The sequence below is a fragment of the Elephas maximus genome, chromosome 23 (genome assembly GCF_024166365.1).
Source record: "Elephas maximus indicus isolate mEleMax1 chromosome 23, mEleMax1 primary haplotype, whole genome shotgun sequence".
Classification (NCBI taxonomy): Eukaryota; Metazoa; Chordata; class Mammalia; order Proboscidea; family Elephantidae; genus Elephas; species Elephas maximus.
The window spans coordinates 63,369,535-63,441,475 of NC_064841.1; the positions used below are offsets into that span (position 1 = coordinate 63,369,535).

The window sequence follows — 71,941 nt, forward strand, 5'->3', positions numbered from 1 at the left end:
GTTTTGCAGAGCTGGCAAGATTGACAACAGCGGCATCGTGGCGACCTTGTTCATGCTGGCTTCTGTTGACACCACTTTCTGTGTCCCAGCAGTTGGTAAGCACGCACACTTGCACACCATGAACGTAGACACTCAAGCCGGGTGGGGATTAAGATGAATTTTAAAGACCTCAGGCTGTAGGACAGAGAAATTCCTATAAAGGTGGACGCTTTAATCTGGGAGTATAGATGGTGGACAGTCATAGCGCTATCTATCCAGCAACCTCCCCTCCCCCTATCCCCTGCCATCCCCTCAATCTTTCCTTAGGGAACTGTCTCCCTCAACCATGTCACACTACTGTGGGAACCACCATGCTCTTCCATTTAACTGCCATCTGGTTGACATACCGAAGAATGGACACCTGGCCAATCTGGGCCAATGAGACCATCCTGGACTTTAGATGAGGGAAGTCAGCCTCTTACAGGTGGCAGAAGCTGTAAGATGTAAAATGTCAGAGCTGTAGATGGGCATAGTCTCCACTCTCTGGTCTGCAGAGAAAATAACCTTGATGTGTTAAGAGTATCTGGAAAGAGAGAGAGAGAGAGTGAGAGAAGACAGGAGGAAAGGAGAGAGAGAAGAAGGAGCAGCAGCAGAAGAAGAAGCAGAAGAGGAAAGAACTATATTTGAATCACCGGCTCAGAGGCCTAACGTCTCTGCACTTTTCAATGTTGAGTGTTCAGTTGCTTGGACTCTCCGAGCCAGTAAATTTCCCTGTTTACTCAAGTAGTTTGAGCTAAGTTTTTATTGTTTCCAACTGCACTACGTTTTAAGCGGATGGACCTTCATTTCTGATACATCATTTAGCACTCAGGTTCAGTAAGCATTAGAAGGACTAACTCTTTATGGGGTTCAAACTCCTTGACTACTAGGATCTAAACACCCCTGAGATTTACCCACCTGCATGGACAAAGGAGATCTAACTAAGGTTAACGCACACATCTTGCTAGTGCGGAGCCCCTAACTAATCCGGGAATAATCTGGGCATTACAAACAGCGTGTGCAAGAGTGGTTGTAACCAGCCCAGTCCGTCCTTGAACTGGTCTCCGTGCTTCCAGGCCCCACCCTGACTTCTTTCTCTCTAAATTGAACTGAGGACACCCCAGCTGGCCTCTGCTGATCTACATGTGAGAACAGAGCCTCTTCCCTACACTGGCCCCCCTGAGATGTAGCTTTGTGCTGTCATCAGTTCTAATGGCCAACATTCTCTTTCAAAGTGAGAAAATGGCCCCTTCTACATTCCATGTCCACTTGGGGTGGGGGTAGGGTAGGGTCCCGTGGTAGGATTGCTAGGGCCCTGAAACATTATAACTTTCAGTGTTCATGCTCTTAGTTCACACACATCTCGCTCCCTTTGCCCTAGGATGCGCTCACCCACATCAGTCCCACTCAGAGAACGTGGGACTCTGTTGCTGTCTGGTCTTCAGACCACTTTTTGAAATCTGGCTCATCGGAGCTTAGATATAAAGACAGATAGACATAGTCACAAAGTTTGGAGAGCGTTCTATTAAACATACTCTCCCTGAGGTAATTAGTATACCCTGCACACAGTAGGTGCTCAGTAACTACAAATGAGTAATTGGATAACTCCTTCCTCAGGGCGTTGCCGAACACTTTTCCAACTTGTGTTGAATTCCAGACATGCCTATGTGAACAATCGAGTGCCTACTATGTGTTAGGCGTTGTGCCTGGCATTGGGAATACTGAGATGAACAAAATAGACATGGTCCAATTGTGGGCAAAACTTGAGGTTCTTTTACCCCAGGAATCACCTCAGTCCCAGGTAAATGCATTGGTGCTGTGGAGGGAGGCCAAGAAGTTGCCTAGTTCTGCCCACCAGTCCTGTCCAGCTGGGACCCCTGTCCCACTAACACTCCAGGACCCCCACAATTTGGCTCCAACTTTCCTAGTCTGATCCATCCTTCCTTCCTCCCTTCCTCCCTTCTTCCTTTCCTCCCTCCCTACCTCCCTCCCTTCCTCCCTTCTTCCTTTCCTCCCTCCCTCCCTCCCTTCCCTTCCTCCCTGCCTCCTTCCTTCCTTCCACACTTCCTTCTCTCCTTTCTTCCTTCTTTTCTTTAATTTTAGTGAAAATATACACAGACATATACCATTTCAACAATTCCACATGTACAACTCAGCAACATTGATTACATTCTTCAAGTTTGTGGAAACATTCTCACCATCCTTCTCCAAATTGTTGATCTACCATCATTAACTCACTGCCCCTCTAAGCTTCTCATCTAACCTTTCGAGTTATATTGTCAATTTGATCTCACATAGATAATTCTTTAAAAGAGCACAGTGCTCAAGGCAGACATGCTTTACTTATTAAGATTAACTACTTTTTGGTTTAAAAAAGACCTCAGGAGATAGCTTTTTTTTTTATTATTATTGTGGTACTTTAGATGCAGGTTTACAGAATAAACTAGTTTTTCATTAAACAGTTAGTACACATATTGTTTTATGACATTGGTTAACCACACCACGACATGTCAACTCTCTCCCTTCTCAAACTTAGGTTTCCTAATACTGGCTTTCCTGTCTCCTGCTGCCCTCTAGTCCTTGCCCCAGGGCTGGTGTGCCCCTTTAGTTCAGGAGATAGTTTTGGTTTAAGGTTAATGTTTAAAGATTATCTAAGGGCAATGGTTTCAAGTATTCACCTGCCTCAATGGCTCCAGAAATTCTGGATTCCATTGAGGATTTGATATCCTGTTTCACATTCTTCCCCCTTTTTATCAGGTTTCTTCTATAGAATCTTTGACCAAAATGATCAGTATTGGTAGCCGGGCACCATCTATGTCTTCTGGTCTCATGGCAAAAGAGGCAGTTGTTGAGGAAGGTAACCAAACACACAATCTGTTTCCTCCTCCAATTCCTAGTCAGGTTGGTTTTCCAGCACTTCCATCAGTGTACTCATCACTCTGGCCCTACGAACTTTTCATTGCTCTTGTGCACAGCCATGCTGTTGTCTCTGGGTTTGCTCTGTTAGGATTATCCTTACTCTTATCTCTACACTCCTGAATCCTGCTTGTGGTCTTTTCAAAACCCTTGGCTGGACGTAAACTCTTCCTTCTCTGAATATCTCCTTTTATCTCTCATTCTTTCATGGCGTGATCATGGAACCTGACACACATGAGGGCACTTCATAAATATATGTGTTGCTATTAGAGTTTTTTTTTTATTATTATTAGAGTAGTTGACTTGTATGTCTTGTCTAAGGGACCAATGAGCACCAAGGTGGCAAGCACACAGAAGTGTACGTGATAAGGAAGTGGGAGTATGGGAAGAAAAGATCAGAACTTCTGTAAAAATTTCTTTATCTGAAAAACAAAGAAAAAGTTAAATTTTACTAATGTTTTATAGGAGTCCCTGGGTGGTACAAATGATTAACACACTTGGCTGCTACCAGAAATGTTGGAGATTTGAGTCCACCCAGAAGTGCCTTGGAAGAAAGGCCTGATGATCTACTTCTGAAAAGTAAGCTACTGTAAACCCCATGGAGCACAGTTTACTCTGACACAACTGGCTTTTAAGGTTTAACTATGAATTAACAGTAGAACGTGCATGTATTTTATAAATAAATATACTGATAAGCCTGTTGCTGTCAAGCTGATTCCAACCCACGGTGTTAGAGTAGAGCTGCACCATCTTTACGGAAGCAGATCACCAGGCTTTTTTTCTGTGGTGCCACTGGGTGGATTCGCACTGCCAACCTTTGGGTTAGTAGTTGAGTGCAAACTATTTGTGCCATTCAGGGACCTCAGATATACTGACAGATATGCATAATCACAAAGTTTGGAGAACATCTTAGTAAACCATACACTCCCTGAGGTAATTAATATGCCCTGAACAAAGTAGGTGCTCAATAATTATAAATGAGTAATTGAATAAAAACAGGGAGCAAAGGCAATCTCCAGATTGGAAGGAAGATTTGGATCAAAGCTCCTCTTTATCACTGTCAAAGAGCTATTGAGTGTGGGACCAAGATTGCAGGACTCTCTTGGGTGTTCTTTGTAACCGTGGGGGGATCGTTGTTTACACTGAGAAAGCAGGCATGTAGAATGCCAGGCAGTCACCTAGCTCATCCCAGCAGGTCAGGTCTTACACCTTCTCAGACTGGGCCTCTTTACTAAAAAAAAAAAAAATACTACTATGTTTAAAAGAATCCCATGGAAGGTATCTCTACAATTGCCTCAGAAAAGCCATTTGCAGTGTTGGACAATCCTTCCTGTTGGGTAGTTTTCCACGGGGGTTATTTATAACCCTATGTCTGCCCCTTACCTAAATTCTAATTCTTTTGTTGCTGTCTCTCTGTAGCTGACCTCCTCATCATTTCATTCATTCATCCATCCAAGCCTTATTACACAGCTGCTACTTTTGACCCTGGAGTCCCTGGGTTGTACAAATGGTTAAGCACCCGGAGGTGCCTCAGAAGACAGGCCTGGCGATCTGCTTCTGAAAGGTCACAGCTTTGAAAACCCTATGGGGTGGTTCTACTCTGCACACATGGGGTCTCCATGAGTTGGAATCGATTGACGGCAGCTGGTGTTCTGGGCCTTTCCTTGTGTTAAGTGTTCATTTTCCTCCAGAGATTTGAGGGAAGAAAGACACAAATCTTTTTGGTGCTCTATTAAAAAAAAAAAAAAAAAGTTTCATTTTCTCTTCTTTCCCTTCGTCAGCGGCAGAGATGATGCGGCTTCCAGATTGCCTGGTTTCTCCATGGGGCTCCTGCTGGATGGGCTCTTGGGTCCAGGACTCATCCTGGAGACCCTTGAGGGGGGTTGTCATGACAAGGCAGTGCAGGAGAAGTGGCAGCTCCATCCACGCCACCCACAAGCCCTGCTCCTCCTGGCAGTTCACTCTGAGCCACAGCTAGGGCAGAGAGGTGGCTAGTTAAGAAGGAAGAAGACACTGGATAATTGTACTGGGACCACAAAAATTCTAATGATGAAAGGCAGCGCCCAGGCCCTCACTTCCCCTTCCTGCACAGTATGGGCCAGGCTGTCAAGGCGCAGAGCAGCTGTTTCTGGGCACCCTGACGCCAACATGGATCAAGAAACCGTGGGAAACATTGTCCTGCTGGCCATCGTCACCCTCATCAGCGTGGTCCAGAATGGTAAGGGACGTGCCCGTCACTTAGATGAACAGGTGGTAGATTTTGTTTGATAGATGCTTGAAAGTCAGGATTAGCTGGTTCAGGCTTTTATGGTCTGGGTGTATCTGTGAGTCTGTGAGAATGTGTGTGTGTGTGTGTGTGTGTGTGAGAGAGAGAGAGGGCGTGAGTCTGTGAGTGTATGTGTGAGTCTGTGAGAATGTATGTGTATGTGAGAGGGTGTGAGTCTATGTGTGTGAGTGTGTGAGAACGTGTGTGAGAGGGTGTGAGTCTGTGAGTGTATGTGTGAGAGTGTGAGTCTGTGAGAATGTGTCTGTGTGTGTGTGAGAGAGGGTGTGAGTCTGAGCGTATGTGTGAGTCTGTGAGAATGTGTGTGTGTGTGTGAGAGAGAGGGTGTGCGTCTGTGAGTGTATGTGTGTGTGGTGTGTGAGAATACGTCTGTGTGTGCCTGAGAGAGTACAGGTCTGTGTAAGTGCATGTGTGAGCCTGTGAGAGCGTGTATGTGTACGAGTGTATGTGAGTGTGTGAGAATATATGAGTGTGTGTGAGTGGAAGTCTATGAGAGAGTGTATGTGAGTGCGTAAGTGTGAATGTGCAAGTGTGTACAAGTGTGTGAGTCTGTGAATGTTAGAGTGTGTGAGTATGAGAGAGTGTGTGCGTACGTGCACGCACTTTTGCCTTATCTACATTTAATTCCTTTTATTTGAATGTAAAGTTGTGTGGGGAGAAAGCTGTGGCAGTCTGCTTCCATAAAGATTACAACTTTGGAAACCCTATGGGGCAGTTCTTCTCTGCCCTATGGGGCAGTTCTTCTCTGCCCTATGGGGTTGCTATGAGTCAGAATGGCCGAGAAGGCAGTGCGTGGGCTTTAGGTGTGTGTGTGTGTTTCTGCGTGAATCTGGGCTTTTCTCCTCTTGGTCTTTCTTTCACTTCAATAGTGCCGAGTAGCCAGTGTGCTGAGGCAGGGCAGCACCCAAGGCTTACACAGCACTCACTGAAGTGTCTGCGGTCAGCGTTGTTAACTCTTCATGGCCACGCCAGAGAAGGGGTGGCAAGCAGGCTGAGACACGTGCTCACTCAGACCCTGGGCTGCGCCAACTTAGATTCAGGGCAACTGGGTTACCTGTCATCTGTGGGCTAAAGAAAAGAAAAAAAGTGAATTCTGGGGATGGAGGAGGAATCACCTTATTGATATTTTAACCACTTGCTATTTTTTTTCTTTTGAAGAAACATGTTTTTGTAATACCTTCTTTTTCTGTACCAAAAAAACCCAAAACCAAAGCCATTGTTATGGAGTCGATTCCAACTCATAAAAAAAAAAAATTTTTTTTTTTTTTTTTTTTTTTATGATAGCAACCCTATAATACAGAGTAGAACTGCCCCATAGGGTTTCCAAGGACCACCTGGTGAATTTGAACTGCCAACCTTCTGGTTAGCTGCTGTAGCTCTTAACCACTACCCCACCATAGTTTCTAAAGCATTTTCGTACGCGTTATATACTTACATAAAGCATGAGAGAGAGGTGGAGATAGAGAATGGAGAGAGATGGAGACAGAGAAAGATATGGAGACAGAGACAGAGATGGAGAGAGAGAGAGAGATGGAGACAGAGAAAGAGAGATAGAGATGGAGAGAGAGAGAGAGAGATGAACATTTTCTTCTTGGGGTTTGCATTTCCATTGACCTGACCATCAGTTAGAAATGAAGCAGCAGAGCCAGACCTGAGAAAGCCAGTGTGGTGTAGAAACGTCTCCTTAAAGCTCTGAGTTAGCACTCCCTAGGACCATTTTCATAACTGTCCCCAGTGGCTTTGTGTTTTGCAGTTTACTGAAAAGAGAAAAAAGAGGAATTACTGAGGGCACCTGCTGCCATGTAATGGCAGGCACTGAGCATTCATACACGGTCACATTGGGGACTTCAGAGTTTACTCAGTTCAGGATAATCTGGTCATTTTCATGTTGCGAATGTGGACACATTCTGGGGATTGATCTGTGGGCACAGAGCCAGGTTTTCCCTCGGCCTCCCCACTCCAGAGAGGCCTGCTATGGATTGAATTGTGTCCCCCCAAAATAAGTGGTGTAAATCCTAACCTCTGTGCTTGTGGTTATAATTCCATTTGGGAATTGAAAGAGGCAGGATTAATGTAGGGTGTGTCTTGAGTCAATCTCCTTGGAGATATAAGAGATTAAACAAGCAAGGTAGAGAAACAGAGATGAGGGAAGAGAGATGCCACGCCCTATGAAGGTCGCTCAGGAGCAGAAGGTCAAAAGAGACAAGGACCTTTCTCCAGAGCCAACAGTAAGAGAGAAAGCCTTCCCCTAGAGCCAGTGCTCTGAATTTGGACTTCTAGTCTCCTAAACTGTGAGAAAATGAATTTTTGTTTGTTAAAGCCACCCACGTGTAGTATTTCTATTACAGAAAAAAAAAAAAACCAGAACCATGGCTGTCGAATCAATTCTGACTCACAGTGACTCATAGTGACCCTATAGGATGGAGTAGAACTGCCCCATAGGGTTTGCAAGGAGTGCCTGGTGGATTCAAACTGCCAACGTTTTGGTTAACAGCTGTAGCTCTTCACCGCTAGGCCACCAGGGTTTCCTCTCTTATAGCGGCACTAGATAAAACAAGGCCCAACTTGGCACATCTAAGTATATTTCCTCTGTTGTTGTTAGGTGCCATCGAGTTGATTCAGACTCACAACCACCCTGCGTGACAGAGTAGAGCTACCCCATAGGGTTGCCTAGGCTGTAATCTTTATGGGAGCAGATCGCCAGGTCTTTCTCTCTCGGTTAGCAGCCGAGTGGTTAACCAATGCTTCACCAGGGCTCCTTCCAGGGAAGAGCATTTTCTAGCTTTCTGATGAACCATTTTCATACCAGTTCATGCAACAGAGTTGCAACTTAGAGAAGGAAGCAATGGCTTGTTGAGGCTGCCATTTCCTCAGGCCTTTCTTTCCTATTCCCTGCGGGCACTGTGCCTGGGCTTCCTGGGTACTGTAAAGGGCCAAGTGGCTCAAATCTTCAGCCCTGCAGACTCCTCCAGGGCCTGCCTGCTGTGTGCCAGGCACTGTCTGGGACAAGATAGCCACGGTTCCTGCCCTCAAGAAGCATCCACTCCAGAAAAGTCTTAGGGAGTACTAACTCAGAACTTGAAGGAGACATTTCTACACCCAACACCAAATCCACTGCCACTGAGTTGATAGAACTACCCCATAGGGCTTCCTAGGCTGTAATATTTATGAGAGCAGATTCCCAGTTCTTTTCTTCAGCGGAGCCACTGGGTGGGTTTCAACTGCCAACCTTTCAGTTAGCAGCTGAGTCCTTAACCACTGCACCACCAGGGCTCTTTCATTTCTACACCAAACTAAAAACCAACCACATTACCGTCGAGTGGATGCCGACTTTTAGTGACCTTATAGGACAGAGTAGAACTGCCCCATAGAGTTTCCAAGGAACCCCTGGCGGATTCAAACTGCCAACCCTTTGGTTAGCAGCCATAGCACTTAGACACTACGCCACCAGGGTTTCCATCTTTTCTATACAGCCCTGCCTTTTTCAGGTCTGGCTACCGGGCTTTGTTTTTTAATTGATGGTAAGGTTAAGAGGTGGCAGAAAAGTTAGCAGGAAGCCTGAGGTGTCTCTTCCCTGGGTGGTGGCTGCTCCAGGCCAGCTCTGGGTAGGGTCTCCCCCCTAGCCCTTCCCCAGGGACCCATCCACATAACCTATGGGTACCGGTAGACGGGAGCCCAGTGCCTCTCAGCTGACTGTGAAAATGGGGCTGGGTCAGCTGGCAGCTGCAATTCACTCTGAGTTGCTCCCTCTCAACTCAGCGGGGCTGGGAAGTTCCAGGGCTCCCAGCTGTGAGAAGCGAGTGTTTTCCTCTCTTCAAAGTGAGATGCACTAGGGACCCAGACCTTATCTATTGAGTGGCCCTGGGCTTTTCCATGCTAGTTGCTGTTGAGTTGACTCTGAGACTCGCGGCAGCCCCACATGTGTCAGAACTGTGCTCCAGAGGGTTTCAATGGCTGACTCTTTAGAAATAGATCTCCAGGCCTTTCTTCCGAGGTGCGTCTGGGCGGTCTTGAACCTCCAACCTTTTGATTAGCAGCCGAGCACGTTATCCATTTGTGCCACTGAGGGACTCAGTTTTTTCCATAAGTAGCAATTCTGGCCAGACTTGAGGTGGATAATGAAGTCCCTAATTATCCGTGGTATGGGATTATGGCTTCTTGGGGGCCAAAGAGGGAAATTGTTGTTGTTGGGTGTCGTCGTTGATTTTGACTCATAGTTACCCCATGTGACAGAATAGAACTGTCCCATAGGGTTACCTAGGCTGTAACTTTTATGGGAGCAGACTGCCAAGCCTTTCTTCCGTGTAGTCACTGAGGTGTTCGAACCACCGACTGGTTAGCAGCTGAGTGTCCATCAAGTCAATTCTGACTCAGTGACCCTATAGGACAGAGTAGAACTGTCCCATAGTGTTTTCAAGGAGCAGCTGGTGGATTTGAACTGCCGACCTTTTAGTTAGCAGCCTAGTTCTTAACCACTGCACCACCAGGGCTCTGAGGGGAAATTAGGGAAAGTCAATTGTCTGAGTCTTACCAGCCACAACCTAAAAGCCCGGCCTGTGAAGAGATCCCTCAAAACAGATAATGACAGATCACAGCGGCCTTACTCAAAAAGCTCCATGAAACGACCAGGGTGACAGAGTCTCCCAGGTTGGGAGACACTAGCAGAGACCAGCCCTCAGCTACTCTTTTGATCTGGAGACTTTTTCACACTGGGCAGACAGATAACTGGGGGCCTGTAGAGAAGCCCTGGTGGTGCAGTGGTTAAGGGCTGGCTGCTAACCAAAAGGTCGACAGTTTGAATCCACCAGCCACTCCTTGGAAACCCTATGGGGCAGTTCTACTCTGTCCCATAGGGTCTTTTGAGTCAGAATCGAGTGGTGTGGTTTTAGGTTTGGGTAGTAGAGTTGACAGTATGCTCCGCAAAGCGAGGGCAGAGTGGTCTTGCATGGAGCCTTCCGCCTGTGTCCAGGGGAGGGGAGTTTCAGCCACAGAAGGGTCCCTTGGCTGCCCACCTGGCTGGGATGAGCCATTCTCCCTCTCGGGCAATGAACATTACTCCCCAGGAAGCAGTGAGGACTCTGTGAGGTTTATTGTTTGTAACCATTAAATGTGCCCCTGCAGGGAAAGGAGCGAAATTCAAATGAGGTGGGGGGATAACATCTCTATTTGTTTCTGGGGTGAGTCTTTCAGCAAACACAAAGGTTCAAAAGCGAGCCCAGAGCCTCTCTTTGCAATTCTAATTAAACTCAAGGTTGCAACCCTTGACCTACCTGACAGAACACAGAAAAATACGCAAACACTGGGCTTTTTTTTCTTTTTCCTCCAGAGTGCCACTCCAAATTCTCCCTGTTTGGTCTAAAAAATATATTTACATGTTGTTACCAGGCACTACACAACTTATCTGTGTCCCAAGACAACGCGACCCAGTTCCACTGTGCTCTTGGTAGCCTTGGTGAGCTTCGTTTCCCCAAGAGGGCAGAGCCTGGTGCTACTTCCTCCTCTGCCTTCTCAAACGTTCTTTAGTCATCAAGAGCTTTGAACTTGGGGCAGTCTTGCAGCTTGACCCAGCAGAATGCACGTTTGGAAAAACAGAACAAAAACAAGTTGAAAACACATCGTTACAAGAAACCTGGAGCTGAACTATCAAAGCCTGGTTTCCCAGGGTCCCTGGTGGCATAGTGGTTAAGTGCTACAGCTGCTAACCAGAGGGTCGGCAGTTCGAATCCACCAGGCGCTCCTTGGAAACTGTGGGGCAATTCTACTCTGTCCTATAGGGTCGCTATGAGTCAGAATCGACTCGATGGCCCTGGGTTTGGTTTGGTTATAGACATGTTGGAGCCCTGGTGGCGCGGTGGTTAAGTGTTTGGCTGCTAACCAAAAGATCAGCAGTTTGAATGTATCAGCTGCTCCTTGGAAACCCTATGGGGTAGTTCTACTCTGTCCTATAGGGTCTCTGTGAGGCAGAATCGACCTGATGGCAATGGGGTTTTTTTGATTATAGAGACATTGCCCTAGTCCCTGGGTGGCACAAACAGTTAAGTGCTCAGTTGCTATTCAAAAGGTTGGTGGTTTGAGTCAATTCAGAAGTGCCTTGGAAGCAAGGCCTGGCAATCTACTTCTAAAAAATCAGCCACTGAAAGCCCTGTGGAGCACAGCTGTACTCTGATACACATGGGGTTACCATGGCTTGGAATCGACTCCATGGCAACTTATTGGTGTCCTTCAACCTGGGGTTTAACGGCCTCTAGAAATAGAAATAGAATCAGAGAGTCACGAAGCTCTCCTAAGGCGGAAGTCTCCTTCACCCCGTCAGCTCCTACCTGATCACTTCAGTGACGCGGACTCAGCCCGCTGAGGGAGCTTGCCCGCCCTTGCCACAGTGTTGAGAGTTCGCTGAGTCGCTCATTTAATGTTAGTATCTCATTTAATCCCCACACTTATGAAACATACACTGTTATCATTCTTATTTTACAGGTAAGCAAAGTGGGGCTTAGAGACGTTAAACAACTGGTTGAAGGCCCTCGAGCCAGTAGTGGTGAACCTGGATTCTCAGTGGATTCCAGTGTGGAGTGCGTGCGTGTTGCACTGTCGTACACGTTGTAATGTGTGCATTGTAATGTGTAGAGCCTTAGCCTGGAAAAATATATTGCTGTACACTCATTTCTTCCAGAACTCAATACTCAGAAAATCCTGTCCTATGCTGTACCATATCGAGGTTGTTGTTGGGTGCTATGGAGTCAATTCCGACTCTTAGCGACCCTGTGTGACAGAGTGGAACTGCTCTATATGGTTTTCTAGGCTGTAGTCCGCCCCATAGGGTGATCTGCAGATTGCCAGGTCTTTCTCCTACAGAGCCACTGGGGGGGTTTGAACCGCCGACCTTTTGGTTAGCAGCCAAGCACTTAACTGTTGGACCACCATGGCTCCCTTTATATTGAGGTTACTTGTGTGCCTGTTGGCATCGACTCAATTTCTACTCACAGCGACACTATAGGACAGAGTAAAACTTCACCCCCACCCCCGCACCATAGAGTTTCCAAGGAGCTGCTGGTGAGTCCCAGCTGCCGACCATTTAGTTAGCAGCTGAGTGCTTAACCACCGCGCCACCAGGGCTCCATTGAGGTTGCTGCTACCTTATTATTTCTCTGCACCAGTCCTGAGGCTGTTCTTGAAAAACCTTAGACCGTGCCTGCTTCCCGTCTGTTGACAAAGTCAGCTGTAACCTCCCTTCCTTAACTTCGTTTCTCTTAGGCCTTGGTTTCCGGAGTCCCTGGCCTTCAGGTGGCCTCCCCTCTTGCTGTGTTCTTTCTACAATGCAGATCTGTGTCTTGTGTGCGGGAAAATGATCCCGGAGATTCAGACACGCATTCAACTAAAATAATCTATGACTGAGCTGTTCTTTTAGGACTTGTATCACACTGCTTCCTCATATTTGTGGTTAGCTAAAATTTCAAGATCTTTCTTATGCAATTTTGAGCAGGCTATTGAATTTCTTTGACCCTCAGTTTCTTCAACTGAGAAATGGAGTTATTAACACCTTACTGAGGAGAGAAGGTTGTTGTTAAGAGCGGGGCTGCTAACCAAAAGGCTGGAGGTTCAAGCCCACCCAGAGGCACCTTGGAAGAAAGGACTGGTGATCTCCTGAAAGGTCACAACCATGAAAACCCTGTGGAGAACAGTTCTGAAACATGTGGGGCTGCTATGAGTTGGAATTGACTGGAAGGCAGCTGGTTTGATTTTTTGTCCAGTTACTGTGGGCATTGTGGGTAAAGTAGCTAGCAGGCCTAGCAGGCCAAAGTTCTCACTAACTGTTTGCAGTTTCGCTGTCTCTCTATTTCTCTCTTTCTCTATTTTGTTATCTCCAATCTCTCCCTCTCGTTCTCTCTTTTCTGTCTTTCTCTTTCCTATTTCTGTCTCTCACTCTTTCTCTGTATCTCTCTTGCTCTCCCTCTTTCCTTTCTCTTGGGTTTTGGAAGGTAGCCAGGATGAGCGTGTTAATGGCCTTTGCATGCATGGCCTCTGTAGTTCAGTGGAGGACTACAAGGGGTCTGAGAGCGAGTGGCTTAAGATGTAGCCAAAGTAGACGGCTCTTTCAAGGTTAGCCTAGAAAGAAGCTGCAGTAGCCCCTAGTGGAATATCGGGCTGAGGCAATTTTGTTGTAAAGGTAGGAAAGATCTGAGTGTATTTCTAGGGCAAAGAGGAGGAGAAAAAAAAAAGACTGCAAATTCAGGAAATGAGGGATAAACTGGTGACAAATTGCTGAAGAGGGGGCAGGAAGGGGATCAAGATCACAGGTGGAGGGCTTGACCCTGGAAAAGGGAAGGTGTTTGCTCTCTGAGAGTGGAAGGGAAGAAGACAGGCAGAGGCGCAGAAGTCTGGCCAAGTTGTGCTGCTGGTTGCAGGCATGACCTTGGACTTCCTTAATACCAGCCCTGTTGATGTGATCTGAGGCAAGGGACGCCATCTTGGTTTCTGGAGACAAAGCCATCAGAATTTCCTATTGTACTTGGTGGTAAGAAGAGACGTTCAGAAGGGACAGTTGCATGCTCAGACCCCATGTGGCTGACAGCATCACTGGATCAGTGTGAGCTGCAATGTGGAAGCAAGGGGAAAACACATCCTCATAGGCCCAGCTCCCCTGCTTCCCAGCGAGAGACCCTGAGAAACTCACTCACCATAGCAGAGCCTCGGTGTGCTCATCTGTAAAGTGGGGACAGTACCACCCTCTTCATAGGGCTGTTGCAGGCTCAGTAAGGGACTCGAGACAACTGCCTACCACAGTGCTTGGAATGAAGTAGATCTCTCCTTCACACAAGCTGGCCCTATACGTATGTTCAAAATGGGCACGTTCCCACAGAAGGAATGCATTTTTACCAAAGGAGAAAAAGGTCTACACAATTGATGAAATGTAGGAAAAGGTGGACTCACTGCTTGGGGGACACTGAGCTTTCTGTTCAGGGTGATGGGAAAATGTAGAAACAGATAAGGGTGATGGTTGAAAAACCCGATAAACACAGTGGACGTCACTGAACTGTACATGTGAAGGACATTGAAAAGGCAAATGATTTGTTATGTATATATTTACCACAAAAAAAAAAAAATCCATGAGAAGGACAAACAAACAAACAAAATCCTTTGCATATCTTCTCGAGGAAGCTAGGTTAGGGGCCCTGGTGGCACAACGATTAAGCACTCAGTTGCTAACCTACAAGTTGGTGTTTGGAACCCACCCTAGAGGCTCCGTGGGAGAAAACCTGGCCATCTGCTCCCATAAAGATTACAGTCAAGAAAACCCTTATGGAGCAGTTCTGCTCTGTCCTATAGAGTCACTATGATTGGAAATCGGCTCCACGGCACCCAACAACAACAACAAGTGTGAAGTTGATGAAAAGGAATCCCGTGGGTGGATCCCTGACAGCCACATTTTCCCCTTTTCACTCTTGAATAGAGATACAGGAATAACATAGGATGGGGCGGGGTGGAGAGAGAGAGACCTCTGTTTTCTCATCTTCACCATTCGGTCCGTATCTGTCGCCTCCAAATTCTGTCTCCTGGTACCTCTTACACCCCTCAAGTCATCAGCCTAACCAGCTTGCTCCTATCTTGTCCCCCTGTCTTGTGTCTGGCCCCTCCGAGCACCCTAAACTCACAGTGGCTTTCTGTTCAGTTCACCCCTCTGTTTAGCCCTGTCGATAACTCCTAGTTGCTCCTGAAATGGAAATCAATTCAGAATTTCTTAACATAGTTCCCATCAAGGCATTGTCATGCCGCCAAGTCCAAGGTCCAGTGGGCACTGCCTTGTGATGGTCTTCTTTGAGCCTGGACTCAATCAATGATCCTTTCTCATTGAGACTCCTTGAGTCCACCCTACCGAATACATCACATGGCCCCTTACTCTGCTCTACTGTCTCCTTTTTCCAAAGCTCAACACACTTACATTTTTTAAGTTATTTTAATAACATTTTGATTTATTTGGCATCTCTGGGTGGTGCCAACGGTTAACACGCTCAGCTGCTAACCAAAAATTTGAGTCTACCCAGAGGCACCTCGGAAGAAAGGCCTGACAATCTACTTCCCAAAAATCAGCTGTTGGAAACCCTGTGGAGCACAGTTCTACTCTGACACACAAGGAGTCTTCATGAGTCAACCCAACGGCAGCTGGGGACTGGTTAGCTTATTTGGAACGTTTACTTTTTACGTTCTGTCCCGTCCTCTGCTGTACTCGCAGAAGATTAGCTTCTCAGGTCAAAGGCTCTTGGCCTGTTTTGGTTTTGGACAGGAGCTGGGTGTCTGGTACGTCACAGGCAATAATATATGTTACTGAAAGCACAATTCGCCACTTACTGCTTGAGCCTGTTAAAACAAAAATCATGTTAAGTGAATAGTAGAAATTGGCTGAAGTGTATTCGATATACGAGTTGAAAGTCAGGGTAACACTTAGCCCATGGAGTCAAAAATAGTCCAATGCGGAAGGATCTTTCAGATTCTTCCGCCCCAGCGTATCGCTAGTAGAACCATTTGTAGTCAGTAGAATTCCATGCAGCGTTGCCTTGAAGAACGAGGGAATCATGGCCAGTTACCCTAACACAGAGCTGTGCTCCGACCCGTGGAGTCTCTGTTTCTCGAAAATGGCTGCACATAGAGAATTCTTCAAAGAGCACAAGGTCTAAAGCAAACGGGTGGTTACCCTTTTATCTGGACCATTGTTTGACTCAAAGGTGACTTTAGGAAACCAGTGCTCTCAAAGGCTCAAGGTCCAAAGACCATCTCAGGGAGATTGCTTGGGTAGATCGCCCCAACTTCCATGGAACCCAGAAATCTGGATTCCGTGAGAATTAAAACTCCGTTTCTCAAGCCTCATCTGGAGCTCTCCTGGGTGGCCCTCTCCTCCAGTCCTCCCCATCCCTCCTTCATTAGCTGGACATGCTGAACCACAGCCAGGTCGTGCCTCTGAACCTTGGCATATGCCATTCCACTCAAACCGAAAAAACCACACCTGTTGCTGTTGAGTCAATTCCAACTCATAGTGACCCTGTAGGACAGAGTATAACTGCTCCACAGGGTTTCCTAGGCTGTACTCTTTACAGAAGCAGAATGCCACCTCTTTCTCCTGCAGAGCGGCTGATGGGTTCAAACCGCTGACCTGAAAGGTTAACAGCTGAGTGCTTAACCATTGTGTCACCAGGGCTCCTTTTCCCATTCTACTTAGCTGGTGTTAAAATTCACATAAAGCCAATAATAGAAATTAATTGAAATTAATTTAATATAGAATTTGCAAATTGGGCTAGTATTTCAATTAGGGAGTCAAAAACATTCCAGAGAGGAAAGAACTCCCAAAGATTCTTACGCCCCATCTTATGGACATTGCCTTGGATATGGGGCTGGAAGAGAACTGATAAAACAATTTGTGGTCAGGAAGGATTTCATACAGCATTGTCTTGAAGAACAATGATAATAATTACTGATTTACCCTAAAACATAGCTCTCCTGCTTCTCCAAATTGTCTATACCTAGAGAATTCTTCAAAAGAGTTCAATGCTTAAGACAAAAAGGGTCTCACCAAGCTATTTACAAGGCTCTTGTTTGACTTAGGAGCCCTGGTGGTGCAGTGCTTAAAGCACTGGGCTGCTAATGGAAAGGTCAGCAGTTGGAACCCACCAGCTGCTCCATGGGAGAAAGATGTGGCAGTCTGCTTCCGTAAAGACTAAAGACAAGACTACAGCCTTGGAAACCCTATGGGGTAGTTCTGCTCTGTCCTATCGGGTCACTATGAGGCGGAATTGACTTGAGGGCAATTGTTTGACTTAAAGGTGACTTTAGGAGACCAGTTTCCTCAGGGCTCAATGTCCAAAAGAGCCTTGAGATCATTTCAAGATGATGGCTTGGGTGGGTCATCCCACCTCCATGGGCCCCAGAAATTTGGATTCCACGAGAAATAAAACTCTGTTTCTCAACAGCATGATCACCCTTGCTGTCTCCTGCCGTCTCCCTTTGTTTCCTTGGCTAATTCTTATTTGTTCTTCAGATTCTATCTTAGCTGTCACTTCCTCTAGGAAGCCTTCTGTAGCTCAAAGACTGACTCAACTTGCCTCCTTTGACCCTCGGGAGTGCCCTGTCCTCCTCTCATAGTGTACATTCTGCTTGTTTGTCTATTTCCTTAATCTGTGAGATCCTGGTCACTGTGGACTGTGTATTGTTCATGCTGACGTATCGCCAACACTCAACACAGTGAGCAGTGGAGAGCTGCTGCTGAGTGAATTTCTTGCTGAGTGATTTTGTTAGAGGCCATTGACTGCTGTTCTGAGGTAAAGCCAGGGAAACATTCAACACTCTGGTAAAAACAACAGAATAACCCAGGCTCCTGGACATGCCTGTTAAACACCAAATCTGAATCTTCTTCTCTGACAGGATTCTTTGCCCACAAAGTGGAACATGAGAGCAAGACCCAGAATGGGCGGAGCTTCCAAAGGACGGGGACACTGGCCTTTGAGCGGGTCTACACTGCCAAGTGAGTCCAAACCCTGACATTACTGACTAACAGAGTAGGGGAAGCCAGCAGGACTGGGCCTGGGCCTAGGCTCGGAGCTTCTGTCCAGGAGTAATGACCACCCTCAAGGCACCATGTCTCCTGGGCCAGGCTTCCCAGTGCCCAGCGACAGGCTCCTAGGGAAGGTGGAACTTCAGTTGGAAGGGCTTTGTGGACAACCTTCATCATTTTAGTAGGTACTTGTGTTAAAACAGAGAAAGTGGGGATATGGGGGCAGGGATGTAGTCAGGAGAGTTGACCAATTTCCTGTGGGGTTAGTCTAAAGGTAAAAAAAAATACCACCATGAAAACCAGCCATTGCTCATCACTGGTTTCAGAAGCAACAGGCAGGACAGGCAGGACAGGCAGGCCACAGCTGTCAGCTCCCCACCCCTCACTCTCCCCTTGGTGGAAGCCTGAAGGTGATGTCAGCCCTTTTCACAACGCCAGGTCTCCTTGGGCAACAAGAACAGGAACAGAGCAAGTGGGGGGGGAGGGAATTGTGCAATCGCCTTTTGCTCTCTCTTCCTTTGCTCCTGAATAACAAGGCTGTTTGAAAACATCTGAACATCCCAGTGAAGGACCTGGCAGCTGTTTGGGATGCAAATTCAAAAGGGTGTTATTCACACACTCTATTTTGTTTATGCAGAATGTATTTAAATAGAGGGTTCCAGAGGCTGGCTGGTTTGCCGGCTTCTCTGCGGCTGTGGCCAGATGCGGGTTAGGAAGGAAACTTCCAGAGCCCCACAGCCTGGGCTGTGCAGTAACGGAGAAGCTGGCTTTCACTGCCAGCCTGGGGACGGCTCTGGTGTCTGCAGAGAGCCTTACAAAGGGGGCAGTCACGGCCACCCAAAAAAAGTACGTTTAGAATTACAAGCACAATCCAAGCAAATGCAGGGACAGGAATTGAAACTGAAGGAAGGCTCTGAGAGCCCAATGCCAGCTCTGGGGGAGCTACTGGGAAAGAGGGCCCAAATTTAGGGGGCACTGTTGGTTCCCTGTGAATTAAACTGACTTCAAGGGGTCTCGTTTGGACAGGCCCTCATCACATCCACCAACATGCTTTCTTGTCAGTCCTTGACCTTATCGGGGTGTCGGCTGTTTTCTAAATGGGAATCCCTGGGTAGTACAGATGGTTAACATGCTTGGCTGACAACTGAAAGGTTGGAGGTTCGAGTTTCTTCAGAGGTGCCTTAGAAGAAAGGCCTGGCAATCTACTTCCAAAAAAATCACTCATTGAAAACTCTGTGGAGCCTAGTTCTACCCTGACACATATGGGGTTGCCAGGAGCTGGAGTCCGCCCCATTGCAACTGGTCAATTACCATGGGGGAGTCCCCGGGTAGTGCAAATGGTTAACTCCCTCAGCTGCTGACTGAAAGGTTGGGGTTTGAGTCCACAAAGAGGCACTTCAGAAGAAAGGCCTAATGGTCTACTTTGGAAAAATCAGCCATTAAAACCATACGGAGCACAGTTCTGCTCTGACACACGTGGGGTCCCATGAGTTGGAGTCACCTCGATGGCAGCTGACGGTGTACTTTCCAAATGCGGTGCAGGTGAGGGAGAGATGGAGCGGAGTCACCTCGGCTGCCGCTTTCCATCACGGGCCCCTTTTCTCCCTCGCTGACCGTCCAAACAACCCATGGGCATACTTGTCGGGTTGTCCCTAGCTGACTTCCAGGCCCCCTCACCCTACCTGGGCCCTTTGTCTTCTCAGGTTCTGTGCTTTAGGCTGCTCCTGAGCACTCGCAGTCCCACCCAGGTCGCCCTCGAGATCCCCCTCCGCAGATCTTTGCTTCCTTCTCTCTCCATCCCAACTCCCTGCCCTGGTTCCCCTGCTCTGCCCAAGCACTCTCGTCCAGGGCAATTCCAGCAGTCTGAGCTCAAGGAAATCGTTTGCCCAGCTCCTCACAGGGAGATTTCTATTTCAGCATCTGGGTCTTCAGTGTATTCATCCTCAGAATTGATTTAAAGGAGTTTAAAGACTTGGTTTTGGAAAGTTTAGAGCCATTTAAAGGAGGGTAGGGAAAATATAGAGGGCGGTGCTAGTTCAGTGGTAGCGTTCTTGCCTTCCATGCAAGAGGCTCAGGTCAGATTCCTGGCCAACGCACCTCACGCACAACCAGCATCCATCTGTCTGCGTATTGCCGTGATGCTGGACAGGTTTCAGCAGAGCTTTCAGACTAAAACAGACTAGGAAGAAAAGCCTGGCTGTCTACTTCTGCAAATCAGCCAGTGAAAACCCTATAGTTCACAATGGTCTGACCTGCAACGGATCATGGGGATGGTGCAAGACTGGTCAGCATTTAGTTCCGTTGTTCTTGGGGTTGCCAAGAGTCGAGGGCTGACTCAATGGCAGCTAACTACAACAACAATAGAGAAAATACGTAGGTTGCCATCAACATTTTAGCGCCATTTGCGGGGGTCACAGGGAGAGCTCAACTCAGACATATCCATGGTCAAGAGGTACCAAGAAGGTGTCTTTGATCAGGGGCAAGGTCAAACCTCTCTGAAACCTGAATCCAAAGAAAACATTAGAACTTTCCCAGCAGTCCAGAAAGAGAAGCTTCTTTCAGCCCAGATCACTGCACTGGTTATAATGTATCCATTTTGAGCTCCTTGGCTCATCCATTTTGGAGAGGATTAGCAAGGGAGTCTTCCACTTCATTGTACCTCACAGTAGATGTTAAGCATCCATACCTCCCTTGCCCTGAAACCAGAAGACATAGATGGTGCCCAGCTACCATTACTGAATGTTTTGATCAAGGACCCAATAGTGGGATCTTGATCAAAAGGAGAAAAATTGTGGAGCATAACTTAAAATTTGTGTTGGAAACCAGATTTACTGGACACATTGAGTCAGGAGGGACCCCTGAATCTACTGTCTGGCAACAATTTTTAAACCTTGAGCCTATCCCATGAAGTCATCTTTAAACTAAACAACATCGCTCAAAAAATTAAGAATGCCTGCCTTGAGCATTAAGCCCTATTGAAAAATTCTGTATGAGGTTGAAAGGACAACGGAAACTCTGAAATGCAGATGAGAACTTTAAGGGGAGGGAGTCCTAGTGATTGGTGATAAAACAATGTGGTCAGAGACAGGGAGAATGGTGACGCAATGGGAAAGATAACAAGTGTCATGTGAAAATTGTAATAGGTGTATGTTCTGTTGTGTATATTTTCATCAAAAAAAGAAGTGTCCATTTGGCCAGCAATGAAGAAGAAACAGGAGCCCTGGTGGTGGTGCAGTGGTTAAGCACTCGGCTGCTAACAGAAAGGCTGGAGGTTCAAACCCACCAGTGACTCCTCAGGAAAAAGACCTGGCGATCTGCTCCCACAAAGATTACAGCCTCCGAAACCCTATGGGGCATTTCTACTCTGTTCTACAGGGTTGCTGTGAGTCGGAATTGACTGAGTGGTGATGGGTTTGGTTTTTTGGTTTGAAGAAGGTGGTCAAACGAACAAGCTCTGTTTCTAAGGAGCCGCTGTCCTCACCCTGGCTGCTGTTGGCAGCCTCTGAATTGCAGAAGTGCCATTTGGCAGGGGTGCGCTGCATTGTGCTGGAGGGTGCTTGGGAGTTCTACCCTCAGCATGGTCCTCAGGTCCAGAGGAGCAAGAGGAGAGTGGCAGGGCAGCCCTTGCTGCCTGGGGTCCTGTACGGTGTTGGCACTGCTGCCCACCTATGGAGACAGACATGTCTTTGCTGCCACTTGACCCCCATGAGAGGGACAAGAGAAGAACGAGGGAAGGGAGAGTGTTGCTGAGCCACAGGAAATAAGGGAGGGGGAAGGAGAGTTTTCTGTAAGATAAAGGTTGCCCAGAAATTGCTGTGGTTCTCCGGTGACAAAGACCGCTTCTTCCCTGGCCCCGTGTGTGTCGGTGGTGGGCTGTGAAGAGCGGCTGTGGATCACAGCAGCTGCTCCTGTCTGTGGGCCAAAGTCAAAGGCACCAGCCTTTTTGTCTCTGCCAGAGAGCTACCAGGGAGGTGGTTCCGTATTTGACCTTCTGTCTCAAATATAATACACAGCAATAGCTTCTCCAGGGGCCTCCAAAAGCACCAACGGAGGGGTGCAAGATGATCACGGGGCGCAGGAAGAAAAGATCAGAACGTGCATCTCATCTGGCCATCTAAAACATAAGAAATGAAGACTTCCTCATTTTCAGTATTGATGGTAATCCGAAAAGCAGTTGCTGTCAAGCCAGTTCTGACTCGTGATCACCCTGTGTGTGTCACAGCAGAAGGGAGCTCCACAGAGGTTTCAATGGCTGTGACTTTTCAGAATTAGATTGCCAGGCCTTCTTTCTGAGGTGCCTCTGGGTGGACCTGAACTGCCAGCCTTTCGGATGATAGCTGAGCACTTAACTGTTTGCACCACCTGGGTGGCCTATTAATAATAGTACAAGTATATCATTTATATATAAATATACCTGTCATAACCTAGCTGTTAATTGAAAGATTGCTAGTTTGAACTCAGCCATTCTAATGGAGAAAGACCTGCTGATCTGCTTCTAGAAAGATTACCAAAAAAACAAATCAAACTCACTGCTGTCGAGTCCATTTGGACTCATAGCGACCCTATAGGACAGAGTAGAAGCATCCCTTAGGGGTTTCAAAGCTGTGATCTTTACAGAAACAGACTGCCACATCGGTCCCCTGCAGAGTGGCTGGTGGGTTCGAACCACCAAACTTTAGGTCGGCAGTCAAGCGCCTAACCACTGTGCCACCAGGGCTCCTAAGTTGACTTGATGACACCTAACAACAACCAACCTGTCATAGGGTTGCATGATCAAAAACTTTCCACTGATGGGGTGTGAAATCATAACTGTTTAGAGACTGTGGCGCTACAGGAAGAATTGCATGAAAAAAAAAAAGATACCGGCGGATTGAAAACCTTGAGGCACATGTTTCAGCATGAAATCTGATTCTTGACTGATGAGAGAGAGATCAAAATTCTGGGCAGATGGTTCACAGACATCCCAGCTGGGTGTGGCGCATGAGCTCAGACTTGGATCTGCCCCCTACCCATCTCACACCAGGGCTGGAGCTGAGTCAGGGGTTGGTAGGTAAAAGGAATCCTGACCTTGACTTGGATGTTCCCATGTGTAAGACATAATTCAATGCCCTTTCCCAGCTGATGAGCCCTGCTAGAGTGACCTTGGTTAAAATTGGGGTTTTGGAGAAAAATCCCAGTTAACCGATCTAAGAGGAGCCCTGGTGGTGCAACGGTTAAGCGCTCGGTTGCTAACCAAAATGTTGGCAGTTGGAACCCACCCAGTGGCTCCAAGAAAGAAAACACCTGGTGATCAGCTCCTGTAAAGATCACAGCCAAGACAACCCTGTGGGGCAGTTCTACGCTGTCACATGGGATCACTGTGAGTCGGAATCGACTCGATGGCACCCAACAACAATAATTAATCTAAGATTCCTCCCTGTGAGGGCAGTTAAGTGCTGGTGGCAAAGAGGAGATAGAGCTCTGAAGATGCATAATTTCTCAAGAAATGTTCCATAGAATACAATTCAGGGGCTGTTCACAGTTGTCACAAGGAAAAACAAGTTCTTTCCAGCAAGACTTTTGAGGACCTTCAACATACAAAGGTGCACTGTGGTTCTTCATTCTCCAAGAGGGGGAGGCCTTGTTTAACTATAGAGCTCCCCATCCCTTTTTTGCAGACCGTATCAAGGATTTAACCAGCCAAGACCAGTTGCCATGGAGTGAATTCCAACTCATGGCGACCCCACGTGAGTCAGAGCAGAACTGGGCTCCCTAAGGTTTTCAATGGCTGATTTCTGGCCTTTCTTCTGAGGCGCCTCTGGGTGGACTAGAACCTCCGACCTTCCAGTTAGCAGCTGACTGCATTAGCCATTCGCACCATTCAGGGACTCCATCAAAGATCTAGTGTTTCAGAAAATACATTTTGGGAAATGCCACCCTAATGTAGCTTCTCTGCTCCACCTCTCAGCTCTTGACCAACTTCCAAGGAGCATGAAGTTGTCAAATTATTTGGAGGCAATAGTTCTGCATTGATCCAAACACTCTTAATAATGTAATTAGTGACATTTACTTAGATTAATCCAAACGAATGGACAAAATGTTAAGTGTTTCTGTGTTTTATTCCCAGAGGTAGAGAAGGATGAAAGGGAAAATAGAAACAAGTCCTTTCCTCCATAAAAAACATCAATCGTGCAGTGCATCGTATTGAGCACAGCCCAGTAGATTGTTGCAAGATCTATAAGCAGCTCAGTTGAGACTTCAAGAAATGAGAGTCAAGATGGGTTTGTCAGCTCTGTCTTGCAGAAAAAAACAGTCTAAGACATTCCTCAAAAGAAAATCCAGAATAACAGTAACTTGTCAATAGGAAAGACATTCCCATGGGGGGTATAAGAAGGAGACTTTGGGGCACTAATAACCCAAAAAAACCAAACCCGTTGCCGTCGAGTCGATTCTGACTCATAGCAACCCTGTAGGACAGGGTAGAACTGCCCCATAGTTTCCAAGGAGCACCTGGTGGATTTGAACTGCCGACCTTTTGGTTAGCAGCTGTAGCACTTAACTACTACGCCACCAGGGTTTCCATTGGAGCACTAATACCAAAAAAAAAAAAAAAAAAAAACCAAACCCAGTGCCGTCGAGTTGATTCTGACTCGTAGCGACCCTGTAGGACAGAGTAGAACTGCCCCATAGAGTTTCCAAGGAGCACTAATAGCCACCCTTTATTGAGTACTTAAGGGGCCCTGGTGGCGCAAATGGTTAAGTGCTCAGCTGCTAACCAAAAGGTTAGTGGTTCAAATTCGCCCAGCAGCCCCAAGGGAGCAAGACCTGGCAATCCGCTCTGGTAAAGAGTACAGCCTAGAAAACCCTATGGGGCAGTTCTACTCTGTCACACGGGGTCTCTGAGAGTAGAAATTGACTCGACAGCACCCAGCAACAACATTGAATGCTTATGGTGAGCTAGGCACTGCTTTATCTCATTTTATTCTTACAGCAACCTAGGGAAGTAATTACAAATGTGTCCTTTCACCTCTTACAGTTGAGAAAATCAAGACTTAGTGAGGTTAGAAAATCCACCCACAGTCTGCCAGTAAGTGGCAGACTGGACGCTGGACCAGACAGTGTGACTTTAAAGACCACGTGAGCGTCCATTAGACTCCACTGCAAGCAGATGTGGTGTCACTGGTGACAAGCGACGAGAATTCAGCCCGCAGCGGCCCTCTGTCCAGGAGGGGGTGTGGATGGAGCTTTGGAAGGAGCCTGGGCTCTGGAGCATATTCGGGAAATCCCAAGAAGGAGTCTATTCTCTTCCAGTTGGGAGGGTTTCATTCAACGCCAGACAGATCAACTACCAAGGACCAAAGTGACTTGATATAATAGGCAGGAATGAGTAAATGATTGATCCAATGTCAAACCATTTGGACAAGCAAAGACTTTTCTTTTGTACCATGTAGACGAAATTACTTGAGAAGTCCCTGAGTGGTGCAAACACTTAACATGCTCCCTACTAACTGAAAGGCTGGAGGTTTGAGTCTACCCAGAGGCACCTCGGAAGAAAGGCCTGGCGATTTACTGCATATTTACGCAAATAACGTGCGCTTTCTGGGTGTTTGCTGGCCGTGCCTCCTCCCAAGAGGCACCCTCATAAGCACCACTATGCCAATCCTCTTCCAAACGTTGCCTGGTCCTGTACCATCCCTATGACTGGTTGCAGATCGGACAGCTGTGATCCATAGGGTTTTCACTGGCTGATTTTTGGGAAAGTAGATGGCCGGGCCTTTCTTCCTGGTCCGTCTTAGTCTGGAAGCACCTCTGAAACCTGTCTGGCATCACAGCAACAGGCAAGTGTCCACTGACAGAGGGCTGGTGGCTGCACATGAGATGTGTTGGCCGGGAATCAAACCTGGGCCTCTCATGGAAGGTAAGCCTTCTACCACTGAACCACTTCCTTGGTCAGGCTCTTCTCCCCTGACCCCTCCACCCCGACAGCCACCACAGCTCTCTTGTCTGCGTCGTTCACTTTTCAGCTCTAAGAAGCATATTGGCACAGCCAGGAGCAGGCACCCTGTCAAGGAGGATACGGCGAGACACAGAGTTCCCGACAGGTGGCACAGTGGGAACAGAGTACATGGAGGTGGAACATGTGTTCACTTTACATGAGTGTGTTGCCGAGGTGGTGGCTGGCTGCCACGTCTTCTTGGGCAAATGGAAGTGGAGTTATGAATGGGGTCTGTGCCCTGCATATTATGGTGGCAATGCTTCATTGGGGCTGCCAGTCATTTTCTGAGCACGCTGCCATAACGAGTTTTCTTATTTCTTTTTCTCTCCTTATGTATTTATTCTCCAGCCAAAACTGCATGGATGCGTACCCCACTTTCCTTGCCATGCTGTGGTGTGCGGGGCTACTGTGCAGCCAAGGTAATTCAGGATTCTGTCTGTCTCTTCTTTTGTAACGTGCTTCTTGCGACGGGTCAGAGGACAGGCTTTTTGTTTGAAAGACTTGGCCTGACCCCCAACTCAATCCAAGCAGCCGGGAGAGGTGAGGCCCCCCGGGAGGCCGTGTTGCAGGCGTGCTGGTGCGTGTGCAGGGGATGTGTGCAAGGAATCGCTGATGCCTGCTCCCCAGTGCCTGCTTGAGAGCCCAGCACTGACAAGGGTGGCTCCAGGCTAAATGTGACTCAGAATGTTTAAGCAGTGTGAGCTCAGATCCAAGAGCATTATAAATGACAGCACCTGAGTGTTCTCCTCTGGGGCCACTGTCACTTGGTTTTGTTGCTAATAAGTGTCCAAAGTGGTGGCCCTCTTCCCGGTGTGCATCTGCAGGCCATGGCCTGGGTTCCAGGTCCCCAGCCTCCCACGTTAGCGGCAGCCTGCAGAGTTGACCTCAGCAAGCAGGGAGAAGAGGTCAACTCTGGAATTGATGTAAAATGAAATGGAAATCAGAATCGTTTCTTTTGGTCCCCTCTTGAGACTGAGCACCTGAAAGATTTGGCCACCACGGGGACCATGTCTGATGGTGTGTTGGGGCCGCCTCATGGGTTCCACACTGTGGTCTCTGCCCGTTGCTGCTGATGGCCTGGGAGAGCACATGGGAGACACAGCCAGTCATCGGGGAACTATTCAATACTCATCATCTCCTCCCACCCGATAAAGTAGGAAAGGGGATATTCTTTCCCCTATTACCTTTGAGGAAACTTGGGTTCAAGGAGATAAAGTGACTTCTTTAAGGTTACTCAGCTAGCGAATAACAGCAAGGAGGAGCCAGCCTCCAGTACTTGAGGCTCTAAATGCTGGATTTTTCACAAGTATCATTTTTCATATACACTATACTATTATAATATAAGAAAATGCTATACTATATTATAGAAATGAATATTGTTGTTGCTGTTGCGTGCTTTGAGTACATTCTGACTCACAGCAACCCCATATGACTGAGTAGAACTGCCCCGTAGAGTTTTACAGGAGAAGACTGCTAGGTCTTTCTCCCACAGAGCCGCTGGGTTGGTTCAGACTGCCAACCTTTTGTTTAGCAGTTGAGTGCTTAACCGTTGCACCACCAGGGCTCCTTAGAAATGAATATACCTTATTTACTTCTATAATAAATTATACATTGAATACCTACTATGTGCCAAGCCCTGTTCCTGGATAGACAATGGTATACAACACAGACGTGGTGGTGAAGCACACAGCCAGCTGGTGAGATGGACCACAGGAAAGCAAATAACCTGATAAATTAATGCCAATGGTGAGAAGCACCATGAAGAAACAGAATAAGGCACAGTGATAGAGAACAGAGGCCAGAGACAGGCGGTAGAGTCCACTTAAGGGACCCCATGTGGCCCCATTCTGCACTACATAAGACTGTCAGTAAGCTCACCATTTATTTTCCATCTTGTACCCTGAGTTAAATAAGAAACACATCCGGCATTACTTGAAAAATCAAGTCAAACTGCACTTGTACTAGGAGTTACAATTCCTTTTATCTCTTAGATGATACTTGATATAAATGAATCTAGACTTGCTCTAAAGGTGCCATGGTGGTGAAATGGTTAAGTGCTTGGCCGCTAACTGTAAGGTTGATGGCTCAAACCCACCCAGTGGCTCTTCGCAAAAAAGACCTGATGATCCGCTCCCGTAAAGATTTCAGCCAAGGGAACCCGATGGGGCAGTTCTACTCTGTCACATGGGGTAGCTATGAGTCGAAATTGACTCGATGGCAACTGAAAACAACAGTAACAACAATCTACCTAATAGTGTTTCCATGGCAATCAAGTGAGGTAGTGTGCCTCTAACTCAGGCCTTGGCATCTGCCAGATTGAACCATATAAAACTGCCAGTGTCTGACTGTTACAAAAAGAGCACTTTCCTGTGGTTCAGCCTAACAATGGAAGCTCAATGAATGTTAGTACTGATGGTGCCGGCGAAGTTTTGAAATCAGACAGACCTGGGTTCAAATTCCAGCTCTTTCTCTGACCACCTACTTTTGTTCATTCATTAGACAAATATTTCTTGAATGCCAATTATGTGCCAGGCACTCTGCCCACCACAGAGACTCTGGCAAGGAAAAGACAGTTGTCCTCATGGATCCTTTGGTCTGTTAGGTGGCCCTTGGCAAACTGACTTCATTGGGCCTAAATCTCCTCTCCTGTCAAATAGTGACAGTAATGTACTCCCTACTAGGTGGCTGTGAAGGTTGGAGAGTCAAGTACTCAAAAGTGGCTGGGGCAGTTTCTGACACATTAGCAGTGCGTGGTCAACATCAGTTCATTTAGTATTTGAATAATGCTTGGAAGTTTGCAAAATGCTTTTATAACCATGGCCCTGTTTCACCCCCACGATAATTCCTAAGTATTCTTATTAGTCTCTGTCGATTCCAACTCAAGGTGACCTAGGAGGTGCAAATGGTTAGTGTTTGACTGCTAACCTAAAGGTTGGTGGTTTGAACCCATCCAGTGGTACCACAGAAGAAAAATCCTGACAATCTGCTTCCGTTAAGATTCCAAAAACCAAAACCAAACCCATTGTCATCGAGTCAATCCTGAGTTGTAGCAATCCAATAGGGCAGAGTAGAACTGTCATATACAGTTTCTAAGGCTATAAATCTTTACAGAAGCAAACTGCCACATCTTTCTCCCAATCTTTCGGTTAGCCAATCATTTGGTCAGCAGCTGATCACATAACTACTGCTCCACACAGCTCCTTCCTGTTAAGATTACAGCCAAGAAAACCCTATGGAGCAGTTCTACTCTGTAACACATGGGGTTGCCATAAATTCCTTAGTAGGTAACCAAAAAAACAAACCAGTTGCCATCAAGTCAATTCAAATTTATGGTGACTTCATGTGTTTCAGATTAGGACTGTCCCATAAGACCTTTCAGGAGAAGATGCCAGGCCTTTCTTCTCAGACACCTCTATGTGGATTCAAACCACCAACTTTTTGGTCAGTAGCCAAGTACATAACCACTTGTGCCACCCAGGGACTCCTTCCTAAGTAGGAACACTGTTATAAGCCCGTTGTCCAGACACAAAACAAATTAAATGACCAGCCCCAAACCCAGGTCTTCTAATTCCTAGCTCCAAACATTCATGACTCTGTAGGGTTATCTGGGTACTGCTTGTAGCTTTTGTCCAAAAGGCTAAAATACGAAGGGAACCTCCTTCCCGAGAGACTTTTTCTCAACAGTTGAAACTCAAAGCGAGTTCATCATTGCCCTGTCTAGAGGCCCAGGGGTGAAGGTGTGCCTTTGAGAGAACTAGTCTGAACTGGGTTGAGGGTTCAAGTCCTGCCTGCACCAGATAATACTATTATTAATAATAGCAACATTATTATTATTAACATTCCTAAGTTTTTTCCAGGAGCCCTGGTGGTGCAGTGGTTAAGAATTCAGCTGCTAACTGAAAAGCTGGTGGTTCGAACCCACTCAGTGGCTCCAGGGGAGAAAGACCCGGTGATCTGCTCCCGTAAAGATAACAGCCTAGGAAACTCTATGGGGCGGTTCCACTCTGTTCTACACGGTCACTGTGAGGTCATAACTGACATGACAGCACCTAACAACAACGACAACAGCTTTTTTCCAGCCCTAGCTATTTTTCTGAATTGAACATCCACCCTGACCATCAGGGCCTGTGGCCTATGCTAGATTTCATGATCCATGTTAATTGCATAATGACTTACTGTGTCAACTTAGCATGTTTTGGCAGCTCCTAAACTAACACAGGTGTTTTCATTTCTCCTCTCAGTTCCTGCCGCCTTTGCCGGACTGATGTACTTGTTTGTGAGACAGAAGTACTTCGTTGGCTACCTAGGAGAGAGAACGCAGAGGTAGGCCACCAAGACTGCTTAAGAACCACGAGGTGATTGACGCCTTTCTGGCAGGAGGAGTGATAATTCAAAACAATATCCTGAGTAGCATTTAAGGCTCCATAGGATCACTCTTCAGGGGCTCTGATGGTCAACAGCGAAGTGCTCAGCTGTTAACCAGAAAGTTGGCAGTTCAAACCCACCCAGCATCTCCATGAGAAAAAGACCTGGTGATCTGCTTGCATAAAGATTACAGTCTAGAAAACCACATGGGGCAGTTCTACTCTGGCCTGTAGGGTTGCTATGAGTCGGAAGTAACTCAACGGCACCTAACAGGAACAACAGGATCATGGGGATGGGGTGCTGACCAGAATCCCCCATCCTTCTCTCTCTGAACTTTGAGGGCCTTCAAAATATAGCTAGGGCACTTGAGTAGTTTTTCCATTAAAAAAAAATGCCCCCAGTGAGAGTTGGATGCACAAAGGATGCTTTAACGTCTCCGGGCACATTCTTTGCAACCCCACACCCTCTCCTCCCACTCTTCCTAGTCTGGGGCTTGAATGACTTCTTGTGTCTGGCTTCCCAAGGCCTCCTGTGAGTGAAACATGTCATTGTTTGTCCAGAGAAATGAGAATTGAAGTTTGCACCTTGCGGTAAGTTCTCTTGAGTAACAGATCTTCCGGGGACCTGTGGAAAGAAGGTTGAGAAAGATGCAATGGACAGAGACTGTGTGAATAGAGTCACTGTGGTATTGTTTATAGACGGTAGCAGACAGAAAGCCCCAGAAAAGCAATCAGACTCCCATAACACCTAGATTGGGAAATCTGGCTCCTAGTAAGAGAAATTCTACTTAGAGAAGAAATGCTCGAGTTACTGTATGCCACCCGTTCCTTAGAAACGAGAATTCCTAACATTTCCAGACAGGCTGGAAGGGCTACAGCTCCATATGCTGACCCAGCTTTCCCTGCCATTTTTCTTGTCTATTTTCTCGCCCCCTCTGTCCTTCACAATAGCACCTTCTCTAGTGGTTAATGGGCTCTCCAGTTAGATAGCATCCTTTCCCAGTGACAAAGACAGTGACGTCCCCGGAGGTTGGAAGGTGAGAGCACTATATATGGGGAACCTGGGAGCAGACAAAGCTAAATGACTCAAGTGCTGTTAGATGGTGAGCTGGACTGGAGCCAGGAAGAGAATGTTCTTACAAGCAATTCTTTTCTCCTTCTCATCTCTTCCTTCACTCCTCTCTAGTGGCATGCTTATTTATTCTCTCAAATCACAATCCCATTATCTCTTTATCCTTATTAGCACTGCCCCAAATGATATTCTTTATTCTCTTTTACCTGGAAAAACTCTACTATGCCTTTCCCCAGGTGATTACCTGCTGTTAAGCGGAGTCCATTAATGCAATCATGTCTTGGGCTGGTCCTTAGGCAGCCCTGTCTTCCTGCCCCAAAGTCCCAGGAATTAGGCCCAGTCACTCTTCTTCTTTTCATCTGTCACCCCTGGCCTGAGATCCCAAAGTGGCTGTAATTCTAAGACAATCTGAGGAGCATGAAAGAAATTTGTCTGCTTATCCATGTTGTTGTTGGTGGTGGGTGCCATCGAGTCGATTCTGACTCCTGGTGACCCCATGTGACAGAGTAGAACTGCCCACAGGGTTTCCTAGGCTGTAATCTTTACAGAAGCAGATTGCCAGGTCTTTTTCCCACAGAGCCACGGGGCAAGTTAGAATCACCAGCCTTTGGCTTAGCAGCCAAGCACTTAACCATTGTGCCACCAGGGCTCAAGTTACCATTATTTCCTTTCAATTTTAAAGGCGTCACTACTAATCATTACTAGGGGATGAATGAACAGCGGTGGCCAAAATAAAAAATAGGATATAGACTTAGAAGAAATCTTAAAAGCTTTAGATTTCTCTGGGCTTCGTTTAAATGTAAATGATTGGACCTCTTAGCTCTCTCTCTGTCCTCCCTCGTTAGACGGTATTAAGACAACCCCACCAGCCCACTAACCCAGTCTCTGTGTTGGCTCCAGACCCTCCTTCGTGCTCCTGCACCCACAGCAGGCGTTATTAATGAACCATGGCGCTAGTTGCTGCTGAGACCATATCTGGCCTCAGAATCCTTCTTAACATAGACCTCCAAGCAGTCGTCACCAATAAAAAATTGTTATATACCAGACATGTACTAGCAATGAGTCAGGATCGACCTGATGGCGCCTAACGACAAAAAAAAAAAAATATCGACAACACGCAAATTCAACAACTCCATGAGCCTGTCAGGAGGCACCACCATTTCATTTTCCACTACAGTTTTATCTCCAGCACGTTCTGAGACAGCTTCACAAATCGCTTTGTGTTTCTGTAACGAGCACACGTGCTCAAGCTGAGCACCCTCAGTATTTGACTTTCCACAACTTAATGTATCTCTGGCTTAAAAAAAAAAAAAAAAAACCCTTCCTTGGACTTCTTTACTTTCTCTTCATTTTCCTTATCAGCACTAGCAGGTGACGCCCTTTGGGGACCGTGTTTCTCCCAATAAAGAGTTGGAATGGATCACTTCATGAGAATTACTGTCAACAGGAAACCAAGGCGAGGAGAACAAAGCTGGGCTGAGGAGCAGGTGACGGGTCGGCTAGCGGAGCTTCTCAGACATAAATAAACGTGCCCGTGAAGCACGTGGGAAGCTTATCAAAATGCAGATTCTGGGTCAGTCCCTCTGCTGTGGGACCTGAGAATCTGCATTTCTGACAAGCTCCCTGAGGAGACTGGACCTGTTGCTGATAAGTCGACTCCAGCTCATGGAGACCCCTGTGTGTCAGAGTAGGACCGTGCTCCGTAGGGTTTCAAGGACTGATTTTCCGGAAGTAGCTTGCCAGGCCTTTCTTCTGAGGCGCCTCTGGGTGGACTCAAACCTGCAATCTCTTGGATAGCAGCTGAGTACGTTAACCATTTGCACCATTGAGGCAGGGACAAAGAGGTTGCTGGAGTAAAATCAGGAGTTATATTATGAACCTTTGGGGCCCCTTTCTAGTAGAACACATCAGGGGTCTACCTATCGAAAACAACACCTATGGAATTAGTTCTAAATCGCTGAATGATCTCTCACGGCTGGCGATAGAAACTGCGGTGGCCAATAGAAACTGCTCATTAGTGCCCCTCCTCAAGTGGCGCCCAGGGCACGCGCCCTGTCTGCCATCTTAGTTATGCCTTTGTTAACATTTCTAACCTTAAGCCTGTGAATGCTAAATTCTGCTCTCTGTGATTACAGCCAGGAACAGGACTCAGCCGCACTCGGTCACCTGTTTGGCTGAGCCTGGCATTCTCCTTGAGCAGCCCTGATTGCCCCAGGATACCCTCAGCTGAGGTTCTGCTAACAACCTTAATGAATCTCTTGGCTGGACTTTCCAAAAATGTTAGTGCCAAGCAGGTGGACCCAACTAGGACAGCTAGAGAAGGATTCTGCAGAGAGGGAGGGAGGGGGTCAGACTGCCTGTGCGTGCAAGTAGGTGGTCACAGGTCACTGGGACATGTCGCCCGACCACACCTGACATGTGCCTAAACAGCTTAGGATTTAGAGCCTTTCCAAGAGGGATATGAATGTGCTAGAAAGTCTCTCCACTCACAAATGTAAGGGTCTAGTCTCCCATTGGGAGCCCTGACGGTGCAATGTTATGCGCAAGGCTGCTAAATGAAAGGTTGGCAGTTCGAATCCACCAGCCGCTCTGGGAGAAAGACTTGGTGCCTGCTTCCATAATGATTACAGCCTAGGAAACCCTACAGGGCAGTCCTGCTTTGTCACCTGGGGTCGCCATGAGTCAGACTCAACTCAACGGCACCCAACAACAGTCTCCCATTGATGTGTGCCCAGTTCTCATGAATGTGAATGAGTTATTCCCAGGCAGCATCAGGAGAATAGATGCAATCCTCAGACACTGTAGCACCTTTTAGAATCACCAGCTTTATGGGCTCATTTAAACTGTCACTTATTACATGAAAACAAAAAATATGAAACCAGTTGTCGACGAGTCGATTCTGACTAATGGCGACCTCACGTGTGTCAGAGTAGAGCTGTGCTCCACAGGGTTCGCAATGGCTGTGACCTTTCAGAAGATCACCAGGCCTTTCTTCCGAAGTGCCTCTGGGCGGATTCAAACCTTTTGGTCAGTAGCCATCTTAGTTACCTAAAACCCTTTTCTGTTGAGTGGACTCCGACTCATAGCAGCCCTATAGGACAGGGTAGAACTGTCCCATAGGGTTTCCAAAGAGCAGCTAGTGGATTCAAACTGCTGACCTTTTGGTTAGCAGCCGAGCACTTAACCACTGCGTCACCAGGATTCCCTTAGTTATCTAGTGCGGCTATAGCAGAAATATTACACCTGGGTGGCTTTAATGGACAGAAATATATTTTCTCACAGTTTAGGAGGCTAGAAGTCTGAATTCACAGTGCCGACTCTAAGGGAAGGCTTGCTGTCACTGCTGGCTCTGGAGGAAGTCTTTGTCTCTTCAGCTTCTGCTTCCTGGTTCCTTGGAGATCTCCAGGTGGCTTGGGCTCTATCTTCCATGTCTCTGCCTCCTTAATCTGCTCCTTTTATATTTTGTAAAAGATTGACTCAAGACACTCCCTACCCTAACCCTGTTCATTAACATAACAAAGATAACCCATTCCCAAATGGGTTTATACCACAGGCATAGAGGTTAGGATTTAAAACACATATTTTGGGGGTACACAATTGGACCCATAGTAGTAGGCAAGCATTTAACCGTTTGCACTACTCTGGGACTCGCTTATACCACAGAAGGATTTGCTGCTGCTAGGTGCCATCAAGTCTCGTAGTGACCCTGTGTGACAGAGTAGAACTGTCCTATAGGGTTTTCTAGGCTGTAATCGCTACTGGAGCAGATTGCCAGGTCTTTCTCTCTTGAAGCTGCTGGTGGGTTCAAACCACCGATCTTTAGGTTACCAGCCAAGTACTTACTCATTTGTGCCACCAGGGCAGATGCTGGGACTGGCAATTCAGGCTCTCCTTGACAGAGGCTGCCCTAGAAAGGGTCTTAATGAGCCAGTTGTGTTCCTAATTTCCAGTCGGAATGCCTGCTGACCAAAAGAACCCGCCCCTGTGCGGACTGCCCCCTGCACACCGTTCAGGGGCTGGAGTTACGAAGGAAATCAGGAGACTCAGAGAAGCCAGGACAACAGAGCCCAAACCGTTATGGGTTTTGAGGTCTAGGCTCTCTGGGCTTGGTTTTGAAATCTGTTCAAGGACTAATAATAACTCAGACACTGCCATCCTTCAAGTGAAGTAAATGGAGCATTCTGGAATAAAAGGAGCCGTAATTTAAACCCCAGGCCTCGCAAACACAGAGCTTGTTTTGTTAAACTGGTGTCATTTGTGCCGCCTGTACAGTTTCTCTTGCCTTCTTTTCCAGCACGCCTGGTTACATATTCGGGAAACGCATCATCCTGTTTCTGTTCCTCATGTCCCTGGCTGGTATACTCAACTATTACCTCATCCTCTGTTTCGGAAGTGACTTTGAACACTACATAAAAACCATAACCACCACCGTCTCCCCTCTGCTTCTCATTCCCTAACGCTCGGCTGATGCAGGGTTGCTGCTCTCATCTAATCAATACCCGGAAGTCCTCATAACTCAGCCCTTTAAAGGATTCGGCTCCTCTTTAGGTAGCTGTAAATCTAATGGCCATCTGGGCTTCACAGCTTGATGTAACCTTGCTTTTCCTGGAAGAAAATCGTTCCATGTTAGCCCCACCCCTTGAAAGTGGCAGCAGCACCTGATTTGTTATTGGAATCCATCCTGTACGTTCCCTGACTTCTCCTGCTCTCTGAAGATGTTTTGTGACCAGATTTTATTTCTTAAAATAAAACGTAGAGATACGTTTCAGGCTAGTGGTTGATTTTTTCTTTTTTTCCTGTGTGTATATATTGTGTGTGTGTATGTGTGGGTCTGTTTCTACAGCTGAATGACGTTTGTTTTCCTTAACCTAAAGGTTGGTAATAAAAAGTACATTATCCTTTTTACAGAAAAACAGGCTTCCTTAAGGAAGCTTTTCTTTTTTAAAAGTATTTTATTTTATTGTTGTTGCAGTTGAGAATATCCACAGCAGAACATATACCAATTCGACAGTTTCTCTCTGTACACTTGAGTGACGTTGATTACATTATTTGAGTTGTGCAACCATCCTCACCCTCCTTTTCTGAATTGTTCCTCCCCCATTAACATATACTCACTGCCCCCTAAGAAGGAAGTTTTTCTGGATCATGACCCCCGCCCCCCGCACACCCTGTCCCAGACTGGGTTGGTGTCTTCACGGGCTAACACTGTACCCAGCACTTAACACACAGTATAAAATGTGCTGTAACTGACTGTCAGAGTTTAGGAGAATGCCAGGTCCAGGTTAGGTGCCCCCAAATATTGGCTGAACAAGTGACTAAATGAATGAATGAGTTAATGAATCGCTGGCTGGTATTATTTAATAAATACGTGTGTTGAGCCCTTTCCCTATATTGTGGAAGTGTTTGTAGTGATCCAACCACACTGCCTTATCTGGTTCCCCTTGCCACCAAAGGCACAGTTTGGAAGATGGTTGGGGTAGTTGAGAGTCCATCCAACAGAGAAAAACCAGCTGTTACCGTGGAAGCTGGTGATCTATTTCCATAATAATTAAAAAAAAAATTGCTATCAAGTTGATTCTGACTCACAGCGACCCTATAGAACAGAGTAGAACTGCCCCCATAGAGTTTCCAAGGTGTGCCTGGTGCCGACCTTTTGGTTAGCAGCTGTAGCACTTAACCACTACACCGCCAGGGTTTCCCCGTAAAGATTACAGCCTAGGAAACCCTATGAGGTAGACCTACTCTGTCACATGGGGTCACTATGAGTTGGAATGGACTTGATGGTGTCCAACAACAACAATTGTGGAAGTCAAAACTCATTAGGCCTGAGCTCTATCAACTGAAGTGATCAGCAATAGATGGTGTCAAGGATTGAATGGTGACCCCCCCAAAAAAAATATGTGTTGAGTTCCTGGCCCTTGTCCCTGTGGATGTGATCCTGTTAGGAAATAGGGCTTTCTTTGTTAAGTTAATTAGATCATACTCAAGTAGAGTGGGTTCTGAATCTAATCACTTCTGAATTATAAAAAGACCAGATTAGAGACAGAGATACATACAGGGGAAGATATAGATGCCTTGTGAGGATCACCTACAGGCCAAGGAAAACCAAGGGGCCAAGGATCACCCAGGGCTACAGACAAGGAAGGAATTGACACAGGGAGACCCTGATTTGGACTTTCAGCCTCCAGAACTGTGAGACAATAAATTGCTGTTCTTTAAAGCCATCTACTTGTGGTATTTGTGTTACAGAAGTACTAGGTAACTAAGCTAGATGGGTCCCATTTACTCCCCAGATGAGTATTGCCATGATCACAATCTCGGAAAGGATGAGGCGGAGCCAGGTGGCCATACCCCTTCTAGGTTTCCTCAGAGTTGTCTGCTTGGGGCACCAGAGCTGATGGAAATGTGGTGTCAGGTCTGGTGTGAGGCTGGCATCAATATGCCATGGTAGATGCTCAAGGCAAGTAAATCTCTCCAATAAGCATGGTTTCCAAGGACTATCTAATGGTCCAGTTGAGGCCAGTCCTGGGCTTCCATTGTCAAACCGATTCTACCAGGAGCTTCTTGGAGCAATTGGGTTCAGTACACATGTTTCTGCTCTTAGCTCACTATGTAGAGCAGGGCTTGAATACCCATCGCTCAGCGTTTCTTTCCCTTTGGTGATAGGCAAAATCAGGACCAGTTGCGTAGAAGTGGCCTCAAGGCCTTCCTCATGCTTGGTCTTGGTTGCAGGGTGGAGGGGTGGTCAACCATCCTGGTTTGCCTGGGGTGAGAAGTTTCTTGCGATTTGGGCCTTTAAGTTATATAACTGGGACAGACCGGGCAAACCAAGGTGAGGTGGTCACCCTAGTGGCTGGGCTAAGCCCGAACCTGCACAGTGGAGCCTGGGGATACCTTAGCTCCCAGAGACGGGCTGTCTGAACCATGGGACCTCCAAAGACAGGGAGAGGAGATGATGGGCCATCAGAGGCTCTGCTAACTGTGGCCTAGGTGAGTGTGCCCACCTGATGGCACTGGGGGAGCAAGAGGAGGAGATGGTATTCTTCACATTATGAAGAAGAGGGGCTGAGGTGCAGAACTCCTAAATAAAGGGCCCCTCCTCTAATTGAAAGGAGCCCTGGTGACGCAATGCGTAAGTGCCCTGCTGTTAACCAAAAGGTAGGCAGTTCAAACCCATCCATCAGCTCCACAAAAGAAAGACCTGGCAGTTTGCTCCTGTAAAGATTACAACCAAGGAAACCCTATGGGGAAGTTCTACTGGGTCACATGGGGCCACTGTGCATCTGAATAGGCTCAACGACACCCAATGACAGCACCCTGTAACTGGAGGCAGCATTGTCAAACTCTCTGTCTTCAGAGTTTGGGCCATGGGGTTGAATCCCTACACCATCACATCCTCAGGTCTGTCGTTTACCTTGCCCTGCCTCAGTTTTTGTTTGTGTTAAGTAGAGATGGTAATAGTGCCAAAGGCGTCCCTGGGTGGTGCAAACGGTTAACATACGTGGAGTCGCCATGATTCAAGCCTTGAGTAGGAGCCGACTTGAAGGCAACTGGTTTTTTAATAGTGCCAAACTTATGAAGTTGTTGTGAGGAATAATGAGATAAAGACATTGCAAATGTTTAGCACATAGTAAGTGCTCAATAAAAGTTAGCTATTCTTATTATCTTACTGTATTAATTTTCTATTGCTGCATGACAAATTCCCACATACTTAGTGGATTAAAATGACACACATCCACCATCTCACAGTTTCCATGGGTCGAAGTCCTCACAACTTAGCCAGGTCCCCTGCTCACAGTCTCACAAGGTTGCAATCAAGGTATCAGCCAGAGTTGGAATCTCTCTGGGACTCAGGGTTCTCTTCCAAGCTCACTGGTGGTTGCAGAATTCAGTTCTTTGAGATTGTAGGACTTAGGCCCCCAGCTTCTAGAGGCTGCCTTCCATTCTTTGACACGTGGCCTTTTGTATAACATGGCATTTTGCTTCTGTAATGCCAACATGAGAGTATCTTTGCTGCTTTTTTCATCTCTGACCTCTAGAGCCTCTTCTAAAGGTCTTGCCTGATTAGGTCAGGCCCACCCAGGGCAAGCTCTGTTTGGATTAACTTAAAGTCAACTGGTTTGGGGTCTTAGTTAACATCTGCAAAACCCCTTCACCTTTGTCTCATACTAGAACCTAATCATGGGAGTGAAATCATTTCTGACGGTCCTGCTCGCACTCAAGGAAAGAATGTTCTCCAAGGACATGGGCCATTGAGGGTCTTTTTAGGATTCTCTGCTTTTGCCTTCCAGGCTCTGAGGAGCCATAGGAGGCTGGATGGAAGGTGATATCGTGGGTGCTCAGGGCAGAAGGAGGGCAGAGAGGGTGTGTGTGTGTGTATGTGAATGTGTGTGTATATGTATATATCCACCACCCCTCTGTTAGTTTGTCATATCATGGTCGCTTGTGTGTTGCCTTGATGCTGGAAGCTATACCACCAGTATTTCAAATGCCAGCAGGGCCACCCATGGGGGACAGGTTTCAGTAGAGCTTTCAGGCTAACACAGACTAGGAAGGTCTGGCGATCTACTTCAGAAAAAAATTAGCCAATGAAAGCCTTACCGACCACAACAGAACATTTTCTGATACAGTGCTGGAAAATGAGCCCCTCAGGTTGGAAGGCACTCAAAATATGAGCGAGCAACAGCAGAGTAGAGTAGAGGCAACCTTGCTAAAGTGGAGGGTCAGCTAAAAAGAGGTAGACCCTCAACGAGATGGATTGAGACAGTGGCTGCAACAATGGGCTCAAACATACCTACTATTGTGAAGGTGGCACAGGACTGGGCAGCGTTTTGTTGTGCCACACATGAGGTTGCCATGATTCAGAACCAGCTTGCTAGCACCTAACGACAACAATATATGTGTGTGTGAACGCGCGTGTGTGTGTGAGTTTCATGAGGAAGGATGCTGGGATTTCCTTTAGCTCCTCCAGGGCAAGAAGGTGTCTTAACCTTTTCTGTATCCTCTGTAGGAAATCAAACCAAAATCCATTGCTGTGAAGTCGGTTTTGACTTACAGCAACCCCATGTGATCAAGTAGACCTGCCCCATTTTCTTATATGGCCATATCTTTCTCCAGTGAAGCAGCTAGTGGGTTTGAACCGCCGACCTTTTGGTTAGCAGCCAGGCACTTCACCACTGTACCACCAGGGCTCCTTCTGTTGGAAGGAAGTAGCACAGTGAAAAAATAGATAAAGCTGAAACATATAGTAAGTGGGTTCTTCTTTTCCCTCCATTTTGACTAAAGATTATTTTCATGGCAAGGATCTCCATGGTTGTAGAGATCATCCCCCAGCCCAAGCCTTCTCCATCTCCTTAAATGTCCCACCAATCGCTCAGTTGCTCAGGTCAACTCTATCCCTCTCTTCCTTCCCATCCCACCGTCAATCCACCAGCAAGTTCCACCAGTTCTACTTCAACAGATATCCCACAGAAGTGACCGTGTCTCACTGTCTCCACCACTGTTACCTTGTTGTTGGTATTTGCCATCAAGTCTTCTCCCACTCATGGCAGCTGCAGGTGCGACAGAACAAGATGTTGCCTGGTCCTGCACCATCTTCATGATCATTGGTATGCTCCTGTCCATTTTTGTGGCCACTGTGTATTTTGAGTGCCTCTCAACCAGGGGAGTCATCTTCCACCACTAGATTGGGCAACATTCTGTTGTGATCCTTAGGATTTCCATTAGCTAATTTTCAGAAGTAGATTGCCAGGCCTTTCTTCCTAGTCTGCCTTAGTCTGGAAGTTCTACTGAAACCTGTCCACCACAGGTGACCCTGCTGGCATTTGAAATTCTAGTGGCGTAGCTTCCAGCATCATGGCAATGTGCAAGTGACCATGGTACAGCAAACTGACAGATGGGTGGTAAGCTGTCTTCTTAGTTCAAGCCAATATTATCTCCCTCCTGGACAATTTCTGTACCACCTCCATCAGATGTTAAGCTATGCTCCTGCTTAAAATCTATCAGAGAATCCTCATTGCTTTTAGGGTCAAACCCAAACACCTCACCATGGTGTGAAGACCCTATGCAATCTGGAGACTGTGAACCTCTCTGAACTCCTCTCCTTTGCTCATTTGGCTCCAGCTACGCTGGCCTTTCTGATGTTCCCACTGCAGGACCTTTGAACATGCTGCCCCCTCTGTGTGGAGTGCTCTTCTCTCAGTATCTACACGGCTCCCTCCCTGTCTTTATTCAGTTGCTGCCAACCTCCTCATAGAGCCTTCCCTGGGCACCATATCTACATAGCGCCCCACTTCCCTTGCTGTCCCATTTCCTTTGTGCTACCAATATGAGTTGGGTTTTTATGAAAGAAGGAAAGAGACACAGACAGAGAGACAGAGGGAAGGTGGCCATGTGAAGATGTAGGCTGAGGTGGAAGTGATCCACAAGCCAAGGAATGTCAAGGATCACCCGCTGTCACCAAAAGTTGGGAAGGAGACATGGAGATGCCTTGGAAATTCTCCCTCAAAGCACCCAGAAGGAATCCACATGGCTGACACCCTCATTTCAGACTCTAGTCTCCAGAACTGTGGGACAGTATGTTTCTGTTCTTATAAGCAACCCAACTTGTGGTACTTTGTGACGGCAGCCCAAGGAGACCGATAAACCTTGCTTTGCTTTTCTTCTTTGTACTAATCACCACCTGAAATTACTCATCTTTTTTCCCCTTTGGAAACCCTGGTGGGGTAGTGGTTGAGAGCTACAGTGGCTAAACAAAAGGCTGGCAGTTCAAATCCACCAGGCGCTCCTTGGAAACCCTATGGGGAAGCTCTACTCTGTCCTATAGGGTCACAATTGACTCAACGGCAATGTTTTTTTTTTTTTTTAATTTACCGCTCTACTTACTGTCTGTTCTTCCACTAGAATGTAAGCTTGGAAAGGGAAGGGACTTTGCCTATGTAGTTCAGCATTGTATCCCCAGTGCCTAACAGTACTAGGCATATAATCGGTACTCAATAAATATTTGATGAATGAATGGAAGAATGGACTGGATTGTATGATTGTATCTCCTTCTTTATATGAGCAAGCCGTGGAGGTCATTGTGGTGGTGGTGGTGGTGGTGGTGGTGGTGATGGCTACGGGGTCATGTGCAAGTTTGGGATAGGGAGACTAAGAGATGTTCTCAAATTCCGGTAAGCAAAGCACAGCTATGGAACATGTTTAAAAATGCAAAATTCCTTTGAGCCATCCCCAGAGCTATCATTTGGTAAGCCAAGGATAAACTAAGAACCAGCTGCCGTAGAGTCAATGCCAATTCATAGTGACCCCACATGAATCGGAGTAGAACTGTGCTCCACAGGGTTTTCATGGCTGATTTTTGGGGAATAGATTGCCAGGTCTTTCTTCTGAGGCACCTCAACCTCCAATCTTTAGTTAGCAGCTGAGTGTGTTAACCATTTGTACCGACCAGGGGCTCCAAGTCAGCGATAAGACCTAGGAATTCACATTCTTATTCAGATATTCAGGTTTTCTTGTTTCTGCTGACCACCCTTTCAGAAGCTCTTTGGACTGGAGCTACCCCAAACGGTAGCTACTCACCACGTGGGGCTATTGAGCCCTTGAAATGAGCCTAGTCCGATTTGAGATGTGCTGCAAGGAGCCCTGGTGGCGCAGTGGGTAAGAGCTTGCTGCTAACCAAGGGATTAGCAGTTCATATCCCCCAGCTGCTCCTTGGAAACCCTACGGGGGCAGTTCTACTCCATCCTACAGGGTTCCTGTGAGTCGGAAATGACTCAATGGCAATGAGTTTGGCTTTTTTTTCTTTTTTTTTATTAAGTGTAAAATCCATGCCAGATTTTGAAGACTTAATACAAACAAGGTATGTAAACTATCTCATTAACAAAGTTTTAATATTGATTACACATTGAAATGATAATATCGTGAATGTTGTTGTTGTTATTAGGTGCTGTTGAGTCAGTCGGTTCTGACTCATGGTGACCCCATGTAGAACAGAAGGGAATGTTGCCAGGTCCTGCGCCATCCTCACATTCGTTGTTGTGTTTGAGCCCATTGTTGCAGCCCCTGTGTCAATCCATGTCCTTGAGGGTCTTTCCCTTTTTCGTTGACCCTCTACTTTACCAAGCTCAACGTCTTTCTCCAGGGATTGGTTCTTCCTGATAACATGTCCAAAGTAAGTGAGATGAAGTCTCACCATCCTTGCTTCTAAGGAGCATTCTGTACGAACTTCCTCCAAGACAGATTTGTTCATTCTTCTGGCAGTCCATGGTATGTTCAGTATTCTTTGCCAGCCCCGTAATTCAAAGGCATCAATTCTTCTTCTGTCTTCCTTATTCATTGTCCAATTTTCACATGCATATGAGGCGACTGCAGATATATTGGGGTAAATAAATATATTATTAGAATTCATTTCACCTGTTTCTTTTTGCTTTCCTTAACGTGGCTCCTAGAAAATTTTACATTAAATACGTGGCTTGCATTATATTTCTATTGAACAGTACCTTTCTAGAAGTTTTGAGGGAGCCGGCAAGGCCTCAGAGCAGAACTAAATGCTGGACCTGGCTCTCAGCACTTATCTTTAGGTGTGAGTCCTTGCAGACAGTATTGAAAAATGTGCCAATGAAAGTTACCACAAGAAGCAAAGCAGCCCTGCCTAAACCTGGAAAACGGGTCTTTAAAACTTGCTCACGAGAGAGTTTCATTACGTGTTTCTGATCGCAGATGTAGTATATAATTCAAATATCATTTTTCCCATCGCCCTAGAGGCTGAGGTTACCTGACTGGAGAGAGATACAGCTTGCGGAACCCCTATAAAAACGGAATTACTAGAAAGCAGGGCGCTGGATTCCGTAGTGACTGGGAGGGGTGGGGCAGGGGAGGTTACTGTTACAAAAACGTTGAGATAGGAGTCTCTGTTCATATTGCCTGTATAAAGCATATGTATTAATAATTATTACAGTCCTGTAAATCGGCACTCTCTTGCTCAGCCTAAAAGAAGCCAGGCAGGCTTCAGGAAAACCAGGCGCTCGACTACTAGCTGGAAAGTTGGCGGTTCAAACCCACCCGAAGGTGCCTTCAAAGACAGTCCTGGCGATCTGCTTCTGAAAGTTCACAGCCTTGAAAACCCTGTGGAGCGTAGTTCTACCCTGCACACCTAGGGTCGCCTTGAGTTGGAATTGACTTGACGGCAACTGACAACAGCAACAAGCGAAAGGAATCCCTGGGTGGTGCAGACAGTTAACATGCTTGGCTGCTAACTGAAAGGTTGATGCTTAGAGTCCATCCAGAGGTGCCTCGGAAGAAAGACCTGGCAATCTACTGAAAAATCAGGCATCGAAAACCATATGGATCACAGTTCTCCTCTGATGCACGTGGGGTCACCCTGAGTTGGAGAACACTCTCCAGCAACTGTTTTTGTTTTTGTTTTTTTTAATCTAAAGAAAAGCAACAACTCTGTCTCTCTTTTGATAATTTTTGGAAACAATTTTTAATGGAAATTGGCCTTAATAGTCGAAAAAGTAGCTGCAAAAAAGGCACTTATGATAGACTAGAACCCGCTGCATAAACATAATGAAACAGCAGCCTCTTAGATTCCGAGTAGTGAACAGCTGCTCAGCCATCAACGGGAGGGCAGAGGAATGAACATCCCGCGCACGAGTACTTAGTTTCATGCCTATTACACGTTCTGGGTCCCCCCGGTCAGCGCTACGACAACCAGGACGTGGCCACAGCCAACGTCTGGAAATGTCTCGCTCACTGGAGCCAGGGAGGCCACGCCCACTGATCCGCAGGGCCTGCCTCTCTCACCCCAACCCTGACCGGGAAAAGGGCGCTGGCTGACTCCGTGGATAACGTCAGGCTGCGGGGTTCCAGTAACTGCCAGCCTCACAAAAAGAGGCTGGGATGGGGGACGGGGTGCCTCTGTAGAGTGGGTGCCAACTGAGAGAAAAAAGCCACACTCACATTTTCTCATTCAGCGGACACAGCGTTTTTCTCTCTGGTTCAGTTACCTGGCTTAATGGGGAACAGGGAAAGTATAGCTATTGCCTGAACCTCTTCTTAACCCTTGGTTTCTAAGCCCTTCCTTTAACAGAATTTCAAATTTTGGTGGATTCCAGACTTTCTGAAGCCATTGAGGCAGCCGAAACAATTACCCTGAGGAAATCTTTAAACCTTGAACCTAAACTATCTCCTGAAGTTATCTTTGAACATAATAACAAAACAACAGTTTAGCCTAATTAGAAAAGAATGTCTGCATTAAGTATCATACAGGTAGTCTCCCATGACTGGGTTCGGTTCTCAGGACTCCATCAGTCGGTTCTGACGTAAACCAAATACCTCATTTTTTTTTTTTTTTTAGTTTTCATTATGATTGCATTTTATTATCAGCATCTTTATAAATCTGATCTTTGTCTTTGGAAGTTTGAAACATTACATACAAACTTACAAATGTATTTTAATATATAACCAAAAAAAAACTAAACCCACTGCCATCGAGTTGATTCCGACTCATAGCAACCCTATAGGACAGAGTAGAACTGCCCCATAGAGTTTCCAAGGAGCGCCTGGTGGGTTTGAACTGCCGACCTCTTGGTTAGCAGCCGTAGCACTTTAACCACTATGCCACCAGGGTTTCCTTTTAATACATACATAAGTTAAAAGACACACAAATCATGAAAAAAAAAAAGGGTGGTTGTAAGTGCCATTCATAACTTGAATATGTCGTCAGTTGGGGACTACCTGTACTCTTTTAAAGAATTACCTATATGTGATCAAATTGACAACAGCAACTCGAAAGGATAGATGAGGAGCTTAGGGGGCCAGTGGGCTTGTGTTAATGACGGTGAAATCGTTTGGAAAAGGTTGTTGAGAAAGTTGGCAAAACTTGAAGAAAGTAACCAATGTCACTGAATAGTACATGTAAAAATTGTTGAAGTGGTATATGTTTTGTTGTGTTTATTTTCACCTAACAAAACGCAACAACAAAGCAAAACCCTTCCTTTCTTGAGTTGCTTGCCCTCATTGTTCCCATGCGGTGGGGCTATTACTGAGAAACGAAATAGGGGAGCCTGGGCAGAAAAAGGAAGTGGAGAGTAGTTGCTTGCCTAGTTTTCTGGAATGTGCCACTTTACCTCAGTGGGCGATTCCCAACTGGTATGTTATTATGAGAAGGCAATGGTGGTTCAGTGGTAGGATTCTCACCTTCTATGCGGGAGACCCAGGTTTGATTCCTGGCCAATGCACTCACCTCCTGTGCAGCCACCACCCGTCTGCCAGCGGAGGGTCGAGTGTTGCCATGATGCTTTGGTGGAGCTTCCAGACGAAGATGGGCTTTAGGATTCTCATGAGTCAGGGGTGGGGGGGGGTGCAGAGCTAGGACGGTAGTGGGGCGGGGGTGGGGAGAGGGTGGTGGGGTGTGACGGTGGGAGGGGGTGGGGCGGGGCGAACCTAACAGCAGCTAATAGCAACAACGTTATCATGAAACACAAGAACTAAAGCTCTAACCATAAGACCTGGCCCTGAAGAAATGCTGAAAAAAGAAAAGTAGCCACTGTTAGGATAACAGCAAAAAAAAAACAAAAAACTCATTTCCTTCGAGTCAGTTCCGACTCATAACGAACCTATAGGACAGGGTAGAACTGCTCCATAGGGTTTCCAAGGAGGGGCTGATGGATTCCAACTGCCGACCTTTTGGTTAGCAGCCGAGTTCTTAACCATAGCACTACCATCAGAAGAGCACCTACCACTGATGTAACTCCGTGTTTGGTTCCCTCGGACCTGAGAGGGAAGGTGATGCCATTGAATAGGGGCAGGAAATAGGAGAAATGGGAAGGAAAAAAATGAATACAAAATGGAAATTTGTTTAGGCAGAATATATATCACAGCATTATTGAGAGTGGTTTGTACTCAAAGCTTTGTACTATACCCAAGGGAGATGACTGCTGGTATTACACAGGCCCTTGTCTCAAGGAAGATAACTTGTACTTGGGGGAATAGATTGTTTATGAAAAGACGGTCAACGGTTTAAGCTGCAGTGCCTAGAACTGGCAGTATGGATTTTAGGACCTGAGAGGAGGTAATGCTTGCTGTCAAAAACAGTCAGGGCTACAGAGAAGGGACTTCAGTGGGGCCCAGGAGAAAAGATAGTGCTGTGGGATTGACAGTGGAGACAGAGCAAAAGAGGGCTTCCGGTGGAATGGTGTCCACTGGTGAGCTAAAATGCATAAACAAAACCCATTGCCGTCAATTCCGACTCATCATGACCCTGTAAGACAGAGTAGAACTGCTCCATAGGGTTTCCAAGGCTGGAATCTTTATGGAAGCAGACTGCCACATCTTTCTCCTGTGGAGCGGCTGGTGGGTTCTAATCATTAAACTTTCAGTTAGCAGCTGAGCACTTAACCACTGAGCCACCAGGGCTCCTAGAGTGTCCGAAATCCACAGGCCTAACTGAGCACATCTTCCTGGACCCTGGAGATGGGACTCATCCAATTTTGCAAGATGGATATAACTTAAAGCATCTATGTATTCAGACAAACGCAGATATATAATGCAATGTTGTCGTTGAGTGCTGTTGAGCCGATTCCCACCCATAGAGACCCCATGTGACAGAACAGAACAGCCCCATGGTGTTTTCTGGGCTATAATCTTTATGGGAACAGATTGCCAGGTCTTTGCTTCCATGGAGCCACTGGGTGGGTTGGAATCACCAACCTTTTGGTTAGTAGCCGAGTTCTTAACCGCTGCATATGTGATAGAAATGCAAAATTCACATGAGTTCTCAATCTGAGACACTAAACTGGAAAGCAACATCACCCCAGACCCTGGGCTGTGAACTAGAATCGCCCCCCAGGCCCTGGGCTGTGTACTAGAATCACCCCTCTCTGTAATGAGGAAGACTTTTGTGGAGAGGTTGGAGAGAGACTGGGCTTTGAACAAAGGTGGGGTGCACAGGGACAGTAGAAGGGAATGAGTGAACCAGCTGACTGGGATGAAGGACTTCCTGAAAGGAAGGTCTATGGGTCAGACTACAGAATTTAGACGCTATCAGCAGAGAGTTGTTCAAGGTCTTTTTTTTTGAGAGGGAAGATGACTTGTGCAAAGCAGGATTTTAGCAGAAATATTCTGTCAGCTTTGTGGAGGAGAGTGTGAAGAAAGGAGCCAGCTAGACTGGAAAGGGGAAGCAAGTTGGGGACAATTGCTAGGTGAAAATTTCAACAGTTTAAATACAAAATGTGTTGCTGTGATGCTGGAAGCTATGCCACCAGTATTTCAAATACTAGCAGGGTCACTCATGGTGGACAGATTACAGCGGAGCTTCCAGACTAAGACAGACCAGGAAGAAAGGCCTGGTGATCTATTTCTGGAAATTAGTCAGTGAAAGCCCTATGGGTCATAACAGAATATTGTCTGACATAGTGCTGGAAGATGAGGCCCCTAGTTTGAAAGGCACTCGAAATACAGCAATGGACTTGAGCAGACCAACGATAGTGAAAATGGAGCAAGACCTGACTACGTTTCATTCTGTTGTACATGAGGTCACATGAGTCAGAGCCGACTTAAAGGCAACTAACAGCAACAACAAATGCAAGATGGCGCCTAGACTAAAATAGCGGCTGAGGGGATGGAGTAGGATAGAAGATATAATTCATTATGAATGAAGCAATGGTTGGCAGGATCAGGGGAGGGAGAAATCAAGGAGAATGCTTGGTTTTGAGCTGGAGCGATGGAAGAAATCACAGTACAGTCAAACCTCTAGCCATAGGGCCAGGTGCTGGGCGTCCCACAGTGAATACGAGAGACGAGAGCCCTGCCCTCCAGGAACCACCATTCCAATGGGGAACACTAAGCAATGTAGGTCACAGAAGCCCAGGAGTGGACTGTTTTAATTCATAAAGCCAAAAATAACCCAAACCTGTTGCCTTTGAGTCGATTCGGACTCATGGTGACCCTATAGGATAGGGTAGAACTGCCCCATAGGGTTTCCAAGGAGCAGCTGGTGGATTCGAAGTGCCGATTTTTTGGTTACCACCTGAGCTCTTAACCACTGTGCCACCAGGGCTCCAGCCCAGGGATGAAAATAATAGCTAACAACGTCCAGCAATGACTGGGCCAAGTGCTTTAGCTACGTCTTCTCATTTACTCCTCCAAACCAACCCCAGAGTCAGGTACCATCATTACACACCTATTTCACAGAGGAGGAAAATGAGCCTTAGAAAGACAAGTAATTTGTCCCAGATGACAGACACAGCTAGAAATTGGTAGACGTGGGATCAGAATCTGAGGGGGAAGGGGGTGCAGGGAAAGGCTCTTGAAAACCCTGGAATTATCCTGGAAATTGTGTACGAGTGGGGGTCTGTTGATGGTGTTTCTGGGGGAGTGTCAAAGGTCTGTAACTTTTACCAATTTCTTAAAGGCTTTCCCACTGCCTAAAGTGGCTATGTCTCAACCCAACGCCTCAGAGGCAACTGCCTGTGATAACTCATCTCCTTAATGAGCTACAAGCAGGAAGTTCCTCTGCCTTCCGCGCACAGACAGCTCGAACCGCACCTTTTAATCTAAAACACGGCCACGTTGCCCTGATTTATGGAAAACATGTCACGCAAGAAAAATCACATGCATAAGAAATCAATGGATCCTTTGTGGTCGTCATTTATTTTTCTGAATTCTCCTGTTTAGTCTTAGGCTCAAAGAGGACAGGATGGCTCCACGCTGTGATAAATAAAGATACAGGTCTTTTTCTTGTTTGTTTGTTAAAGACATGAGGCTTTAAGGAATTTTTCTGATAAAGGTCTTACAAGCTTTCTAGACTTGTAGGTAATTTCTAAGGAGCCCTGGTGGCACAGGGGCTGAGCACTTGGCTGTTAAACAAAAGGTCGTTGATTCGAGGCCACCTAGGAGCTCTGAGGGAGAAAAGACCTGGTGATCTGCTCCAGTAAATAGTACAGCCAAGAAAACCCTAATGAGGCACTTCTGCTTTGTCACGTGGGGTCGCCATGAGTTGGAGCTGACTCCATGGCACCCAACAACAAGTAGCAATTTCTAACTCTATGTTCTTTTGCAGTTGGGAGAAATCTCCCACCTTATTTGCACCAAAGCAAAAATGATGCCATTTCCTTTGGCTTTAGCGTGGTGTTGACAAAAAAGATCACTGAAATTTTTCGCTGCCACTAAAGCAAACTGACTTGAAAAAGGGGACGAGGTGAAACAGAGGAAGTGGCCATTTTCTTGAACCCCTTTGTCCCTCTCGCTCTGTTCTGAGATGTCTTGAGTTTTAATGAATGTTATTTCAGGAATTAGTGCAAAAAGAAAACATAAGCGTTTCTCTTATCCCGTCTTTATTCAAGTCACACACATCTATCTTAAAAATTGCCTGATATTTTCAAAGAAAAAGATGCATAAAATTTTGCACCAAATGGCAACATGGCCAGCCTACCCTCGTCTGAAAAACAACAACAAAAAACCCAAAAACAAACCAAACCAGTCGCTGTTGAGTCAACTGTGACTCCTGGTGACCCCATGTGTTCCAGAGTAGAACTGCAACCCATAGGGTTTTCAATGATTGTGATCTTTCGGAAGATTGCCAGGCTTTTCTTCCTAGGTGCCTCTGAGTGGTTTCGAACCTCTGACCTTTTGGTTAGTAGCTGAACACTTAACTGTTTGCGCCACCGAGGGACTCCATATTCCACCTACAAATGCTCAGAAATCCACCACCTTAAGTTCTGCCCAGTGCATATGCCAAAAATGAGGCGAAAACAAGCAAATGCCTGATCTCCTTTGAGAATCGTCTGCCCCTTCCATTCAAAGAAATATTAAGGTTCCTGTGAGCACATATGAGAACTGGTTACGTCCTGCAGAGATCCTGGACTTCCCACTACAATGCTGGGGTAAGCAAAAGTTGGGAAGTATTTCAGGTTACTATATCAGAATGGTGGGAAGAATTGGTGTGGAATTGATTTTTCCAAAGCCTCAACATTTCTCAGAGGTTGTCATGGTCATTTACATCCTCCTGCCTGAGTCCCAACCTCCTTGGACCTCCAGCCCCCATCACACGCATGCGTGAACCCCCGAAAAAGGGAGGCTTTTAGGTTGCAGGACAGTAAAAAAACTTTTCACATTAATGGTTTCTTCTTTCTCCAAATACCTGGTGCATTTTTATACTGCGCTATAACTGCCTTTGGAGTCCCTGGGTGGTACGAACAGTTTACACGCTCGGTTACTAACCAAAGGGTTGGTGGTTCAAGTCCATCCAGAGAAACCTTGGAAGAAAGGCCTGGCAATTTGCTTCTGAAAAACCACCCACTGAAAACCCCGTGGAGCATAGTTCCATTCGGACACATGTGCTGTGGTGCCATGAGCTGCAGACAACACACCAGCAACTGATTGGCTATAACTGGCTTTAGTTTTCCTCTAACTATTTCATTTGGAGTTTATACCAGACTCCCTAAATAGATTGCAAATTCCACGAGATGAGCTTGTCCTACATTTTTGTGGCTTGTTTTCCGCAACAAGCAGAGTGCTATGAATGTAGTAGATATTCAACGAACCAAACCCCAAAACCTGTTGCTGTCAGGTCGATTCTGACTCATAGCAACCCTATAGGACAGAGTAGAACTGCCCCGTAGGATTTCCAAGGAGCACCCGTTGGATTCGAACTGCCGACCTTTTGGTTAGTGGCCGTAGCTCTTAACCACTATGCCACCAGGGTTTCCAGATATTCAATGAATATTGATTAATTCCTTCTTTTGATGTTGCAGAAGTGTCTCAGCAGTAGATGGAAAGCTTCATGAGGACAGGAACTACGTATTAATCACTCTTACATCTTCCACAACATTCGGTATAATTTATCACCCAGGGTTAACGCTCAATAATTACTCCTGGAGAGACGGAATACATACAGCAAGTGCGAATGGGTTAAGGTTTGTAGTGGCCTCACCAGAAGTCCCCGGGTAGTGCAAACGGTGAAAGGCTTGACTACTAGCCAAAAGGTTGGGGGTTCAAACCAACCCAGAGGACCCTCAGAAGACAGGCCTGGTGACCTGCTTCTGACAGGTCACAGCCTTGGAAACCCTGTGGGGCAGTTCTACTCTGAAACACATGGGGTCACCATGAGTCAGAATTAACTCGACAGCAACTAACAACAACAACCTCACGAGAAGACTTTATCACGCTGAAAAGTGGGGAGAAGTGGTATTTAGATTTTCTTCTTGACTGGAAGAATTTATCTGACGTGGTTGCATCTCTCTCTCCTCTCTGAAACGTTCGCTTCACTTGGCTTCCAAAAGGCCCCACTGTCTCCCCGTTTCTCTTATCTCGCTGTCTTAGCCTGGGTTCTCTAAAGGAGCAAAACCAGTGAAGCGTATGCAGATACAGCAAACCTGCGAAAGCCAGAACCTATGTAAGGCGGAAACCTTTCAGAGGAGGAAAACTCAAATACGGTACAGTGAAACCTGTGAGAGCCAGAGCTCGACAGGACTGCCTTGTTTTTCCTAGTCTCGCAAGTTTCCTGCCTACGACAGGGCGCCGTCTTACCGCTTTTCTATTGTTCTCTATTAGTGAAAAATACTCCCATTTTCCTTCTTTGACAGGTTTCCGCTTTACACGGGTTCCAGCTTTCACAGGTTTTACTGTATTTTCCACTAAAACAAGCAATAAAAAAGTGGTAAGACGGCACCCTGTCAAAGGCAGACAACTCATGAGACCCGGAAAAGGCAGTCCTATTGAGTTCTGGCTCTCATAGATTTCACTGTATATATAGATTTACTTCAAGGAACGGCTCTCGCAAGTTCCAAATTGGCAGGACAGGCGGCAGGCAAAACCAGGGAAGCAAGTACAGATACGCTTCCTCTGCTGGCTCACATGGCTGCTGGGGCTGATGGACCCCAGATCTGCAGGTCAGGCAGCAGGCTGGAGGCATGTGCTGCCTCACATGGCTGCTGGGGCCGACCGACCCCAAATCTGCAGGTCAGGCAGCAGGCTGGAGGCATCTGCTGGCTCACATGGCTGCTGGGGCTGACAGACCCCAGATCTGCAGGTCAGGCAGCAGGCTGGAGGCATCTGCTGGCTCACAAGGCTGCTGGGGCTGACGGACCCCAAATCTGCAGGTCAGGCAGCAGGCTGGAGGCATCTGCTGGCTCACATGGCTGCTGGGGCTGACAGACCCCAGATCTGCAGGTCAGGCAAAAGGATGGACACTTCTGCAGGCTCTCATCCCAGGAACTGAAGGTCAGGGGATGAGAAGAGTGCAGGGTCGAGAGAGAGCAAGCTCTGCCAGAGCATCCATTTATGTTCTGTAAGCAGGCCACACCCCCAGGGAAACTCCCCTTTCAACTGATAGGCTGCTCACATCAGATCACAGCATGGAAGATGATTACATTATATCACATTATGAAACAGCACCCAGTCCAGTGTCTGCTGAACCACTGAGACTCATAGTCTAGCCAAGCTGACACATCACACTCACCCTTGGTTGTTAGCTCCTCCCCAGCTGCCCAACCGTGAAGAGCTGCAGCTTGGGGCTTAGACCTCTCCTGGCTGTCTACATTGGATCCATGAGTGATCTTTACACTTGATGATTTTGTCTTCAAGTGTAAAATTTTGTCTTCTACTGAGACCTCTTCTTGAACTCCAGATGGAAAATCCCATTACCTTCTTGGCACCTCTACTTAACACATCCAGGACAAAATTCCTGATATCCCATCCCTCAAATCACCATCTCACCCAATGACCCCCAGTTCAGTAAACGGTTATTGTTGTTAGGTGCCATCAAGTCGATTCTGACTCATAGTGACCCTGTGTGATAGAGTAGAACTGCCCCATAGGGTTTCCTAGGCTGTAATCTTTACAGGAGCAGATCGCCAGGCCTTTTCTCCCTCTGAGTTGCTGAATGGGCTCAAACTGCCAACCTTTTGGGTAACAATCAAATGCTTAACCATTGCGCCACCAGTATTCAGGGCACTGGCTCTAGGGGAAAGCTCTCTCTCTGTTGGCTCTTGGGAGATCCTTGTCTCTTTCAGTTGCTATATCTGCTGAGTTTCTTGGTTCCTTCGCGTGGCATCTGTTTTCACCCATTTAAACTCACTTCTTTGTCTAATCTGCTCTTTTACTAACTCAGAAATAATTAGGTTTAGGACCCACCCTACACTGATGTGGCCTCATTAACTTAACAGAGAAAAGCTTATTCCCAAATAGGATTATATCCACAGGGCTAGGCGTTAGCGTTCCATAACATATTTTGGGGGCACACAGTTCACTCCAGAACAACATTTATCGCCTTCTGATAGATTATACCTTTGTCTGTCTCCTAGACAAATGTACCTACCATAGTGCCTTGCTGGGGATAGGTGCTCAAAAAACGTTTGTTGAGTGACTGAACGTGGGCTGGTGAATGTGCACACAGAGTGATTCTATTGGATGTCTTCTCCGGCCTCCTTCATCTTCTGTCTTTGGCTCACTCCTAACTCTTCTCAAACCACAGTTGGTTCTATTTTCTCTTAACAGGGAGCATATGCTCAGAAATCAACAAATGGTAAAAAAAAAAAAAAAGAAAAAAAAAAAAACAACGCAAACGACCTGAAGCCCCACAGGGAATATCTTCCAGACACCAGCTTGGATCCAGTCCAGTTTCTGTCCCAGAATTTTGGCTTTGTTTAGGGCTAGCAGCATAATTTAGTAATGAATTGTGTGTAATTTGGAGGCAGGTTGTCTGGGGGAAATCCCTGTATTATCATTTACCTCCTGCGTGATTGGAGGCAAGTTATCTAGCCCACCTGTATACCTCCTTGTATTTATTTATTAAAAAAAAAAAAAAATTATTGTATTTTTGGTTCCCATTTCACAATTTCTATACGAATTGTTCGGTGACATTAGTTACTTTTTTCACAATGTGTCAGCATTCTCTTTAATTGGGTTCCTGTCATCCTCCTTATCTTTAAAATGGGATAATAGTATGACATACTTCATTGGGCTGTTGTGAGGATTAAGGGAATTATATACACAAGTATTTGCTATTGTTATTAGCCTGTGTAGGGGCACTGGTGTGCAATCGTTAAGTGCTTGGCTGCTAATTGAAAAGTTGGTGGTTCGAACCCATCCAGCAGCTCTTCAGGGGAAAGACATGGTGATCTGCTCCAGTAAAGACTGCAGCCTAGGAAACCCTATAGGGGCAGTTCTACTCTGTTATATGGAGTGGCTATAAGTCAGAATCGACTTGCTGGCACACAACAACAACAACAGCGCTAGATGTTAAAGGCTGTTCTAGGTGATGGAAATATGATTAAAGAAGACAAACAGGGCCCCTGTCTTCTATCTTGAGGACACAAATGATAAATAAGAAATTATCAGGTAGTGATAAAACCTAAAACACCAAACCCGTTGCCTTCGAGTCAATTCCGACTCATAGTGACCCTATAGGACAGAGTAGAACTGCCCTACAGAGTTTCCAAGGAGCATCTGGTGGATTTGAACTGCCAACCTTTTGGTTCGCAGATGTAGCACTTAACCACTATGCCACCAGGGTTTCCAGGTAGTGATAAATGCTGTGATAAAACGTAAACCAGGATTGCTTCGGGTTTTGTGATAAGGAAAAGCTGCTTTGGAAGGCACCTTTCAAGTCGTTCTTATCTGAGTGACAAGAGGGCATTAGCCAGCAAACACCTGGGGCAAGAATCTTCCAGACACAGCTAATGCTAGTGTAGGGTCTGGTGTGTTCGGGAGCAGAAGGCCATCGACGGTGGAGTGGAGGGCATGTTGGGCTGAGGGTGAGAAAGTGAAGTCAGCGGGATTGAGTCATGTGCGTTGAACCCATTTGCCCACTGCTGCTGAATTGATTCTGACTCATAGCGACCCTGTAGAACAGAGAAGAGCTGCCCCGTGGGGTTTCCAAGGCTGTAATCTTTACCACAGCAGACTGCCACATCTTTCTCCTGCAGAGCAGCTGGTGAGTTCGAATCGCTGACCTTTCAGTTAGCAGCCAAGCGCTTGACTACTGTGCCACCAGGACTCCATGAGCATTGTAGGCTTTGGTAAAGGTTTGGGTGTTTTGTAAGGGGTTGGGGAATTGTTGGTTAGTTTGAAGCAGGGGGATGGATTTTGCAAAGCTCACTCTGACTGCTGGGTTGAAAGTGGACGACAGAGAGGCAAGCCTGAGAGTAAGGACACCAGCCACCAGCTGGGGGTCAAAGACAAGTACCGAGGCCCTGGTGATGCAGTGGTTAAGCACTCAGCTACTAACTGAAAGGCTGTCGATTCAAACCCACCCACTGGCTCCATGGGAGAAAGTCAGGGCGATCTGCTCCTGTAAAGATTACAGCCTAGAAAACCCTGTGGGGCAGTTCTACTCTGTCACATGGGCTTGCTGTGAGTTGGAATCCTCTTGTCAGCACCCAACAACAATCACCCCTAGCTGAGGATGGGTGGGAAGCATTCCTGGCAAGCAGGGGCTGCTTAGGCTACACATCCACTCTCTCCTTGGGTCTACCCATCTCTGGGCACTCATTCCTCTCTACCAAGCTGAACTTGCCAACACGTAAGCAAGAAGGCATTACCCTGGAGTGAGCAGCCTGTTCTCCTTATCTGCCTTCTTGGTGTCTCTAGTAGATTCCCCTGGCTGTCTTTAGGACATTGTTTTCTTCCTCTGCCCTGCTCTAGAAGCCATTCATTCATTTAACAAGTATTTATAGAAAACTTTTGTTAGAGTACCAGGTAGCAGAATCTCCCCAGGAACATGTCCATGTGAACAATTCATGTTACAGCTTTGACCCTTCTTCCTGGAACCCTTTAGACCACAGGAAGCAGCTGTCATGATGAACAGAAGAGCTCTGATCCCAGCATTTCTGGGCCTGTCCAACATTAACCTATATACCTTGAATGCCACCAGTTTCCCTGGAAACAGCCCTGACCTATGAGATGTGGTACAGGGAAGCTGTGATACAGAACTTCCAGCTGCATCAGTTAGGGAAGGCTAATTGCTATAACAAGTAGACCTCAATATGTATAAGCACATGAGAAGTTTATTTCTTGCTCATGCAATAATTCTAGGCAGGTGCAGAGGTTGATGGGGCAGCCCTTCTCAACCTACACACAGTCATTCAAGGACTCAGACTGATGGAGGTCACTTTGAAGGTTGTCCAGGGTATCATCACCATTCCAGCCAGCCAGAAGAGCATGAGAACACAGACCAGGGCATGGGAGTTGTTTTTTTTTTTTTTAATTGTACTTTAGATGAACAAATTAGCTTCTCATTAAACAATTAGCACATGTACTGTTTTATTACATCTGTTACCAACCCCATGACATGTCAATACTCTCCCTTCTCAACCTTGGGTTAGTTCCCTATTACCAGATTTCCTGTCCCCTCCTGCCTTCTTGTTCTTGCCCCTGGGTTGGTGTGCCCTTTAGTCTTGTTTTGTTTAATGGGCCTTTCCAATCTTTGGCTCAAGGGTGAACCTCAGGAGTGACTTCATTACTGAGCTAAAAGTGTGTCTGGGGGCCATATTCTTGGGATTTCTCCAGTCTCTGTCAGGCCAGTAAGTCTGGTCTTTTTTTGTGAGTTACAATTTTGTTCTACATTTTTCTCCAGCTCTGTCTGGGACCCTCTCCCTGTGATCCCTGTCACAGCAGTTGGTGGTGGTAGCTGGACACCATCTAGCTGTACTGGCCTTGGTCTGGTAGAAGCTGTGGTAATTGTGGTCCATTAGTCCTTTGAACTAATCTTTCTTTGTGTCTTTGCTTTTCTTCAATCTCCCTTGCTCCTGATGGGGTGAGAACAATGGAGTATTTTAGATGGCCACTCACAAGCTTTTAAGACCCCAGACACTACTCACCAAAGTAGAATGTAGAACATTTTCTTTATAAACTATGTTATGCCAATTGAGCTAGGGACCATGGTCCCCACAGCCCTCAGCCCAGCAATTTGTTCTCTCAGGGAGTTTGGATGTATCCATGGAGCTTCCATGAGGGCATGGGAGATTTTTTAAGGCAAATCTGGAAGTGGTGCACATCAGTCACATCCTATTCGCTAGTCACATGGCCACTCCTAGTTTCAGGGGAAGCTGGGATGTATAGTTCAATGGCAGGGGCCCAGGCAGAAGATAAGACCATGGACTTAACATCTCTGAGCCTTGGTTTCCTCTTTGTGAAATACTCCCCTGACTGTATCTCAAAGTTCATTGTTAAAACTCTATAGGAAAAACAAAAAACTATTGCCCTGAGATAATCTTTAAACCTTAATCTAAAAATATCTCCTGTGATCTTCTTTAAACCAAAAATACTTTAGCTTAATTAGTAAAGAATGTCTGCCTTGAGCATTGTGCTCTTTTAAAGAACTATGTATATGAGATCAAATTGACAACAGGAACTGGAAAGGTTAGATAGGAAGCTTAGGGAGCAATGAGTTTATGTTAATGTTGGAGGAACAACTCAGAAAAGGAGGGTGAGAATGGTTGTACAACTTGAAGAATGTTATCAATGCCACTGAAATTGTACATGTAGAAATTGTTGAATTGGTGTATGTTTTGCCATGTATATTTTCAGCAACAACAACAATTTTAAAAAAAGAAAGAAAGAAGTAAAAAAAAAAAAAAGCTCTCCTGGGACTTTTCATTGGCAGGTCTAACGATATTTCCTGGTGGTCTTCCAATACCCTACTCTCCAACAGCACTCTGAGCAATTGATCTGTGGGTCAAAGAAGAAATATCAAGAGAAATTAAAAAATATTTTAAACTAAATAAAAGTGAAAATACACCTTATCAAAATCTGTGGTATGCAGCAAAAGCAGTGCTTAGAGGGAAATTTATAGCATTGAATGCATATATTAGAAAAAGAAGAAAGGTCTAAAATCAATAATCTTAGTTGCAATCCTTAAGAAACTAGAGGGAAATAAAACCAATATAAACCAAATGCAACCAGAAAGAAAGAAATAACGGAAGACCAGAAATCAATGAAACTGAAAATGAGGAACATCAGAGAAAATAACAAAATGGAAATGTGGTTCTTTGAAAAGGTCTATGAAATTGATAAGACTCTAACCAGGCAAACTAAGAAAAAAGAGAGAAGAAACAAATAACTAATATCCGGAATGAAAGAGGGGCCATTACTACTGATCTCATGGACATTAAAAGGATAATAAAAGAATATTATGAACAACTTTATGTCTACAAATTTGATAACTTAGACAAAACGGACCAATTCCTTGAAAAACACAATCTTCTGAAATTCACACAAGGAGAAATAGATAACATCAATAGCCCTATAGCTATCAAAGAAATTGAAACAATTAATAACTTTCCAAAACAGAAAGCAACAGGCCCAAATGGTTTCACTAAACATTTCTACTAGACATTTAAGGAAATTATTCTAATTTTCCACAATCCCTTCCAGAAAATAGAAGAAGAGAGAGTACTTCCTATATTTAGTCCGGAATTACCCGAGTTCCAAGATCAAACACATTATAAGAAAACTACAGACCAATATTTCTCATGAACATAGGTGCAAAAATTGACAAAAATTAGCAAATTGAATCCAACAATGTATGAAAAGAATAATACACCACGACAAAGTGTAATTTATGCCAAGTACGCAAGGCTGATTCAATATTAAAAATTCAATTAGTGTCATCCATTCATATCAATAAGCTGAAGAGGAAAAATCATATGATGATATCAGTAGGCCCACAAAAAGCATTTGACAAAATCCAGCATTTATTCATGGGAAAAATAAACCTTGGCAAACTAGAGATAGAGAGGAACTTCCTCAACAAGATAAAGAACACCCACAAAAAACCTACGGCTAGCATCATAATGGTGAGAAACTGGGTGCTTTCCCCCTCAGATCAGGAACAAGACAATCATCTTACCACTCCTACTCAACATTATACTAGAACTCCTCACTAATGCAATAAGACAAGAAAAGGAAATAAAAGGTATAGAGATTGGAAAGGAAGAATAAAACTGTTCAAGGATGAAATGACTGTCTATGTAGAAAATCCCAAAGAATTAACAACAAACAACAACAAAAACCTTCTTGGAATGAGTAAGTGATTATAGCAAGGTTAGGCTGCAAGTGATTTGCTTTCTTATATACCAGCAATGAACAACTGGAATGTGAAGTTAAAAACACAGTACCATCTACATTAGCACTCCCCAAAATGAACTGCTTAGGTGTAAGCCTAACAAAACATGTACAAAATCTACAGGAGGAACACTACAAAATTCTGGAAAGAAATCAAAGATCTAAATAAACGGAGAGATATTCTGTGTTCATTAATAGGAAGACTCAGAATTCTTGTTAGTTCTTCCCAACGTCTATACTGGATTCAATGTAATCCCAATCAAAATTCTAATAAGTTATTTTGTGGATATTGACAAACTCATTCTAAAGCTTATACGGAAAGGCAAAAAACCCAGAGCAACCAACAGAAAACTAAAGAGGAAATTCGGAGGCCTGACATTATTTCACATCAAGGCTTACTATTAAGCTACTATATTCAAGACAGTGTAGTATTGGTGAATGAATACGCAAATGGACCAATGGAACAAAATAGACAGCCCAGAAGTAGATCTGCACAAACTTAGCCAACTGATCTTTGACAAAGGAGAATAGGCAATTCAGTGGAGAAACATAGTTTTTCCAACAATTGATGCTGGAAAAATTGGACATCTACATGCAAAAATTAAATCTACACATGACCTTACACTTTTTTATCAAAATAGATCGTAGATCTAAATGTAAAACATAAAACTATAAAATGTCTAGAAGAAAACATAGTAGAAAATCTAGGTGGCGTTGGATTTGGCAATGAGCTTTTAGATACAACACCGAAAGCATGACCCATGAAGGAAAAATTGGATACGTCAGACTTTATTAAATTAAAGCTCCTGTCCTACAAAAGGCACTGTGAAGAGAACGAAAAGGCAATCCACGGACTAGGAGAAAATATTTGCAAAACATATATTTGATAAAGGACTTCTATTTCAGATATTGGTGATTGGAATGCAAAAGTTGGAAACAAAGAAGGATTGGTAATTGGAAAATATGGCCTTGGTGATAGAAACACTGCTGAAGATCGCATAATAGAATTTTGCAAGACCAACGGCTTATCCATTGCGAATACCTTTTTTCCACAACATGAGCAGCTATTATACACACGTGTCTGCCAGTTTGTCGTACTCTGGGGGCTTGCGTGTTGCTGTGATGCTGGAAGCTGTGCCACCGGTATTCAAATACCAACAGGGTCACCCATGACAGACAGACTTCAGCTGAGCTTCCAAACTAAGACAGGCTAGGAAGAAAGACATGGCAGCCTACTTCTGAGAAAAAATAGCCAGTGAAAACCTTATGAATAGCAGCGGAACACTGTCAGATATAGTGCCAGAAGATGAGCCCCTTAGGTTGGAAGGTAATCAAAAGACGACTGGGGAAGAGCTGACTCCTGAAAGTAGAGTCAACCTTGATGACATGGATGGAGTCAAGCTTTCAGGACCTTAATCTGCTGAAGTGGCATGACTCAAATGAGAAGAAAGAGTTGCAAACGTCCATTAATAATTGGAACATGAAACGTGTGAAGTATGAATCTAGGAAAACTGGAAATCGTCAAAAAATGAAATGGAATACGTAAACATTGATATCCCAGGCATTAGTGAGCTGAAATGGATTGGTACTGGCCATTTTGATATAAGACAATCCTATGGTCTACTATGCCAGGAGTGACAACTCAAAGAGGAGGAATGGCGTTGCATTTGTTGTCAAAAAGAACATTTCAAGATCTATTCTGAAGTACAATGCTGTTAGTGATAGGATAATATCCATATGCCTACAAGGAAGACCAGTTAATACAACTATTTATGCAAATTTATGCACCAACCACTAAGGCCAAAGATGAAGAAATTGAAGACGTTACCAACTTCTGCATCTGAAATTAATCAAACATGCAATCAGGATGCATTGATAATTACTGGTGATTGGAATGGACAGCACTGGGTTTTTGGTTTTGGAATGTGAAAGTTGGAAACAAAGAAGAATTTACCCATACCCATTGAGTTGATTCCGACTCATAGCGACCCTAAAGGACAGAGTAAAACTGCCCCATACAGTTTCCCAGAAGCACCTGGCGGATTTGAACTGCCAACCTTCCGGTTAGCAGCTGTAGCTTTTAACCACTACGCCACCAGGGTTCCCAAAGAAGGATTGGTAGTTGAAAAACATGGCTTTGGTGATAGAAACCATGCCAGTGATGGCATGATAGAATTTCGCCAAGACCGATGACTTCTTCATTGCAAATACCTTTTTCACCAACATAAATGGCAACTATACTCGTGGACCTTGCCAAATGAAATACACAGGAATCAAAATGACTATATCTGTGGAAAGAAACGATGGAAAAGCTCAATATCATCAGTCATTAAAAAGACAGGAAAGAAAGAAAAGAGCAAAGTGGATGAGAAGAAACTCCTCAAGCCAGATTCAGAATAGGACGTGGAACAAGGGATATCATTGCTGATATCTGATGGATCTTGGCTAAAAGCAGAGAATACCAGAAAGATGTTTCCAAAAAACCCGAACCTGTTGCCATAAAGTCAATTCCTACTCATAGCGACCCTATAGGGCAGAGTGGAACTCCCCGTAGGGTTCCCAAGGAGTGGCTGGTGGATTCGAACTGCCAATCTTTTGTTTATCAGCCGAGCTCTTAACCACAGCGCGACCAGGGCTCCAAAGATTTTAACCTGTGCTTTCCTGACTAAGCAAAGGCATTCGACTGTGTGGATCATAACAAATTATGGGTGACATTGAGAAGAATAGGAATTCCAGAACCCTTAATTGTGCTCACAAGGAACTGGTAAATAGACATAGACGCAGTCATTCAAACAGAACAAGGGGATACTACCTAGTTCAAAAGCAGGAAGGTGTGTGTCAGGGTTGTATCCTTTCACCGTACTTATTCAGTCTGTATGCTGACAAATAGCCTGAGAAGTTGGACTATATGAAGAAGAAGGCAGCATCAGGATTGCAGGAAGACTCATTAACAACCTGCTATATGCGGATAACAACCTCGCTTGCTGAAAGCGAAGAGGACTTGAAGCACTTACTGATGATCAAAGACTATAACTTTCAGTATGAATTACACCTCAACATAAAGAAAACAAAAATTCCTCACAACGAGACCAATAAGTAACATCATGAAACACAGAGAAAATATTGAAGCTATCAAAGATTTCCTTTTATTTGGATCCACAATCAATGCCCATGAAAGCAGCAGTCAAGAAATCAAACAACACATTGCATTGGGCAAATCTGCTGCAAAAGACCTCTTTAAGGTGTTAAAAAGGGAAGATGTCACTTTGAGGACTAAGATGTGCCTGACCCAAGCCATGGTATTTTCAGTTGCCTCATATGCATGAGAAAGCTGAACAATGAATAAGGAAGACCAAAGAAGAATTCAATGCCTTTGAAATACAGCGTTAGTGAAGAATATTGAATATACCATGAACTGCTAGAAGAATGAACAAATCTGTCTTGGGAGAAGTACAGACAGAATGCTCCTCAGAAGCAAGAATGGCGAGACCCTGTCTCACGTACTTTGGACATGTTATCAGGAGAGACCAGTCCCTGGAGAAGGACATCATGCTTGGTAAAATAGAGGGTCAGCAAAAAAGAGGAAGACCCTCAGTGAGATGGACTGACACAATGGCTGCAACAATGGGCTCAAGCATAACGACAATTGTGAGGATGGCGCAGGACCACGCAGCGTTCTGTTCTGTTGTACATAGGGTCGCTATGAGTCAGAACCAACTCAACATCACCTAACAACAACAACAACATCCCAGATATACAAAGAACTCTTAGAACTCAACAATAAGAAAACAAGGTGCACAGTTAAAAAAGATCTGAACAGATACCTCACCAAAGAAGATACACAGATGGCAAATAAGCACATGAAAAGATGTTCAACATCAGTATGTAATTAGGAAATTGCACATTAAAACAATGAGATACCGTTACATACCTGTAAGAATGGCTGGCATCCAAAAGACTGACAACATCAAATGCTGGCGAGGATGTGAAGCAACGGGAACTCCCACTCATTGCTGGTGGGAATGCAACATGGTACAGCCACTTTGGAAGACAGTTCGGCAATTCCTTACAAAGCTAAACATAGTCACACCGTATGATCCAGCAATTACACTTTCAGGTATTTACCCAAATGAATTGAAAACTTATGTCTACACAAAACACTGCATATGAATGTTTATAGCAGCTTTATTGCTATAATTGCCAAAACTTGGAAGTCACCAAGATATCTTTTAATAGGTGAATGGATAAACAATCTATGGTACACCCATACAATGGAGTATTATTCAGCAATTAAAAAAAAAAAAAAAAAAAAGGCTTTCAAGCCATGAAAAACCATGGAGGAAACTAAAATGCTTAGTGAAAGAAGTCAGTCTGAAAAAAGGCTATATATTGTATGATACCGACTATATGATACTCTGGAAAAGTCGAAATTATAGAGACCGTAAAAAGATCAGTGTTTTCCAGGGGTTTCAGGGGGATGGGTGTTGAGTAGTTGGAGCATAGGGCATTTTAGTGCAGTTAGACTATTCTGTACGATATTGTAATGGGGGACACACGACGTTATGCCTTAGTTAAAACTCACAGGATGGTGCAAAGCAAAGTCAACCCTAACGTAAACTAGGAGCTTTAGTTAATAATAACGTATCAGGATTGTAAGGATGGCACAGAACTGGGCAATATTTCTTTCGGTTATACATAAGGTCACTGGGAGTAGGAACCAATTCAAGGGCACCCAACAACAAATGAACCACACAACAAATGCACCACACTAATGCAAGATGCTGATAATAGGGGAAATTGTGTGCATGGGGAGAGGTAGTATATGGGAAAGGAGCCCTAGTAGCTAATGGTTAAGGAGCCCTAGTAGCTAATGGTTAAGTGCTCGGCTGCTAACGGAAACGGCGGCTCAAACTCACCAGTGCCCCCTCGGGAGAAAGACCTGGCGCTCTGCCTAGATTACTGCCTAGAAAACACTATGGGGTAGCTCTGCTCTGTCACATGGGATTGCCGTGGGTGAAATCAACTCGACAAGACCTAACAACGGTATGTGGGAACTCTCTGCACTATCTGCTCAGTTTTCTGTCAACCTAAAAGTGCTCTAAAAAACGAAGCCTATTCATTAAACAAAAAAATCTAGAAAAAAAGAACGAGCTAGCCCTTCTTCCCGTGTCCCATCCTGCCTGTGTCTGGGTTCTTGCCCTTCTCCAACCCGCTGTCCAGAACAAAGGCTGCATCTCATCACGGTGTGCTACAGCCGTGCACCGACGAGCTGGTCTCCTTGGAACTTACGTGCACTTTTCCATCAAAGCAGCTGCCAGCAGGGTGCTGTGATCCAGGGGGAACTCTAATGGGGGCCAGCAGGCAAGGTCTGCACTGTGCAAGTCCCATGGCAGCATCTGGGAAGGGCTCTGGCAGCAGGGAGCAGGGGTGGGGGTTTAGGGGCCCCAGAGTAGTGGGCTTTGTGGGAGGCTGGTTCCCATGGCAACTGTGGGGCAGCCTCTGCAGCAGCCAGGGCCCAGTCCTGACAGCTAGAAGTAATTGTCTAGCTGGTGCTAAGTTCAGCGTTGGTAAGCTTGGAACTGCCTGTGGCTGCCACCTGGAGCAGAACGCCTTGCAAGCTGGGATGTTTCCAACACAGCCACTGCCCTAAGTAGCTCCAGTCCCACATCATCTAAACAGACATTTATCGAGCCCCTGGCAGCCAAACTCTGTGCTAGATAACTGTTGTTGGTGTTGTGTGCTGCCGAGTCAATTCCAACTCAGAGCGACCCCATGTGACAGTGTAGAACTTCCCTATAAGATTTTCTAAGCTGTAATCTTTACGGGAGCTGATTGCCAGGTCTTTCTCCTGTAGAGTTGCCCAGTGGGTTCCATTCACCAACGTTTGAGTTAGCAGTCGAGGATTTTAATGGTCGATTTTTCGGAAGTAGATTGGCAGGCCTTTCTTCCAAGGTGCCTCTAGGTGGACTAGAACCATCAGCTTTTTGGTTAGCAGCCAAGTGTTTCACCGACACGTGATTAAATCAGTTGGTCTTGAATAAGGCAAGTGTGGTCTCCATAACATGGGTGGGTCCCAGTCAATCAGTGGAAGCCTTAAAAGCAAAAACAGAGTTTTCCCCCAGGGTGTGTATTCTGCCTCCAGACTATAAACTGACATTTTACCACAACACTCTTCTTTTTCACCCTTCCCATCTCCTGATCTATGGATTTCAAAACATAAGCCTGCAGGAGCTTCCAGCCAGCCCCATGACCTACGGATTGGGGACTTTCCAGACAAAATCATGTGAGCCAATTCCTTGAAGTACATCTCACTCTCTCTCTCGTTGGTTCTGTTTCTCTAGAGAACCCTGACACAGCCACGTCCTCCCAGGAGCTATGTGAGGAGACACATATCAACCAGGGCAGATCTGGGTTTGCAGCCTTGCAGGGAATCAAACACAAATGTCCTGCCTCCATGTCTTAGTTGAGTTCTCTAGAGGAGCAAAACCAATAAGACACACACATATATAAATATATAGAGATTTACTTCAAGGAAATGGCTCACACAATTGTGGCGGCTGGCAAGGCCCAAATCTGCAGGTCCGGCGGCAGGCTGGAGGCCTCTGCTGGCTTACGGGGTTTCAGGGGCTGACAAACAGAGAATCTGCAGACCAGGCAGCAGGTCAGAGATTTCAGCAGGTTTACGTCCCAAGAACTGGAGGTCAGGTGATGACAAGAAGGGTCCAGAGAGAGCAAGCTCTGCCAGAACATCCATTTATTGACTGGAAGCAGGCCATGCCCCCAAGGAAACGCCCCCTTTAACTGATGGGCCACCCACATCAGATTGCATCATGGAAAGTGATTACATTATATCACATTATGGAAGAGTAACCAGTCCAGTGTCTGCCAAACCACTGAGAATCGTAGCCGAGCCAAGTAGACACATCACCTTAACCATCACATTCCATGTCTCCATTGACCCATCTTTCTACCCCTCGCCTCTGCAAAGAACAGAAAGCCACCGCCATGGTCACATGTGTCATTTTATCCCCCTTTGCCCCAGAGGGATTGCTAATTAGTGACGAAGACCCACAAGTATTTACAGACTGAGAGTTCTTTGGCACCATCTGATCAAAGCATCATCTCACCGAAGCGGCCTTGGCCGCAGGCAGGGGGGCTTCTGCGTGTTTTGCAGATTTCCATGCACACTTTGGGTTCTTAATAAATATAGGAACTTCCTAAGTAGGGTCCCAAAAACCCAGTCTTGTAACATGTGGGCTTGTGTTATAACAGGTCAATGAAATGGCCAGGTGAGCCTGGTTAGAGGGCAGGAACCAATCGTTCCTCACTTTATATTCATGTGAGTTTACGTTATTGTTTACATTATCGTGGGTGTGTTTTCTGGGCGCTTCGTTATGGGTGGAATAAAGACATCTCTTCAGCAAACTTTGCCTGCTTTCTGGAGATCAATTAGTCTAAAGGAGAGGAGGAGATTTGGACACAAGTAGGTCATATTAGAGTCCTTGTGTGGCGCATATGGTTAAAGTGCTCAGCTGCTCACAGAAAGGCTGGAGAATTAAGTCCAACCAGAGGCACCTTGGAAGAAAGGCCTGGCAACCTACTTCTGAAAAATCAGCCATTGAAAACCTTATGAGCGCAGCTGTACTCTGACACACACGGGGTCCTCATGAGCTGAAGCGGACTCCACAGTAACCCGTTACTGATTACTGGTTCGGTCATAATTTGAACCGGGGAGGAGGTCCTGGGGACAAGCTCTCTGTTCAAACGCCCTCACCCCTGTACCGCAGGGCTCCTCCTGTGGCCCAAGCAAGACGTCCCTACATGGGGATCAGAGCAGACTCCAGTGACACCTGAGGAGGTATGCCTTGGTGTCTGGGCAGTGGGGTGCTGAGCTTCCAGGCTGGCAGGCAGCCCCTCAGGACGGTGCCTGGCCCCCTCCCCCAGGGCCGCCTCTGGATCTCATTAGCCCGCAGCTGCTCCCCAGCCTGGCCCCTGAGCAGAGGGAGGCCTGGCTTCCATCGCCCCAGTGTCGACTCGCCTGTGATCAGTGTCAGAAGCCACACCCCAGGCTCTCAGGTTTAGGGGAAAAGTCTGCCTTAGCCTACAATTGGGGAGCCCTCTGCTCTGGCCGTGCAGGCCTCTTTGCAGGTCAGCGACCCTCCGTTTCCTGTCTACGTCTGACTGGGCCGCTTTGATTTCAGGCGCAGGAGGCGGGGTTCTTGGAGGGCTCACCTGCCCGGTGTGGACCTGCCGAGAGCTTAAGAGAGCAAACGTGCCCAGATTCCTCTGCCACGTGCTGTGTGTGGTGGGGCCCAGGGAAGGACCTGCTGTGGTTTTAGTGCAGGCTGAAAATCACAGACTCCTTCAGGCAGTCAAGGCCCCTTTGACCACGTTGCTGCTAGCGGTCCCACATCACACGTGGTTTCCTGACCCCAGGCTGAGACTACAGAGCCATCTGGGGATGGGACCGACTCCCGTGTATTGTCGGTATGTAGGAGTTCGTTTTTCCTAATGTGCTGACTGTTCTTCTCTGTACACAGACGACGCTGGGGACACCCAGCATCAGGGCTCCGCTTGGGGACCGCTGTACCCAGCCAGACCCACGCACACCCAGGTGAGACTCGCTCCGCAAATACCTTTCCTTCCTTATGCCCCTGGATCCCCTCCATAATCATAAAGAAGAAACGGAGGCTCAGAGAGGGTAAGGAACTTGCCCAAGGCCACACAGTGATGGAGCCAGGACAACAGACCAGGTTTATCAAACTCGGAAACCTAAGTCTTCGCCATTGTGAGAAGCAGTCAGGGCTTTCATAGAGGACCAGAGCATGCTGTGGGGTTCACAGGAGATGGAGCTGCTGAGTCTTGGGGGGCCCCTGGGCAGCGGGACAGAGTTTGTCTCTGTGTGAAGCCCACCTGCCTTAATTTCTCTAGGTTGTAACCACCATAGGCAGTAACACCCCAAACACAGCCACCACCCCTCTGTCAGCGGAGCTTGGTGTGTTGCTGTGATGCTGAACAGGTTTCAGTGGAGCACCCAGCCTAAAAGGGACTCGGAAGAAAGGCCTGGTTATCTACGTCTGAAAAATAAGCCAATGAAACTTTTATGGATCACAACAGTCCAATCCACAACCGATCATCAGGATGGTGCAAGACCAGGCAGTGTTTCACTGTGTTGTGTATGGAGTTGCCATGAGTTGGGGGCCTGACTTGACAGTAGTTAACATGGTTTGCATGTTGCTATGATGCTGGAAGCTATGGCACTGATGTTTCAAGTAACGGCAAGGTCATCCATGATGGACAGGCATCAGCAGAGCTTCCAGAATAAGACAGACTAGGAAGAAAGGCCTGGCAATCTACTTCCAAAGTTAGCCAGTGAAAACACTATGGATCACAACATAACATTGTCTGATGTAACGCTGGAAGACGAGCCCTCTAGGTTGGACCAAAAAAAAAAAAAAACCAAACCCAGTGCCGTCGAGTCGATTCAGACTCATAGCAACCCTATAGGAGAGAGTAGAACTGCCCCATAGAGTTTCCAAGGAGCACTTGGTGGATTCAAACTGCCGACCCTTTGGTTAGCAGTTGTAGCACTTAACCACTATGCCACCAGGGTTTCCTCTAGGTTGGAAGGCACTCAAAATACACAGTGGCTGCAACAAGGGACTCGAGCATCCCAAGGATCATGAAGAAGGCTCAGGACAAGGCAGCACTTAGTGTCATTGTGTATGAGTTCGCCATGAGTTGGGGCTGACTGGCCAGCAGCACCAATAGTAAGAAGGCAGTAACAACAAGCTGTCTGATAGCTCAGGAGGCCGTGGGGCTTCTACTTGCCAGATGAACAGTAATGGAGGACTCTGTTCAGAAGCTGCCTGAGAGGAAAGGTAGATCTGAGCTGCAGAGGCTCCACTGTTGATGGAACCCAGGAAGGCTCACTGCCTGGCTGGGGCCGCGCTGACTCACAGTGAGGGTCGGCCTTTGTGGCTGAGCTCGGCGGACCCAGGCAGAGATGAGTGGTGCTGGTGGGGAGGTTCCAGCAATAAACAAGGAAGGGCTGGTTCCCTGCGCTCAGGAATCTGGGGTCAATTAGGGATCAATGGTGCCAAAGGATTTAAAACAATTGCAACCAGCAGGGCCATCTCTGGCGCATCAACAGTGGAATGCAGAATGCGCGGGTACAATTGTACTCTCCCTAAATCAAATCAATGCTCTGACCTCGGCACGGCCTTTCTCTTGTCAAATGGGATGGCCCATTGCCAGGGTTTCACCGTCAGGACAATGTCCAAGGACCTAATTGGCCACTTACCCTTTGCCGTGGACATCAAAACCATAGTCATCAGTTAACTCCTGATGAACAGTTTGATTTAACCTAATCTCATCTCGCACCACCGGTCTGTCAGTTTGTCATGCTGTGGTGGCTTGCCTGTTGCTATGATGATGGAATCTGTGCCACCAGTATTTCAAATACCAGAAGGGCTACCCATGATGGACAGGCCTCAGCAGAACTCCAGACTAAGACTAGGAAGAAAGGTCTGGTGGTCTATTTCCCAAATTAGCCAATGAAAGCCCTCTGGATCACCACAGTATATTGTCTGATAGAGTGCTAGAAGATGAGCCCCCTCAGTTGGGAGGCATTCAAAATACCCAGCGGCTGCAGCAATGGACTCAAGCGTATCAATGGTTGTGAAGATGGTACAGGGCTGGGCGATGCTTTGTTCTGTTGTGCGCAGGGTTGCCATGAGTTGGAGCCAACTCGCCAGCAACTCACAACACCAGCAATCTTATTTTACCCACATCTTAAGTTTTTAAGCTGCAGGTTTTCATAAATAAATCTTTGACTGACCAGACTGTTGGGTCTTTCTCTATTTCTCTCATCATTTCTCATTGTCGCGGCTGCCTGTCACAATGTTAAAAATAACTCGATGGAAATGTTGAATTTTCCACTGCATATGTTAGTGACTTCAGAATCCACACACAGCAGGAAAGGGGTTGTGGCAGTGGGTGCTCATTGACTCAAGGAGGTGGGAAGGATGACAAGGGTCTCTTGATCGTCAGAAACTGGAGACAGCCGGAGGCTGTTGTTGTTGTTAGGTGCCTTCTAGTAGGTTCTGACTCACAGCAACCCTATGTACGGCAGAACAAAACATGGCCTGGTCCTGCACCATCCTCACAATTGTTGTTATGTTTCAGCTCATTGTTGAAGCCACTGTGTCAATCCATCTCGTTGAAGGTCTTCCTCTTTTTCTCTGATCCTCTACCAAGCATGATGTCCTTCTCCAGGGACTGGCCCCTCCTGGCAACATGTCCAAAGTATGTGAGGCCAAGTCTCGTCATCCTCGCTTCCAAGGAGCACTCTGGCCGTACTTCTTCCAAGACAGATTTGTTCGTTCTTCTGGCGGTCCATGGTATATTCAGTATTCTTCACCAACGCCATAATTCAAAGGCATCAATTCTTCTTCGGTCTTCCTTATTCGTTGTCCAGCTTTTGCATGCATAGGAAACAACTGAAAATACCGTGGCTTGGGTCAGGCGCACCTTAGTCCTCAAAGTGACACCTTTGCTTTTTAACACTTTAAAGACCTCTTTTGCAGCAGATTTGGCCAATGCCATATGTCATTTGACTTCTCGACTGCTGCTTCCATGGGTGTTGATTGTGGATCCAAGTAAAACGAAATCCTTGGCAACTTCAATATTTTTCCATTTATCATGATGC

At 46.1% G+C, this 71,941-nt stretch overlaps 1 protein-coding gene across 1 annotated transcript; it reads left to right on the forward strand.

The window, feature by feature from the left end:
• Positions 1-4,991: 4,991 nt before the first annotated feature.
• On the forward strand, positions 4,992-35,935 carry ALOX5AP (arachidonate 5-lipoxygenase activating protein). Its single transcript, XM_049867707.1, has 5 exons — positions 4,992-5,152; positions 17,627-17,726; positions 26,080-26,150; positions 29,973-30,054; positions 35,462-35,935. The coding sequence occupies exons 1-5, from the start codon at positions 5,083-5,085 to the stop codon at positions 35,622-35,624; spliced, it is 486 nt and encodes a 161-aa protein (XP_049723664.1). The 5' UTR covers positions 4,992-5,082; the 3' UTR covers positions 35,625-35,935.
• The last annotated feature ends 36,006 nt before the right edge of the window (positions 35,936-71,941 follow it).

What these genes read in the sequence shown, in the direction of transcription:
- ALOX5AP (XM_049867707.1), top strand. Translation starts at nt 5,083, where the DNA reads ATGGATCAAGAAACCGTGGGAAACATTGTCCTGCTGGCCATCGTCACC. An exon ending in CATCAGCGTGGTCCAGAATG is followed by an intron (nt 5,153 to 17,626) that starts GTAAGGGACGTG and finishes CTTCTCTGACAG; the next exon opens with GATTCTTTGCCCACAAAGTG. An exon ending in CTAGGAGAGAGAACGCAGAG is followed by an intron (nt 30,055 to 35,461) that starts GTAGGCCACCAA and finishes CTTCTTTTCCAG; the next exon opens with CACGCCTGGTTACATATTCG.